At 41.2% G+C, this 72,089-nt stretch overlaps 1 long non-coding RNA gene across 1 annotated transcript; it reads left to right on the plus strand.

Annotated features, from left to right (window-relative positions):
* The first annotated feature begins 12,674 nt into the window (after positions 1–12,674).
* Positions 12,675–45,489, plus strand: LOC120398439. The gene is made up of 5 exons (XR_005594412.1): positions 12,675–12,746; positions 36,036–36,130; positions 36,226–36,341; positions 36,485–36,769; positions 45,376–45,489. It is a non-coding gene; the product is annotated as an uncharacterized LOC120398439 (long non-coding RNA).
* Positions 45,490–72,089: the final 26,600 nt, after the last annotated feature.

A 72,089-nucleotide genomic window follows, 5' to 3' on the forward strand; every position in this document is an offset into this window, starting at 1 on the left:
GACTGCTTCTTGGAGCAGCTAGGTCTGGAACCCACAAGAGGAGAGGGTATTCTTGATTTAGTCCTAAGTGGAGCACAAGATCTGGTCCAAGAGGTGAATAGAGCTGGGCCGCTTGGAAATAGTGACCGTAATATAATTAAATTTAACATCAGGGGGGGTGGGGGAATGGGGACACCAGAGCAGCCCAACACGGTAACATTTAATTTCAGAAAAATGAGGGTTAGTTAGTTAAACAGAAATTAAAAGATACAGTGACAAAAGTGAAATCCCTGCAAGCTGCATGGAAATATTTTAAAGACACCATAATAGAGGCTCAACTTCAACGTATGCCCCAAAGTAAAAAACACAGAGAACCAAAAAAGAGCCACCGTGGCTAAACAACAAAGTAAAAGAAGCAGTGAGAGACAAAAAGACATCCTTTAAAAAGTGGAAGTTAAAAATCCTAGTGAAGAAAATAGATAGGAGCATAAACTCTGGCAATTTAAGTGTTAAAATATAATTAGGAAGGCCAAAAAAGAATTTGAAGAACAGCTAGCCAAAGACTCAAGAAGTAATAGCAAAAAAAAAAAAATTAAATACATAAGAAGCAGGAAGCCTGCTAAACAACCAGTGGGGCCACTGGACAACCAAGATGCTAAAGGAACACTCAAGAACGATAACGCCATTGTTGAGACACTAAATGAATTATTTGCATCGGTCCTCATGGCTGAGGATGTGAGGGAGATTCCCAAACCTGAGCCATTCTTTTTAGGTGACAAAAATTTGATACATTAAACAGTAATAAGTCACTAGGACCAGATGGTATTCACCCTAGAGTTCTGAAGGAACTCAAATGTGAAATTGCAGAACTTCTAACTGGGGTTTGTAACCTATCATTTACATCAGTTTCTATACCAAATGACTGGAGGATAGCTACTGTAATGCCAATTTTTAAAAAGGGCTCCAGAGATGATCCCAGCAATTACAGTCCAGTAAGCCTGATTTTAGTATCAGGCAAACTGGTTGAAACTATAGTAAAGAACAGAATTGTCAGACATATAGATGAACATAACTTGTTGGGGAAGAGTCAACATGGTTTCAGTATAGGGAAATTGTGCCTCACCAATGTACTAGAATTCTTTGAGGGGGTCCCCGTATAATGAGAGATTAATAAGATTGGGACTTTTCAGCTTGGAAAAGAGAGTACTAAGAGGGGATATGATAGAGGTCTATAAAATCATGGTGTGAAGAAAATAAATAAGGAAGTGTTATTTACTCCTCATAACAAAAAGGAGGGGTCACCCAATGAAATTATTAGGCAGTAGGTTTAAAAAAACTAAAAGAAGTACTACTCGCACAATGCACAGTCAACCTCTGGAACTCATTGCCAGAAGATGCTGTGAAGGCCAAGACTATAACAGGGTTCAAAAACGAACTAGATAAATTAATGGAGGATAGGTCCATCAATGGCTATTAGCCAGAATGGGCAAGGATGGTGTCCCTAGCCTCTGTTTGCCAGAAGCTGGGAATGGGTGACAGAGGATGGATCACTTGATGATTACCTGTTCTGTTCATTCCCTCTGGAGTACCTGGCATTGGCCACTGTTGGAAGACAGGATATTGGGCTAGATGGACCTTTGGTCTGACCCAGTATGGCCGTTCTTAAGACTATTAACCATCTCTGGGTTCACCAGAAACATCATTTTTTGCTCTAACAGGAACCAACTCTGTAATTTGGGGGTCAAATTCTACTCTCCAGTTAAACACTGGTACAAATCTGGAGTAACTCCAATGAAGTAAATCATTAGATTATCCATAAAAATATAAAAGGGGATTATACTGACCTCATCATGTATTCTGTATCTTTTCCTTGATGTATGCAGTCCACATTAATTGATTCATTAATTTATCTTTATACCTAGGGATTGAAATGGTTAGCATGCTTTTGTAGTAATCCGTTCCTCTTCTTGCTCATTTTTTTTACACTCTTCAATAGAACTAATTCAAAGTAAACGACAATGACTGTATATCCTGTGAATTAAAGTGGCCATTGGGTACTCTAATTAAAAAATGATGTCAATTGGGAACATAATTTCAAGCAAAGTTTGCATGGAGACCACTAAAAAGGCATTGTCTTAAAGCCTGAAGGCAGAGTTCATGGTCAGAAACAATCCTCTTTGTCCGTGAATGAATATATTGTTCATACTTTGGAAAGCTGACAAAAATACTTGTTGCTGATTTTTACATTGCTGTTGAACTGCACGATATTAGTGAGCATAACTGTAACCTATACATGTTCTTTAAAACAATATTTGAAAGCTGAAAGAAACAAACCTACCTAAATGTTCTTTCAGAATCATGACACCACACCCCTCAGCCAAAATAGCTTGAACCCCATGTTATTAAAGCTTAGATTTGATTGCTTCTATTACTCCAGTTTTTCAGGGACATTTTAATTTGGATGATGCAATTTTGGAAAGCTAGATTCGGATGCTATATGGCACTCAGGTGGATTTTATTTCCTTCTTGGCAGATTTGGTGCCAGTTTGTAGGTTTTATGCCCTGACCTGTGCCAAGTGAAGTAAAAGGGGCAACACTGTAGAAAAAAACCCAGGCACAATCCCTTACTGGAGGACTCAGGCCTCTTCTAGCAATGCTGTTGCCTCTGTACTTGGCTGCAGTGTTTGTAGCTTTTATTCATCCTTGCTGAACCCAAAGCAGCTGCCATTTTGGTTGCATGGCAGCTTACTACAGAGGGCGTGTGTGTGCGCACACACACATATTTTACCATGGAAACCTTACTTTTGTTCTTTCTTGTACTATTGTTTTTAAATAATAAAATAAAGGGAATTCTTACTGAAAGGACACAGTTGATCATTGCATATGGAATATGTAGGAGGGGATATTCCTATGATAAATTGCACACTGGGATGGGATGAATGTACTTATCATTCACTTTTGACCTCATCACTTGCTCTCTGCACACTATTGTTTATTCAATCTGTCTCTTTTATGTCCATAGCTATAAAGAAAGACAGCATGGCTTTCATTCTGACTTTAATTCAGCTGTCCTTTTTGCACCCAGTTTTGTGTGTGGAAATAATTATGGGTGGAATTTTGTGCCTTCAGTGACTTGTGGGCAAAACCTAGGACATTTGGATGTCCCAGGGCCTGACCCAGCACAATTTAAAATCTATAGAAAGACTCTCATTGACTTCAATGAGCATTGGATCAGATCCTAAGTACCTAGTTACATCATTAATGGCTTGTATTAGAAATTGCAGGTACTAAAAACTCAGCCAGATTTTGAAAATCTATCTTTAAATGGCTTAACTTGTGCCCATAATTTTGTGGCCACAAAAAGGCAGTCCTGGTTAAGGCCTGGCTGAAAATCAGGCATAAATAATCTGATTTTCAGAGATGCTGAACATCTTTTTGATTTCAGTGGAGATATGAGAGGTTGGTATACCTGAAAATTAGGCTGCAGATCAGGTCCAGATATAGTACCCACTAAAAATGAAACTAGTGGTCTAAAGCACCCTGTGATGGGGTGTATATACCCCCCCCACTGGGCAGGAGAGGGTTAACCCCACACTATGGATGGCAGAAGTCCCGCCCCCGACCGTGCTGGGCATGCTCCAACTGCTGCCTCAGTATAAAATGGAGCAGCCCAGTTCACAGTAGGCTGACTACTGGAGAGGAAGGACCTTTGGAGGAGGGTCCAACTGAAGAGCTGCCATAGCCCTTGCCTGCAGGAGCTGGATATCCTGAGAATAGGACTAGAGTTCTGTGGCCAACAGAGCCCCAGGGAATGACCTGTGCTGAGGAGCTTGGAGATCCCGATGCCTCATGGAGTACAGCTTCAGGAAGAGTGGTAGGAAGTGACTCAGGGAGGGTGAGTGAGTGGTATCTCCCATCTGTGGGAGGTCAGCATGTTTTGGTGGGATTCCCCGCTGACCCAGTGGCAGACCCCCCGCCACTGTTAGGGCCCTGGGTTGGGGTCTGGTGGAGTTGAGCAGGTCCAGGCCCTCCTACCTGCCCGCCACCCCCCTTGTGGCGGCCCCTTGGGTACTGGCCACTAGGCAGCACTGCCCTGTGTCTGAGGGCTATTATGTTGACTCTGGCTGCTAGGCCACACTGCCCTGAACACAAGGACCTCTGTAATTGATTCCAACCACTAGGCCATGCCGCTCGGAATGCAAGGGCCGCGGTATTGACTCTGGCCATTAGGCAGCATTGCCCTGACTCAAAAAGCCGCCATATTGGCTCTGGCCTCTGGGCGGTGTTGCTTTCAGTCTGGGGACAGTATGGTAGACTGTAAACGTGGTGGTACCACATCCCCACCCCGCCCCAAAGGAGTGCATACCACGTGACACACACACATTTCAAGATGTGGGCACAAACAGAAAGCTGCTGCTTACAAATCTGTTCTATAATTATCTATATTAGTGAAATAGTATCAAAACTATTTCTTCCTCCAATGAATTTTCACTTGTGCATCCTTGTAAAAAAAATTTAACACACTTTTCAAGAGAATGAATAAGTGGAAAGACATTTCAAGTCCAGCTTTACAATACTGCCATAGATTATAAAAAGTGGTTGCTAGACCAATATATAAATGATACCACCTATTTTTTTAAATCTTTGCTTCCAGATTGCATTGCATAAATTTGGAATTATTCTCATAAAACTTACTATTATTTTTATTTTCTTATTTTCTAACGTCTGCATGTTCTTAAATAAAAAATAGACAAAACAGATAAAAATCATGTTTATTATTCAGTCCACAATATAGCAGTGTATTTGAAACAAATAATAACCATATTGATGATGTCTGTTGTTTCATCACGAGTTTGAAAAAAAGAAATAGAACAAAGTCTTGGACATTGCTTTTAACAGCTTTAATTAGGGTGTGATGGTTATTTAATATGTTAACTGAGTTTTAATCATGATAAAATTGACTAATCTCACCATTATTCTGGCCTTCTAAAAGTGTAATTGAAACAGACTAAAAATACAGTACGTTATTTACAGTATCTTAAATTCTTAGATCTCAGACACAACACTACAATGGCTAAACATATGTTTTGTGTTGAACAAGTTGTAGTTTGTCAAGTAGTATGATTTCATTTTGTTGGTATTATACATTTAGTTTTAGATTACACCAGTCAGTTTATAGTAGCAATCTCAAAACAAAGCTTTCCATACCTTTATCTTCTCTCTTTTTTTATATTGGATATCACATTAAAAAAGAAAAAGACTCTGCCTTTCCAGATTATGTTTTCAGTTAGATCAGCAGTGTTGCTAACTCTTTGTATTAAAAAATCATGAAACTGGATTAAAAACATGAGATTTTAAAAAAGAATACATTGTGTGTGTGTGTGTGTGTGTGTGTGTGGTGCAAGTGGGGTTTCCTTTGCCTTCTGGTTTTTGCATCTTTAGGGTACATTTGGATCAGGCTTGCCTCCACAACCATGAAGTCTAGAATCTTTCTTTTTAAAAAATGAAAGCTGAGTTTCTTATGACTCCAGGAGCTGTGGCTTTAGGAAAAACATCCAGCACTGTGAAACTCCTGATAAAATCTCAAGAGTTGGCAACACTATGAACTGGAAGCAACTCCACTGATTATTTTTTTAGTGTTATCAGTGTTCTTCATTAGTGTAAGTGAGAGCAGAATGAGATCCACAGTGCGTGGTATGTATACAACAATCTACTATATAGTTCCGACTGCATACTCCATACAATAGAAAGCCTCCCACTGACTTCAGAACTGGGCCACATACCTACGTATTGTATCGATGAACTAAGTGTTTGATTATGTCTAGATAAACATTATTCCGCCAAGATCATCAAACTCTACTTCTTTTCTATGAACAATATTTCCACAAGGCTATGGTTTGATTTTATGATCTACTGCTAAGAGCAGCAGCGCAGATAAAATTATACCCTTGAAAATCTTAGCACTGGATAATAATTTCACTAAGAGATATGTGGTACTGAGCTCTCAAGTACCATGGATAGAGTTTAAAGTGCCGTATCTATCGGGTAGAGAAATGTTGGCTTTAGCGAAGCAGTATACACTACATGTCCTTGTTTCTTGAAATGATATACAGTCTGGGTTTTTTAAATATTATATTTTTCTTAAAATCAATAAAGCAAATAGAATACTCTTGCTTTCACAATGAGGAAGTCAAACAAAATCACTTCTACTAATGTTCACAAAAGACCCTTAGCTTCATTAGAGAGTCAAGGTGGGTCAGGTAATATCTCTTACTGGACAGACTTCTGTTGGTGAGAGAGACAAGCTTTCAAGTGACACAGAGCTCTTCTTAGCTTCATGTTCATTTTAAAGGGTGATTGAAAGACTAACCTGCCGTTCACAAACACAGGACCAAATTCTATCTAAGGCAAGTAAAATCAACTTCCATGGAAGTCTCTGAGCCAAATGGAGTGCTGACATAAGTGGTGGTGGTATTTAGATGAGCAGATTTTCAAAATCAACAGGACACTTTTGTGGCAACATTTTAAGGGTTGAAAAATCTCCCCTTTTTATTGAAAAAGCTCTACCTGAAGCAGTGTCAGAAATCAAAGAAAGGCTGAGCTATGCCTCTTCTACCTTGCTTCCCTCCTCTCTATTGTTCTGGTAACCACAGGAGAGAAGGGACAAACAAAGGGACCTCCAAGATATTCACCACTCCTTCCACAACATGCTGAGGGGCCAGAGTAGGGATTTTGCTCTGACTGGATTGGCTCATCCACTTTGTCAAATCATATTGCAACAGTGTTGCCCGGATAAGGCCTGGTCTACACTAGGAAATTAGTTTGGCATAACTACGTTGTTATGTGGTGTGAAAAATCCACACCCGTGTGCTATGCCATTATACTGAGCTAACTCCCAGTGTAGACAGTGTTAAGTTTCAGGAGAATTCTCCGATTGCCCTAACTACCACCTCTCAGAAAGGTGGATTACCTACCCCGATGGGAGAACCCCTCCCATCGGGGTAGGTAGTGTCTTCACTGAAGTGCTAACAGACGTGCAGTTGCAATGGTGCAGCTGTGCTGCTGCAATGTTTTAAGCCCTAAGTAATTACAAGCTATGGCCTTAGATCAGAGGTAGGCAACCTATGGCACGTGTGCTGAAGGCAGCACGCGAGCTGATTTTCAGTGGCACTCACACTGCCCGGGTCCTGGCCACCGGTCCGGGGAGCTCTGCATTTTAATTTAATTTTAAATGAAGCTTCTTAAACATTTTAAAACCCTTATTTACTTTACATACAACAATTGTTTAGTTATATATTAAAGACTTATGGAAAGAGACCTTCTAAAAACATTAAAATGCATTACTGGCACGGAAAACCTTAAATTAGAGTGAATAAACGAAGACTCGGGACAACACTTCTGAAAGGTTGCCCACCCCTGCCTTAGATAATACCTAGAGTGAAATAAGTGCTTACTGTGCAATGAAAGTGAAACAAAGCTGTACAAAACAATTTATATCAAGGTATCAATATATCCTGAACAAACATTTTGTTTTAAAAAAACTCAAATGTTTTGTTTGATTAAATGAAAAGCTGAGATGTTTCAGATGTCCAGGTAGAAGTTTTCAAGGCACTGTGACATCATGTGAAAATACTAGGAAAATAGGGGCCATATATAAAGGGCTGCTCAACAGAGCAGAGGGCAGTCTCTCCTTTGTGTGTTAGGGAGAAGGACCGGCTGACTAGGAGCACTGGGGCTAGAGCAGTGCTGGGCAGGGTAGCAGAGCAGAAGGAGCTTCTGGCTGACCACTGCCAGACTGAGGCCCTGGAGGAAGGAAAGATAAGGTCCTAGGGCTGCCCCCACTTGCCCTGGGGGAAGTAGCCAACACAGACTGCAGTTTGCCCCTGGAGCAAGGTACTAGACTGGTGACTGCAGCAGGCCACCAAGGCAAGTGGCTGGACTATAGACTGCTGGTTCCCCCGAAAGTGGGAGACAGTGGAGTGGGGCACAGCCGGAAGGCTGTGCCCAGAAGAGGATGCTGTGGTCTGGGGAGCAACGCAGGTCCCAGAGTGGTGGAGACAGAAACGCAGGAGTAAGGGTGAGCGAGACACCACTGGAGGAGGGCGCCCTGTGGAAGGACTTGAGCTAATTCCAGACCAACCAGCAGGAGGTGTCATGGTGGCATGTCCTGCACCACCACAGACCCACTATAATACCATGTTGAATGGGTTAAAGAAGATAAATTGGGTGTTTCTATTTACCCTTTCTCTTACTGGTAATACAAAAACAAGAGGATATTCACTGACAGTTAAAAGCAACAATTTTAAAACCACTAGAAAGGAAATGCTGTTTACACTACATGCTTTTAACCTGTGGAACTTATTGCAACGAGATGATTTTGAAGTGAAGTACTCAATAAGATTCAAGGAAGGATTAGACATTTATGTGGATATCAATAATATTCACAGTTACATTAGATTATTTTTTTCTGAAGGGATATAAGCTCATGATTCAGGGCTTAAGTGAACCACTAATTAGCATGGGTTAGGAATAAATATTCCATAACGAACCTTTACTGGCTTTTTCACACCTCCCTCTGGGATAGCTGGCACTGGACAGTGACAGAGACAGGATAATAGCAGACTAGATAGAACACTGGTCAGATCTGATATAGCAACATAGGAATTGCCCATGCAGGATCAGACGCAATGTCCATCTAGCCCAGTATTCTGTCTCTGACAGTGGCCAGCACCGGATACTTCAGAGGAAGGTGTAAGAACCCTGCAGTATGGAGATGTGGGACAATCTGCCATCTCATCCTGAATTCTAACAGTAACATTTTCTATGTTCCTGCGGCTAAGAAAATGAATTCATAATAGTGAGACATTTAAATTTTTCAGATTTTTTTTTAACTGCTCCCTAAAAACCATTCAAATAACTGCTGGCATTATCTACCATGGGGAAAATCTACGAAGATTAAAAATAGGACTGGCTGAACATTTGATTCAGTGAAACTTGCCCTTTTCCTTCTTTGCAAATTAGCTATGAATGGACTGTCATTTTTCACCAGTTTTTGTGTTATTTGAAATTTGATGAATGCTTAGATGGACAAATTTCAGCTTGTGAATCACTCTCAAATTGTTCCCTGTGACTGTTCCATCAAGTATTCATTATTCAAGCTGTGTGACTGGTCATGCAGATTACTCAATATCGTTTCTATTACCTGATTGGATGGCTGATCCCTTATAAACTATAGTCTTGGAGCCTTAAAACTTCCTTTTGTCCTGTTGGGAAAAAAATCTTTTTTTTTTTAAAACAGGAACTCAGTATTATTCAATAGAATTCACCCTGAAGGGCAATGGGATTTTAAACAACTTCTCCTTCCATCCAAAATGAATTTTGCTTCATTGTAAAACACTTATTTGTTTTGTGATTAACCAAATTTGGGCAATGGGCCCAACATTTGTTTCCTGTGAACGTTCATCTGAACAAAACTTCCCTCATACAAATGTTCATGAAAAGCAAATAGAAGGGGCTGTGCACACATGCCAAGCCAAATTCTATTTAGAAGTCATGGAAATTCCCCCAACTCTAATTCATACACTCTTTTTAAGCCCTGGCCCTTAGAAGCTGTGCAAAAGTCTAAAGCAGAGTATGGCAGTGGGTTGTTGTTCTGGTTTCATTACACCTGCATGGCCTTCTTCCATGTTGTTATTTTAAGACTCAGGGCTAAAGCGAAGGAGCTTCTCCACATTTCTGCTATCTGCTGATATTCTGTCGGTTTCAGTGGAACGCTAATCAAACTGATATTACAGTACATTTTGAGGGGTCCAGCAGCAGGAGAGTTAAGGCAGATCTTGTGGGACTGGCAGTGGTCCAAATGATCTAACTGTGCAGGCATATGGTCTTGTGAAAATTATCTAAGACACATGAGAAAGCACAAGGAATAAATGAAATGGATGACCATTCTACTATAATGGATCAATAGGTGTCTTTAAAAAATAAATGCTGCCTTAGATCCCATTTGACGTTAACTGAAAATAATCCTTTCTCGGCCATTTATTTACTCAAACCAATGTGAGCTGCCAGGGTTTATTAGGGTTAGACATAAGTGCTAGTGCTACCCTATCGCAATCAGGTGCCCTCAGCAAAGTCTTGTTATGGTTTTCATGATTAACACAGTGCAGCAGTAACAATAGGCCAGCTGTGCAGAAATCATTTTCTTTCTTCTGGATACCATTAGGAGACTTTACTCATTTCAAAGCAATGACAGTAACTTTGTTTTCTTTTTTTTACATGAGGTCAAACAATATGGTTTAGTCCTTTATGCATTTCATATGACATTACAGGAAACATATTGAATTTGGCTTCAGCCAACCTTAGAACTATCAGTCCTTATTAATATGAAAGTCAGGATTCTAGAAGGAGAGCATGAATTATTTGAACAATGTGTGACAGCACAAGCACCCTGTCTGTCAAAGCAGGCTGTTCTTTTCTCTGTCAAGCAGGGTAGGCTCAAGATGCCCGAGTAGCCAGTAGATGGCAGTGTTAGAGTGTAGATTAAAACCTTGGACCCACTTTGCATGAAACAAGCCAAATAAAAATGGCTTTTTGACTTGGAAGCATTTATTAAGTGAGCCCTGAGCCAAAGAATTGTCATCCAGCCAGGTTCCTGCTCTTGAAAGATCCAGGAAACTCCAGGAAACCACAGGTGCTGCTCTGCAAGTGCTTTCCCTGAAATGAGACTGAAGCCCTTCTCAGAGCAAAGAAGTAGTACATGTGTCTGCTGTTCATTTATTCAGAGCCACGCAATCTGCCAATCAGCCTTTACATCACTTGGTGCCTCAGGAAAAGCTGCTCAGCAACAATCTTTGTTACTCAGGAGAACCAAGCTTATGCTTTTGTGGCACTTTGAGACAGCATGAAACATTCTTTTTCTGTGAAACGCAGCATATGTAAATCAATTTGGAGAAGACCCGAAACCTCTGACCCTCCCTGCTTCAGACCAATCCCAGCTTAACCCCTCCTCTTGCCTTCCCAGAAAAGAGGGAAAGGAAAACAAGAAGACTGAAATGACAAGCCCAGCCACCGGAAGATGGTTATGTTTGTCTCAGCTGAATGGATGTGCAGTTGGGTTGGGGAAACTCTTTTGAATAGATTCAGAATAGGAAAAACAAATATCCAAGTTTTGCTTGTTCTTGAAACTGACAGCTGAATGCAACGGAGGCTTAGCTTTGGCAGAAGTTTATATTCTGAATATGGACAGTAGACAGTAATACCACTCATTCCTCCTCCCCTGAAGAACAGATTTAGGGTTCTATCCTGCTCCTACAGAAGTAGATGGGAGATTTGCTATTGTCTTCAGTGGGAACAGGACCTAGTTCTAAATGATCACTTCTATGCACTAAATTATGGTACACATTACTTAAGATTTATTTGGTGGTGGGGGCTGTTAAGAGGTGATGCAAAGATCTACAGAAAGGAAGCCATTTGCAGTTCACAAAAACAAGAAATTGTATTGGTCCTACAAAACCTAGAAACTCTGCTACATATTTTTGAGTGCCATCTACTGGCATTTTATCTATTTACTATTTACAGATATATATAGACATCTCTAGTAGCAGAGTTAGAGGTATATTTTCAAGTAATTACTCATCTAGATTCACATTTACTCTTATTATGTGCCTTTAGTACTATGATGCTATTTATTCTTCAATTGTCCGCTAGGACAATTGCTATTCAGCTCCCCTTGCCAGCTTGAAAGCCACCCTAGCCTATTTTGTTTTATCTAGGAGCAAACTGTGGGTCTGATTAGATCCAAATCTTCATTCATATAGACGTGGTCCAGGGCACTGGTGAAATCCACCATATTTGGTACTACTGGTATTTTTCTTATGGGCCAAATCCTACAGTCAGTCCACAGCAGTGGTTTTCCTACCAGGGCATGTGACAGGCAGGCTGCAGAATGCTGCTATACTATTTTTCCATGGGGAAATGGTTGGTGGATGTATGTAGTTGTGGATCCAGGGGTGCCACCCTGCTTCTTCCCTGCCCTATTGCCAACTTCTTCCCCCATTGCTTGGGGGCAAGGACCCCCAGCTAGGTTATCCCCTGTGTAGACTCTTCAAATCCTGCCCCTTAGCCTATGTAATGAAACATTAGTTTTGTTATGTCTAAGACCCACTGCACCTGTCTGTGTGTGTGGTTGCACAAGGCCAGGGCTTGCCCTTCTGATGTTTTGCAGATACCTCTGTAATGAACATTTGTTTCACTGAACCTTTTAGAAGTGTTTCCTGCACATAATTTTTCAAATTTCCCATTTTCTTAGAGCAGCTAATTCAGGAATGAGGAGCATTTTAAAAATCTATGACCAAATCCCTAGACATGAGTAGGCCTTGGGAAAGAAAGGTTTGGATGTTTTGAAAAGTAAGCAGAGTATAAAGGAATATCAATACTTTGGGGAAAAAATTCTGTGGCTAAATTTAGACAGCATCTTCCATGTGAAGTGAAAAAAAGTGGCTGGGGAAGACCCATGGGGTGCAACAATGGATCCTCAGTGCTGGACTTCCATTAAATTGATGTAGTTCACACTCCACAAACACTCCAGGCCTGTAAGGCAGATTCTGGAGTGATTCCTGGTATCATGTTCATGGTTATTTTGCATTTATACTTCTGTTTTGTTTGGTGCAGCTTACTTCTGCCCCTGGAAGGAATAATCTGCACAGAAGGCTGTTTATGAAACCAGCAGCAGCCAGGATATGGGCTCACAATTATGCTGTTTTTGTAAGGTTAGTGGCACATCTGTTTTGGGTAAAGTTGTCACAAGGCTGGAATTTGGCCTATAGTGTAGGATCTTGCATGTGATTTGTTTGGGTTTTGCTTATAATTCCCCCCCCCCCCTTCATTTGTGTAACATTTTAAAAAGAAAAGTCATCTGAATCGAACAATTAACTGGTCTGGTTTACAGTCTGTTGGACGGAATTTGAAAATAAAATAAACAAACATTAGCTATTTGATTGTGGAGTCATAATCTCTTTGATTCAGAGTATGGAAATTTCTCTTCTTATTCCTTCTAGAGATGGGCTGGCCTCCAAAACCTGTGGAGTGTTCAGTTTGGATTAATATTCTAAAGTTGGGATGCTTATCTGAAGCTTTTCCATACCGTTTTGGGTTTGAAATGGGTTTGGAAATTGTGAAGGAACAGTCTCTTTTCAGACTGATAGTACTTCCTGTATTTGGTTTGGTCAGAAATACCTCAAGCGCAGCCTTTCGTGCAGTGGTTTATGTTTGCTTCATGTCTTGGCCCTCACATCAGGATAGAGACAAAAGAAAATGTATTAAAGGAATACTTGTCAAGATAGAACCTTCTAGCAAAAATATTCCTTACTTGGGTTCCTTAAACTTCAGGGCCCAGATCCTATCATCAGTCCTGGGAAAATGTATTCCTTGGTAGAACCCACTGAAATCAGTGGGACTCCAACCCAGCATAGGGATGCCTGCATGGATTTGCTCACAGTACTGGGGCTTTAATTATTAAAGTGGCAATTGCCTTAATCTCGTTTATTTTTCATAATTTGAGCAACATGTTTACATGTCAAATCTCTCTTGGCCTAACTTAGGCTGACAACATCTCTTAAAAAGAAAAGTTAATCAAAAGGTTTTGAGCTTTACATAATAGATTTGGGTTTCAATTCAAATTTGGCAGAACTTTGGGCTGGTTCTTATTTTATCCCCACTGCTTTGCCCATTCCTAATCTGGACGTAATACACATTCTATACAAAATCATAAGCACTTATTTAGGGTCAGATCCTGCAAGCTGCCAATCCCCTCCTGAGAGCTGCTGAGTCCCAGTGGAGCTCAATGGCTCTTGAGCACACTTAGGAAGTGCACAACACCTTGCAGGTTCAGTCTTTGGAGTTCCCAGTTGCTAGTATAAGCTTTTGTGGTAGAACAAAGGAGGGCCCCAATTCTGTAAACTGCCCACCACAGGCAGACCACTTTATCTGTGTGGATCTTCATTGAAACCAAGGAAGTGCCATATAGGTGCAGAGAATTTCCCATCTAGAGCAGCTTGCGGGATTGGGGCCTAGGTATATAATTTTAATTCACAGTACTGGATACCAGTCCACCAACTGCCGTCCTGAATACAGCTAGCCTGTTTCAAATCAGTTTGAAACATCAGTGAAAATCTGTTTGGCACTTGCTCAACGCCCTTTTCCAAGTCAAAGCAGATTATTCATAGTTTCCTTTAATGTCTGCTGTTTTGTTTATGGGGAATGGTTCAAGGAAGTTTTTCTTTAATTCAAAACAAACACTTCGTTTGAGCGTTAGCTGTTCTGCTGGAGCCTGAATGCACGACAGGTGTTGCTATAGCAAGAACATTTTGTGGATCAAGAAAAAAAAGGAAAGAGAAAAATGTCCCATGGTGAACTATGGCTGCTGATTGTTTCCCACTTGTCAATCTTTACAATAAAACTCTGATTAGCATGTTGTGAGACATGTTGTGTACATACGACTGTTGGCCATTCTTGATCCCACTGAAGTCAATGGGATCTTCCCTATACATTTTAATGGGAGCAAGATCAGGCCCATAAAATATAATTGGTGATTTTACACATTTTATAGTTTCTCAAAAGTACAAATGCATACAAAATAAATATAAAACAAATGAAAAATATATGTTGGAGGTGAGAGTGAAAAAGATGGGCCAAGTATTAGTAATTTTTACCAGTTCAAACCCATTCCAGCTATAAGCCACATCATCTGATGGCTGTTCGGTGGCCTACATGAAATCAGTCAATTATTATTAAAAGGGTTGTTGGTTAAGCACTTACATTGACACTGATGTTGTACAAGACACAAAATACAGACAATCCTTCCAGAGCTCATAATGCAAACCAAACAGAAACAGTGTTGACAGGATGCACTGGAGATCCCCTTAGAGAGAATAATACATTTACAAAATGTTTGTCTAGTTATCGACAAATGTATGTGCAGTGATTCAGGAATTTTCAGAAGCACACATTAACATCTCAAATACTGTATTAGTGACAACAGTTTGAGCTCCTCAGTTGTAATGCAGGTACTATTCAATATTTTGCTGAAGCCAACTCAGTATGATCCTACTAACTCCTGACACAGCTCTGAGGCCAAACAGCAAGAGTCCATGGTTGAACATATTAAATGGTTTGGAGAAGTCTAACACTATCAGTATGAATGGATGGCCCCAGTCCATGGCCTACAGGGAGATCCATCAGTGATATCAATACTGTCTCTATGTGACTGAGCACTGAGTAACAGCAGCTGAGCCAGCACTCTGGTCACTGCAACTCTAATTAGTTACTCCAGAGCAGAGCTCATTAAGAAGAGCTGTGCTTAATTGATGAGCTGAAGAGAACTAAGAGGCTAATGAGGCTGTTGATACAAAAGGCATAGGAAGCTCTCTTCCCTGCCCGCCCCAGGAGCTGAGGGCCCCTAGAACTGTAGGGGTGCATCTATATAAGGGTGAAGGAAGCTAATATTGTAAATAAACTGCATAGGGTGTTTTACCAGCAAAAAGGTCTCTGATCTGTTTGTGGACTTGAGCAGAGGCAGGAGCTCATGGGCCCTGCCACGCTCTGCTTCATGTCCTGCAGGGGTGGTCCAGAAACCGAACATAATCAGGGTGTCTTTTGTGTATGTCCATAAGTGTGCTTCTCATATAGCTTTCATAAGAATGGGAGATTAGATACCGGGTGGTAGCTGGAGTGATGGTTTCTTACATGCTTCCAAGGTTATGATGAACTTTAAGGTGCATGGCAAATTTCCTTCCCCAAAGGATGTGTTGAGGATCTGTGCTACCATGGGTTCAGAGTTGCCACACCACTTGGCAATGGTGATCTTCATTTAACAGTTTTCATAATTTAAGAGCTGGTGGACCTTATTCTGCTCTCTGTAATACTGATTGTAAATCTGCAGTTACTCCATTCATTTCAATAGAGTTACTTCAGTCTTAGGCTGCTGAAGCTAAAATCAGACTGTTAAAAGGAGACTCTTGGATGAATAAATTTGGGCTCCTCAGTGGTTCTGGAATCAGCTACCTCTGAGAAAATATCTGTGCTGAAGGTATAATAAGAAAGACTGGTTGAGATGCAGTCACTAATTGATCTTTTCAAATGTCATAAATGTTTGATCATTGTGTAGGTCTTGTGGGGTTAAGACACCAAGCTCTGCGTATAAATGAGATGTTGCCTCTGAGAATCTCCAGCACCATAAGCATTGTGTAGTAAAGTCAAGAAAAAAGGGTATCTTGGAGGCTTTTGCAGTTTTTGTGAGGGGAATTTGTGCTAGACAGTAATGATGTGTGAATTAAACTTCTTTCGAATAATAGGTTACTCATGTTCAGCTATCATAGAAAATCTATTCCTGGGTTCATGTGGGTTCAACAGTTTCTGACAGAAAGAGGAGAGCACAGGTTTCCCGAACCAAAAACAGAGAGGTAGTCTGAAGCTGTTTCAGGAAGTATGGGTTGAACTTGCATCTCCTCTAGCCTCCTCAATGTGCATTTCTGCTGGTCAAGAAATGTAAACTTATTTTTGTGAAAAATTTTGAATTTCAAGTTACTTTCATTTTGAAGTGTTTTAAAATGTCATAGTTTAAATATTTAATCTAAAATTGTGAACAAATTCTATTCCTGACATTTTTATTGAGAATATTATTGAAAACATTATAAGTGTGGTAAAGGCAAGATTGCAATAACCATTTTGATAATCTGATGAACATTTTGAAAAAACACTGAAAAAGCATAACATTTAAATAGAAAACAAACAAAATTTGAGTGTCCACAATTTTTCACAAAAAAAATTGTGTTTGAAAAACGTTTTTCAATTTAAAAGCTCTTTGCTCAAAAAGCTTGAGCAGTTCTAGGTACGTTACACTAGCCTAGGCTGCCTCTAGAGTCCATTAGAGTGACTGACTTACTGACTTAGGGCTAAATTCTGATAGCCTTGCTTATGCTGAATAGATGGGACTGCTTGTGGAGTAACGGGCTGGTCAGCATAAGGGTATCTGAATATGTGTTGTGAACTGTTGCTTGGAAAATATTGACAGTGTGTGTTATGTCTTGGGATGCTCATTCAGAGAAACTTTAGCAGACTGGTTGGGTATGGCAATAGCTGAAGTCTTTTGTACTTTGAGATTCCAGTTTTCCCCTTTTGACTGTGGTAACGGCTATGCACATGCTCCTGTGTGTCACTTGTTAGTCACCTAACACTTCAGGCAATGCTCCATATCTTTCACACACTGTGGAAAATGGTGAAATTTCTTTCATTTTAATATTTAGGTGTATTAATGCATCATTTAATTTTCAAAATCAGCTGGCTCAGTGGTTCAAAAGTATCTAACTTTGCAAATGAGGTTCAACCCATTATTTCAGTTGGGTAATAAGAGATTCCTTCTTTCTATATCATCTGTATGTGACAGAATGCTTCTCATAGACTCATAGACTCATAGACTTTAAGGTCAGAAGGGACCATTATGATCATCTAGTCTGACCTCCTGCACAATGCAGGCCATACAATCTCACCCATCCACTTCTATAACAAACCCCTAACCTATGTCTGAGTTATTGAAGTCCTCAAATTGTGGTTTGAAGACCTCAAGCTGCAGAGAATCCTCCAGCAAGTGACCCATGCTTCATGCTGCAGAGGAAGGCGAAAAACCTCCAGGGCCTCTACCAATCTGCCCTGTAGGAAAATTCCTTCCTGACCCCAAATATGACAATCAGTTAAAACCCTGAGCATGTGGGCAAGACTCACCAGCCAGCACCCAGAATAAGGATTCTCTTCCACTTCTTTCACTTCACCTCTCAGAAACCAGTGATGCGCATAGTACAAGAACCTGAGTCGAAAAGAATTATCCTGAAGGCTAAGATCTTGCTTGTTTGCTTTCTTTCTTTCACAAAACTATGAAATAAAAATCTTACAAGTAAATTTCAGGCTCTTGATTTACATGGGCCTGTTTTATCAAAGTTTCTTACTAGACCTGCAATGTATTTGGAGCTATGATATTATTCTAAATGCCTATGGTATAGCCACAATTCCTTCACCTTTTTACATTTCTGTTATCTTGTCTGATGGTTTTTTTTTTAATCTTAAGGCATAGACCAATCCACTGTTTTCTGCAATGATTTTGCTCACAGGTTCACTCTAAACAACCATAATGCCATATTCCCAGGACAGCCATAAATCTGATATATTTTGACTATTTATCTTGCAGGCAATAAATATCCGTTCACAAAGTGCTTTTCATGAATTAGATCAAATTACATTCGGGCTGCTGTAGTCCTGGAGAAAGAGGTGCCAGGCATTTGATGCAGGAGAACATTGTATTTAACTTCAGGGGAGAACAAAACTTGTGATTTTTATCATCAAAGGTGAAGCAGCAAAGCGCTATTTCTTGTTAACATTAAACCGTTTATTCTTATTTAGCTGTCAGTTTTATTACAAGCTTTAAGTCCGATGCTCATGACAAAAAGTTCAAGCACATTTCAAAATGAACTGGTTACGTGCATATTTCAGAAAGCTCTGTTTTATAGATGGTAGCTTAGGATGGTTTATGGATTACCATTGATTATGAATTATTAAAAAAGAAAATTGAAAATTTGATATTCAGAGCTGCTGAAATTAGCTCAAGTCTCATCAGAACACATTCTCACTCATTTATTGTACTTACAGGACAGTATTATTCTGTGAACTCCAAAAGAACATTGCAGTATTTGGGATTTTGGTTAAATGATCATCCAACAACCTGTTATTCATACAAGTAATCGTTGCTCATGAAAGTACCCTTAGAAAAATACTAGAATATTCCATAGTAATCACCTCAAATCACTAGTGGATTACAATATGCCTGAACTTTCACTCACACCAGTGAAATCAGTAGTAATTCCACTGCAGTCAGTAGAATTACAGTGGTGTAAAAGTAGTGTAAATAAGAAGAGGTTTTTACCATAGAAGACTGGCATTTATTTATTATAAGGGAAGTCTTACTGAAATCAATGGAACTACTCATATAAATAAGGATTACTTGTCTGTATGACCAGGGGTGAAAGTAACTTAATGGACTTACCAGTACACAGGGCAGCCGGGGTCCTGGGCAAGGTGTGGGGGTGGCTCTGGGCCCCTGGAAGGGGTGGAGCCTCAGGCTGAAGGGGCAGGGCTGGGACCAGACTCTCTCAGCCAGTCCTTCAGCACTGCGTGGCCTGCGCCGCCCGGGGCTCTGGCTGCTTCTGTGGGAGCGGCTGGGAGCCCTGGGACTCTGGTGGCGATTTAAAGGGCCTGAGGCTCTGGCTGCTGGCACAGTAGCAGTGGCCAGGAGCCCCAGGTCCTTTTAAATTGCCAGGCCCTGGGGAAACTGCCCCTTTTCCCCTCTCCATCAGTGGCTCTGCCGGTACAGTCAGCTATGTACCGGTGGCCACTTTCTTACCAGTACACTGTACCGGACCTTACTGACTTACTTTCATCTCTGTGTATGATACAAGTAAATACAGGGCCAAATGTACTAACTTGTGTGAAGCTGTAGTATTGTATTCCATAAATTCTGCTTATCTATATTTGTTCTTAAGGAGGAAAGATTATTCCATTTTAAATACTTTCTTAAATTTAACCTCTCTGATCCATTTGGAGATGAATCCTTCAGTTCTTTTGCAGATATCTAGCCTGACTGTTTTACTGATCTCCCAGCCACTATACTGCCACTTCTGTAACTGATGTCTGGCACAGCAGCTCAGAAATCAGTCCAGTGGCTGACAGCAGATTGCCAAAACTGTGAAAGGAAAAGGTAGCTTTACCATGTGGCTTTGTGCTCCTAACAGTATTTACATACTTGGGCAAGTCAGTAGGAGGAGTCCAATCTCATAGTTTTCCTTGGTTTATATGGCAGTAGAGGTTTTTTTTCACTGCACAAATTACAAGGCCAGCTTATTTCATGATGAATTCTGGATGGCTAACCTCCCTTACACTTCATGGCAAGAAACAAATATAATAAAAGTGAGTGACTTTAATGCACAGCAACAATATGAGCTTTCAAGTACTGCACTTCTACTCACCTCTGGTAACCAATGTCCTGTGATGTTCAGCTACTGAGCCCAAATGATCTTTAACCTGTAGAATTGCATTTGGCGCACCCCTGCACGTGATTGTTGCAAATTCTGATTTCACAGAGAAAGCACATTGGGCCAAAAATGGGAAACAGTGTTTTTGCCACAGTGAAAATGTGTACATTTGCCTACAGATAAGGGGGATCATGATTAAATGGATGACCTAGCAGTCTTGAAGTGTTACTCATTTAAAGGGTGAGGGACTTTTGTCAGATATCTGTAATTATATACTTGTCTATGTTAAATATAGAAAAGAGTGAAAATCCAAGTTAATTTCCTTCTTTCTATCTGAACCTTAAATCTTTTGGCTAAGAGAGGCTGAGCAGAACAGTACTGAAAACTTCAGAGATGCTTTGAACGGGTCACTCATCATGTGGGGTGTAGATATATTTTATGCATACAATATAATTAATGGATTTTTGAAAACTTTGTCATGTACCACATCTTTTTTCCTTTATTTTTTCTAATTTTTTGCGTGAATAAATAAGGATGGAAAAGAAGATCCATGGAGTTCTGAAAGGAAGATGGGTGCTGAAGCTCAGGGGCGATGATTATGAAGTTGTATGTGGAGAGATTTCCGCCTTTTTGCATATGTGAAATATTTCCCACCACTCTATTCCCTCTCAAATCCCATGAATAGGTCACTATTTGACCCAAACCCACTGCAGTAAATGGTAGTCTTTCCATTGATGTCAATGGGATTTGAACTGGACTCTTACTGCCATTGTTGATTTGCTATCTATTTGCATTACAGTAGTGCTAAAAGGCACTAACTGAGATGAGAGCCCCCGAATACATACACATAGTAAGTGACAACCCCTGTCCCAAAAGCTTACAAGCTAAATAGCTGAGACAGACTAAGGTTAGGAGGTGAAACAGAGGCGAGGAGTGACTTGCTGAGAATAGTCCCCATGAGTCCTCACTCCCCAGTCCAGTGCCCTATCCACTATTCACACTCTTGTAATATTTTGTTGTTGTGTTATTGCTGCTACAAGCCTCCCATGAAATTGAGAAAGCGGATTTGTTTTTACATGTGCACCAGTTTAATGACAAAGGAAAATATTCAATTTAATGGCTAGCCAGTCTTGAATGGGAAAAGACAATCTCACATGCGGGCATACACTATCTCAGTTGTTTCTGAGTATGAAATGTACAGAGACCTAACAAAGGACATGCATATATTTAGAGTGACTTAGAAATGAATATATAGCTCAGTGGTGAAGAAGCAGGTAGGGAGAATATATGAACGTTAATTCTGCAAAGTCCTGTGTTTCAAAGATAGTGATTTGGTCTGATGGTTGATTTTCATGGATGGAAAGATTACAGGAATTAAATATAAAATTCTATGTCATTTCACTATTCTGGACTCATTTTAAAACATAATTTTAACCAACTGGAAAAGCAGGCCTGTATAAATAAATCCTCCAAAGCATTCATTTATCCGGTAGCCTGGAAAATGATACTGTTCCACTCTGTGACATGCTAAAGTAAAAATAAGACCAACCCATTTTCAACACACACTGCCTAAGGTGCCCCAACATGTGCACATAAGCTGCAAACTCCACAACCTACATTTTCAAGAGTGATTGGTGATTTTAGGTTTCCCAGTTTGAGCCACCTTGAAGCAAACTGGTTTTCAGGAGTGCCGAGCATCCACCTTTTGAATATCACGCTCCTTTAACATGATTTAAGTTTATCACTCAAAAATGGAGTCACACAAAATCACTACTATTCTTGAAAATTTAGTATGTACATGTGCAAAACAATTGTTTAGGTCAAGTAATATTTTTCTGAGCACAAAAACAATTTCAAACATATGAAAGTGCATTTTGAATGATTAAGTATTTGCACCAATATACTTTTTTAGTGCAAATTTGGCACTGACTTTGGAAACGTTAACCGATGAAGTAGTTAGCTCTATGGAGAAAAGACGGTCTTCTCTTTTATGTTTGCAATGCCCAGTGCAAAGGCACCCCAAAAGCTGTTGTCATTGTCAGCATCTTTTGTTGTTCACCAAAACAATTCTGCCTTTAATGGTTTCTTGAAAATGTTATCAGAATGGCTATAGAAATTTTTTGTTTAGCAAAAACCAGATTTTGGGAAATAAAAAATTCAAACAACCATTTCAAGGATCTTGCTTAAAGTGCTGCCCCAACAAGGCCAGAAAGCTATGGTACTCCCTCCCCAGGCACTCACCCTTATTGTTCAGCTGTTATGCGGCCTGCTCTCATTGGAAGCAGGATTAGGCCCATCTGTCGTAACACACATGGAAAACCACTGCCATTACAGTAACAAAGACATTGTAGCCCAAGAAGGGGGTCAAAGAAATTGTAACCGCCTGATGTTATTTGGGTGAAGAAGAAATAAGATGTAGTCAGAGAGTAACTGAACTCTCACTGCTTGGGATTTTTTTTCATGGAGGGCATGTTAAAGAAAACTGTCTCATAAAACTCTTAGGCAAATCATAGCCATAAATCATGGGCAGCAAAACAATTTTCCCCAAGCCAATGGCAAATTGTTGCTATACCTTGAGTGTAAATTACTAACGATCAGCAACTCACCTAGGAAATGGAGCAAGTCTACAGTATATGTACAATTTATCAGAGGTGAATACACTTTTGACAGAATTTAAGATCCACATAAAAATATAAAGAAATGGGCTAGACCCTCAGGTCTTGCTGAAATCCCCTTAGTAAAAGACCCAAGAGCTGGTGGAAAAGCTGTTGTGTGCTACCTTTATATCTCCTCTTCCCAGTGCTGGGTCTGACTGAGGGATGGTTTGATCCCTGATCAAGTTAGACTTATTCTGTAACACAAGACAAGAAAATACATATGGGCCACATTCAGATGTTGTTTACCAAATCTGGTGTAAATCTAAACTGACTGCAAGGGAGTTACTCTAGACTTAAAGTCATCACCTTTAAGGTCAGAAGAGACAAATATGATAATCTAGTCTGACCTCCTGCACAACGCGGGCCTCAGAATCTCACCCACCCACTCTCGCAACAAACCCCTAACCTATGTCCGAGCCACTGAAGTCCTCAAATCATGGTTTAAAGACTTCAAGGCGCAGAGAATCCTCCAGCAAGTGACCCATGCCCCATGCTGCAGAGGAAGGCAAAAAACCGCCAGGGCCTCTGCCAATCTGCTCTGGAGGAAAATTCCTTCCCGGCCCCAAATATGGCCATCAGCTAAACCCTGAGCATGTGGGCAAGACTCATCAGCCAGACACCCGGGAAAGAATTCTCTGTAGTAACTCAGATCCCACCCGATCTAACATCCCATCACTGGCCATTGGGCATATTTACTGCTAATAGTCAAAGATCAATTAATTTCCAAAATTAGGTTATCCCATCATACCATCTCCTCCATAAACTTATCAAGCTTAGTCTTGAAGCCAGATATGTCTTTTGTCCCCACTGCTCCCCTTGGAAGTCTGTTCCAGAGCTTCACTCCTGTGATGGTTAGAAACCTTCATCTAATTTCAAGTCTAAACTTCCTCATTGTCAGTTTATATCCATTTGTTCTTGTGTCCACATTGGTATTGAGCTTCAATAATTCCTCTTCCACCCTGATATTTATCCTTCTGATATATTTATAGAGAACAATCATATCTCCCCTCAGCCTTCTTTTGGTTAGGCTAAACAAGTTGAGCTCTTTGAGTCTCCTTTCATAAGACAAATTTTCCATTTCTTGGATCATCCTAGTAGCCCTTCTCTGTACCTGTTCCAGTTTGAATTCATCCTTCTTAAACATGGGAGACCAGAACTGCATATAGTATTCCAGATGAGGTCTCACCAGTGCCTTGTATAATGGTACTAACACCTCCAGGGCCATCCCTAGCTATTTTGATGCCCTACGCAGCCCCCCTCTGAGGGTGGGGCCCCAGGCCTCCACGGGGGAGAGTTGGGGGGCTGGCCCCAGGCCTCCGTGGGCGGGAGTGGGGCTGGCCACTTCCTGCGGGAAGTGGAGTGACCTGACCCCAGCCTGCTTTGCTCCCCTGGCTCCCAGCCATGCCACTGGCAAGTGCTGAGGGGCGATTCCCCCCTCCCCCCAAGCCTGGGAGCCAGGGGAGCAGAGCAGGCTGAGGCTGGGTCACTCCACTTCCCGCAGAAAGTGGCCAGCCCCCCTGTCCTGCATGGAAATCTGGGGCCCCAGCCTGCTCTGCTCCCCTGGCTCCCAGGCTTGCGGGGAGGGGGGAACCACCCCCCAGCACTCACCGGCAGTGCAGCTGGGAGCCAGGGGAGTGGAGCAGGCTGGGGCCGGGTTGCTCCACTTACCATTCAGTGAGTGCAGGGTCGGGCCTGGCTGCAATCTTCAGGGGGCAGGGCAGGGGCGGAGCAAGGGCTGGGGCCCTGGGGAAGAGTCGGAGCAGGGCCTGGAGCAACACGCAGCTGCGCAGGGCACCAGGAGATTTGGTGCCCCACATTTCCTGGTGCACTACACAGCTGCCTACTTTGCCTATGGGTAAGAATGGCCCTGAACACCTCCTTATCTCTACTGGAAATACCTCGCCTAATGCATCCCAAGACTGCATTAGCTTTTTTCGCGGCCATATCACATTGGTGGCTCATAGTCATCCTGTGATCAGCCCAATACTCCAAGGTCCTTCTCCTCCTCCGTTACTTCTAACAGATGAGTCCCCAGCTTATAACAAAAAGTCCTGTTATTAATCCCTAAATGCATGACCTTGCACTTTTCACTATTAAATTTCATCCTGTTACTATTACTCCAGTTTACAAGGTCATCCAGATCTTCCTGTATGACATCCCGGTCCTTCTCTGTATTGGCAATACCTCCCAGCTTTGTGTCATCCGCAAACTTTATTAGCACACTCCCACTCTTTGTGCCAAGATCAGTAATAAAGATATTAAATAAGATTGGTCCAAAAATCAATCCCTGAGGAACTCCACTAGTAACCTACCTCCAGCCTGACAGTTCACCTTTCAGTATGACCCATTGTAGTCTCCCCTTTAACCAGTTCCTTATCCACCTTTCAATTTTCATATTGATCCCCATCTTTTCCAATGTAACTAATAATTCCCCATGTGGAACCCTATCAAATACCTTACTGAAACTGAGGTAAATTAGATCCACTGCATTTCATTTGTCTAAAAACTGTTACCTTCCCAAAGAAGGAGATCAGGTTGGTTTGGCATGATCTACCTTTTGTAAAACCATGTTGTATTTTGTCCCAATTACCATTGGCCTCAATGTCCTTAACTACTTTCTTCTTCAATTTTTTTCCCAAGACCTTGCATACTACAGATCTCAAACTGACAGGCCTGTAGTTACCTGGATCATTTTTTTTCCTTTCTTAAAAATAGGAACTATGTTAGCAATTCTCCACTCATATGGTACAACCCCTGAGTTTACAGATTTATTAAAAATTATTGCTATTGGGCTTGCAATTTCATGTGCCAGTTCCTTTAATATTCTTGGATGAAGATTATCTGGGCCCTCCGATTTAGTCCCATTAAGCTGTTTGAGTTTGGCTTGTACCTTGGATGTGGTACTATCTACCTCCATATCCTCATTCCCATTTGTTATCCTGACATTATCCCTAAGCTCCTCATTAAAGACTGAGGCAAAGTATTTGTTTAGATATTGGGCCATGCCTAGATTATCCTTAACCTCCACTCCATCCTCAGTGTTTTGCGGTCCCACTTCTTTTTTTGTTTTCTTCTTATTTATATAACTATAGAATCTTTTACTATTAGTTTTAATTCCCTTTGCATGGTCCAATCCTACATGGCTTTTGGCCTTTCTCATGTTATCCCTACATGTTCTGACCTCAATAAGGTAGCTTTCCTTGCTGATCCCTGCCATCTTCCACTCCTTGTAGGCTTTCTGTTTTTTCTTAATCACCTCTCTGCTATGCTTGCTCATCCAGCTTGGTCTACAACTCCTGCCTATGAATTTTTTCCCGTTTCTTGGGACGCAGGCTTCTGATATTTTCTGCAACTTTGACTTGAAGTAATTCCAGGCCTCCTCCGCCTTTAGATCCACAAGTTCTTCAGTCCAATCCACATCCCTAACTAATTTCCTTATTTTTTTAAAGTTAGCCCTTTTGAAATAAAAAACCCTAGTCATAGATCTATTTTTGTTTATCCTTCCATTTAGTTTGAACTGAATTAGCTCATGATCGCTTGAACCAAGGTTGTCCCCTACAATTATTTCTTCTATGAGGTCCTCACTACCCACCAAAACCAAATCTAAAATGGCATCCCCTCTTGTTGGTTCAGCAACTACTTGGTGAAGGAATCCATCAGCTATCACATCCAGGAAAATCTGAGCCCTGTTATCATTACTAGCAGTTGTCCTCCAGTCTATATCTGGGAAGTTAAAGTCTCCCATGATCACACAATTCCCATTAGTATTTACTTCATTAAAAACATTAAAGAGGTCTCTATCCATATTCAAATCAGATCCTGGTGGTCTATAGCACACCCCAATCACTATCCCGGGGAGGCTCTAGTAGCTTTCTTCCCCAATGTGATTTTTGCCCAGAGAGACTGTCTTATCCATTCCATCACTTCTTATTTCTTTATAGTCTACCTTATCATTGATATACAATGCTACTCCACCGCCTTTGCCTTTATTTCTGTCTTTCCTAAACAGCACATACCCTTTGATACCTGTACTCCAGTCATGACTACTGTTCCACCATGTTTCTGTTATCCCTATAATATCTGATTTCACTTCCTGCACCAGTAACTCTAGTTCCTCCATTTTGTTACCTAGGCTCCTCTCATTGGTGTACAAACATCTTAATTTCTCCTGTTTGGTTTCTCTCACATTCTTTACCCAATTAGGCACAGACATTCTACCGCCAGTATCATCTATTAGACTTGAATCTACACTACCCTTCCTCCTTATGTCCATTCTCCTACCCACAGCTGTATCCCTTCTTACTTTGTTTTCTTCCCTCTCAATGTTAAATTCTGGCATGGAGATTACCTGGACATCTCCCAACCATCACCCCCAAATTCCTAGTTTAAAGGTCTCTTAATCAATTGTACCAGCCTCCATCCCAGAAGTCTATTTCCCTCCCTACTCAGGTGAAGTCCATCCCGAGGGAACAGTCCTCTGTCCATGAATGCCTCCCAGTGGCCATACATCCCAAAGCCCTCCTTATAGCACCACTGTCTGAACCATATGTTGATCATCATAATCTTGTCACACCTTTGTTGCCCTTCTCTAGGAACAGGCAGAATCCCACTGAAGATCACCTGAGCCTTGAATTCCTTAAATGTCTTCCCCAGACTGGCATAGTCTACCTTGATATGTTCCAGTGAGAATCTAGATGTATTATTTGTTCCCACATGAAGGACAATCAGCGGATTCTTTCCCGCTCCCGTTAGGATCCTCTTCAGCCTCAGGTCCACATCCTGTATCTTAGCACCCAGAAGACAGCACACCCTTCTGTTCTCTGGATCAGCTCTAGTTACAAGCTTGTCTACTCTTCTCAGTAAGGAGTCCCCAATCATGTAGACCTGCCTTTTCCTGGTGATGATGCGATTCTCCAGTCTATCCCTTGTTCCCTCTGGCTGCAAGTCCTCTCGATTCCTAGTCTCTCTTGCAATCCTCTGCAACCCATCCTGTATCCTCCTGGGGCTCATATTTGGTGTTGTTATCTCCATTGACTCTTCCCCTCTTCCTATAGAACTAGCTGCTCTTCTCTTCTTCCTTGCCCTCTCACCTTCAGTGACCACCTGCCATGTCCCTTCTTCATTTTCCAATTCTGCAAACCTGTTCCTGAGTTCTATTTCTCCTTCACTAGCCCATCTTTTCCTCTGCCTGGTTCTCTTAGTCACATGCTTCCACTGTCCACTTTCCTCACCCAGCAGTTTCCCCTCAGAGTTCTTTGGTCCTGCTTCCATCTGCAAGTCTGAGCTTTTCCCTTCAGTCTCCTCATGTCTTTGCTTCATCATCTGCTCGAACCCCCTTCTAAACTCAACCAGAGTTTCCACCTGCATCTCCAATCCTCAGATTTGTTCTTCCATCAGCTCTATCAGGTAACACTTCATGCAGACAAAACTCTTTTCAGGTACCCCCTCCAGGAATCATGTACATGCCGCAGCTTCCACATCCAGTCATCTTCACTGTGTCTTCCATTACTTGGGTCACTACCATTGCTGTCTCTGTATCTGTCACCTTCCCACCTAAGTCCCATTAGTCCGGGAAACACAAACCAAACCAAAATACCACCACCTGCAGCAAAACAAACCCTCAGTGAGCACCACAACACTGCCAGAGCACCACACACTCCCTTCACTAGCCTATCTGTTCCTCTGCCTGGTTCTCTTAGTCTTCCACCCCAAACTCCCCTTGCAAACTCAAACTCCCCTGTTTGCTTGCTCCTGTGCCACTGCCTGACTGGTTGGCTACCTTTATAGGACCCCTGCCCCCTAATCAGGGTTCAGCTTCTCTCCCAGCACACTGCCCCTACCAGCCTCTACAAATGCCTTCTCCTCCCTCAGAACTCCCACTCAAACTCCTCTGTTTACAGCTCTGTTTGCTGACTTACATTATTGTAAAAGAGATCAAAATCTGGTCTAAGTGGTCATTAAGGATGAACACCCACATGTGAGTTCTTTTCTCTTGACACATAATGACAAAATGAAGGACGTAAAGGGGCAGGGGCGGCTCTACGAATTCCGCCGCCCCAAGCAGGGCGGCAAGCTGCGCCGCTCGCGCTGCTGGGCACCGGTCCCGCACCTTCGTGGGACCTCCCACAGACGTGCCGCTGGTCCCGCACCTACTGTGGAGCTTCCGCAGTCATGCCTGCGGGAGGTCCACACGAGCCGTGGGACCAGCGCACCTGCCGCAGTCATGACTGCGGGAGGTCCGCCGGACCCGCCTGCCACCCTCCTGGTAAAATGCCGCCCCACGCGCGTGCTTGGCGCGCTGGGGTCTGGAGCCGGCCCTGTAAAGGGGACACACTTTAAAATGTGCTCATTTTTCATGGCTACTGTTTGTATCCTGCTAGTAATGCTGTAAAATGTCTGTTTTGCAACCTGCTATATAAACGAAAGAAATGGAAGAAATGATCCTCTCTGTCTTTTGTTTCCCTGATATTCCCATGGTTTATACCAGGTAGCAATATAATTCTTTTGTGCATAAAATTCTTCACTGAGCTGCACATACACTTCTAGGTGATCATAGACTTGGCATTTGAGCCTTTCCATTGTTCGGTGTCATGCTATTCTCTACACAGGATGAACCTAGTGTGATCAACCTACTCACTTATTGCTGGGTACCTGCCCTTCACCCAAGGATCTAGCCAGAAGAGGGACTGTTCCAGCCGGCAATGGAGTTCATAATTTCCAGAGTACAAAAGAAGGAATTAACATCCTGGGGTCAGGGAGGATCAAGCTTAGGAAAGAACTAGAGGTTGCATGTGAGCAGGAGCTGCAGCCTGGGTGCTGGGTTGGGAAGACTGAGCTAGACAAACATAATTTGTTGCTGGCTGTAGCCAGCAGTAGCCACAGCAGGTGGATGCAGAGCCTGCATGTTAGAAGACAGTGCACAGGGGTGATGGTGAAGTGCAGTTATCCTTCTGCCTCGCTACTGGCCTGCCCTTAGGGGCTGGGTTAGGAACTGCTGTTTTGAGCACTTAAAAATAATTATGCAAACTGCATCTTTTAATTTTTGTTACTTCCTCAAAGTCGGGGTACGTTCTATCCCACTGAGGCCTAGCGTTTAGAACATCTTCACCCCTCGCCTCTGAGCTTGTTGTACGCAGTACATATGACCAGACTTCTAGGGAGGACTGGTGTACCACATCATTCACAGTGACATCCCACAGTGGGGTTGGTAACAGTATGGCACTGCTTTTTTTAAATTCATGGGGTCTTGTTGGGCCTGGTTCTTGTGTGCTTATGACCAATGCATGGGGGAGTTTAGTTACTGTTATTCATTACAAATGGTCATATCTGGTATTTTGGAACTTTCACAGCGGCTAATCATCAATAGTTACTGAATAATATTAATTAAACATGATGGACATGGAAGCCTAAGGTCCCTCGGGTTATGAAGCTCCAATCACTGTTCAGCCCTAATTTTGAACCCCAAATAGGAAAACAGAGGACCTGTGTTCTTCAGCCACATTCTTTCCCTCTTGAATCATTTTTGGCTCTTCCAGTCTCCTCTGCTTTAGGCAGGGGGTCCTCATATAGCTCATCACATAAGGAGTCTATATTTTTGTGACAACAGCTGTTTTGACTATGCTATGCTTGTGTTTTATGCCACTCTTCTGCCTCATTGCCTCCAGTAAAGTGTAGTCCATGATCATGCTCCCATGTGAAATCTTTCATGGGATTGTCTGCTAGTTGGGATATAAATCATTAGAACTAGCTGAAATTTTTCAACTTTAGATTTTTAAAATAAATTTTAATTAAAAATTCAAATGGCAATGAACTGCCCTATATCTACATCTATATATACAGTAAAAAACTTCTATCAGTTCTGTATCAGGTATTATACTATACTATATAGTACCTGATGTAGAATTGGTAGAAGTTTTTTTTGCTGTATTTTTGGGGGTCAAAATTAAAAAAACAAACAAACAAAAACTGAAAAAAGTGTGCATCTGTGCAACTGCAGCTTACAACCTGTAAATTCTTGGTGAAGTTTGTAGATTATGGTAGTGGATTTTCCCTATCCCAGAGTTGTGGGTGGCCTAAATTGAAACCACTTTTGATTTTGCAGAAAACAAAGCCTAAATTCATGGAAGAAATACCTGAATCTTCACCTCTTTGTTATCATATTTAACTAGTTTGTTTTGTAAAATAAAAACCAAACAAATGGAACAAACCAAAAATGTTTTTTGCAGTTTCCCATTTATTTTAATAGAAGACTGCAGTATGTCATTTCTACCACTCTGTGGAGCTGCATGAGGCTATAAATTAGATGTATGCCAAGAAGACAGGGATGATTCACAACAGTGATTCTCAGCAGTAAGCAGGCACTGTATTGTTCCTGGATCTAGAGGAAAAATGGAGATGGGTGATTCTCTAAGGTAAGAGTATGGGTCTTTGTTTCTATGGTGTACTGGACTGGAGAATGGAGAGGAACCAGCTCTACAGCTGGTTTCTTGTTCTTTAGCTCTTTCTTGGGTCTCCATATTACCTGCTTGATATTATTAGGAAACCTAGTAGTTCACCACTTTAGGACTTCATGGATTTCCCATCCCAGAATTGTGGGTGGTTTAAAAATGAAACCTTTTATTTGAACTCCCACAAGCCTTTAGGTTTTGGATAAAATGGAACTTGGATATGAAACAGGCCTGCTTTTTCGTTTAAAAAAAAAATCCCAACCCCTCCAAATAAACCAAAACTTGATTAGAGCACAGCTAATATAGATTATGTTGGGCTTGGTATAAGACTTAGTTTGCAAACCAAGGCTTGGCAAAACCTAAGCCACTGCAGTGTGGCAGATAAGGGACAAAAACAACACCTCTTATCTGAACCACTTAACCTTTGGTGATTTGAATAAACAGGTGCATGAATTGAAAACATTTGTTTTCTGCAAAACCAAGCCAAACTCTTGGCAAGCAGTCACTCAGCCTTCCCCTCCTCTGTTCTTATCTGTTACCTGTTTGCTTTGTAAACCAGAACTGTGGGCTTCCCAGTCTCTTTCTCTAGTAGGAATACAGTCATCCAATTTATCTCTCCGCGATTGCCTAGAGAGCTTTCACATCTTTTCCCCTGAAGTCCTACTCATGCTCCTTAGACAGTGAGACGGGTGACAAGGTGTTAAGGGAAACTGCACAATCAAAAGTAGTAAGGAGTGGGAAAAGGTCCCTAACATTGAGAAGGTATCCTTAGTTACTATGAAACAATTGTTCATAGTTGGTCTTTCACATAGTCAGTTCCCTTATGTTCTCACTACAAGAATAAGAACAAGAAATCAATGTTTATATTACACTAGCAACTGCAAGAATGGCACTTTGGTCAAACTATTAAGCGATTTAGAAAATTCCAAAAGGCCTTCTTATAGTTCAGATTCTAACATGTCGACTCTACTTGTCACTGTTCCCTAATATATTTTTATACAGATGCAGCCCAGTCAACTTTCTGATGTCACCTAACACAGCCATTTATAATTTTATAGATAAATAATAAAGGTGATATTTTGTATAGTTGCTAATACAATGCTATAATAATTGAAAATCAACTAGCAGTTTTAATTTATTTCTAAAACGTAACTGTTTGTTTACATTGTCTGTACTGATTACTCAGCTCATTTATATAGTGCTTACCAATCCTATATCTCTTGAGTGTCCAAAACTTTCATTGGCATCATTGTAAGTTGGGTAACTGGAAATTATGGTTCATTCTTAATAGATAGATAAATGAATATTTATAAAGGTTTGAGTTTTAGATACGGGGCCATAGTAAACTCCAGATCTGAACTTTGTGGCTTGGGTCCATCGTGTGTGTGTGTGTGTGTGTGTGTGTGTGTGTGCACTCTTTATTTACTGAGTGAACAAACCTTTGATGTGACCTAGATTTGAAGAGCATTGAAATACATGAAAAATTAAACAGTGCAATGGAATTTTCTTTTAAAGCTTCTTTTATTGCAACTGCCTGGTGCTCATTGTAACCTCAGACTTGATTAACTTCTTTTTAGAGGTCATCACACAGGCCCTGAACCTGTGATTCCCTATATATGGGCCCAATTCTGTGTCTACTCAGTGAAGTCACCATGTTCATCTCTGTCAGTGATCTGAGGGCATGGATATTACCAGATATTTCTCATATATCATATTAGTGGAATCATGTTAATGTAGAGTTCGAGTGGCAGCAAGACTTGATAATATTTAGCATTTATTCAAAGTTTTCCATTAAAAGATTTCAGAGTGTTTTTCAAATATTAAATAATAAAGCCACAAGTTGCAACACTCCTGGTGTGATAGGAAAATATTGTTATAGCCATAAAGAGGTTTAAACTGTGGTACAAAGTGGTGAAATGTTTTGCTCTAGGTCACACAAATTATGTTGTGAATGGTGCCTACGAGTCCCATGAGCTAAGCCTTAAATCTGTCACAATTTTCAGAAGGGCGGAGGTGTTCTGTTCCTTTAACAGTGTTCCATCTGCAGCTATTCACTCTAGATATTACATGTCATGTCTTGCAAGCTATGGAATAGCTGCCAGAAGTAAAGCAATTGGGGAGTTTGTACACTAGATGCAGATCTAGACATGCTACAACTGTGGGCAGAAAAGTTCTTGCCTATTTACTTTCTTCATTTCCTCCTCCTCCTCCTCCACCTCCAAAAGCAGTCATAGAACCCTCATCCACCCATTCTGCTTTACCTGTTAAGGAGCATACATAATGTTAGGCTAGTTGTTTTTTCTGATTTGTTCTTAGATAGTTTTTGGTATGTTAGTGTCTTCTCTTCCCCCAGGGAATACCTGCCCTGCTCTGAGCTGGCGGATCCGAAGAGGTAGTGAGAATTTAAGAATTAAGCATTTTTCAGTTGTAAGCTGTCCACTATGGATCAACATATCTGATGTTTGAAATATCTAGGTGAAGTTATTAGTTGGGTAGTGTTCTGAATATACAGCATCTGGTATAGTGGCTCTCCTTGTAGTTGCTAGACCAACATGCTAGTCCCACAGGCCTGGATTCACAAAGGGACTTAGCGTCACACCGCCTAACTTTTAGGCACCTAGAAAATCACAGGCACAACACTTCAATCCAAACCATGAGTTAGTCGCGTAGGCTCCATACTATGAATGGGGAGAGAGAAGCACCTTCAAATGTGATCTGCAAAGTCAGCATGGTAGGTGAAGAGCAGCCTAGGTTAGCCAATGGCAGATGCCAAGGAGAGTGGCCTGTCCTGAGCCAGGCGCCTCTTGTGCATGTAGGTACCTAAGTCCAGGCTGCGGTGAGGAGCCTATCTCTGCATAGTGATTCACAGCTGGGAACCCCTCTTCCAGAGTCAGGTGGATTAGGTTCCTCTGCTGTTAAATGTGTCAATGCCTTGTTGGGTGCCGGCCTCACCCCCCACAAAATGGCTGGAGGAGATGGTGGAGGTGCCCACCTTATAACATTTAGCTCAGAGGTTAGAGCACTCACCTGGGGTGTGGAAGACCCAGAAGAAGGGATTTGAACAGGGGCTTCCCACCTCTTAGGGGAATGCTCTAACCAGTAACCTATGGGATGTTCTGATCTAGGGCTCTCTCCGTTTCTCATGTGGAAGCTTCTTCACATGTGGGTAAATCATTAGTCATTGGCCAGGGAGAGAGTAAGAATGACTCTGTAGCCTGGTGTTAGGTAGGGTTGCCAATTTTGGTTGGACGTATTCCTGGAGGTTTCATCGCATGACATAATCTTTAATTAAAAATTAATCTTTAATTCCTGGAGACTTCAGGACAATCCTGGAGGGTTGGCAACATTAGTTTTAGGGCACTCACCTATGAGGTGGGAGACCCACAGTCCAGTCCCCCTGTTTCAATCACTCTTTCACCCTAGGCGAGGGCTCCAACCACTGAGCTAAACGTTATAAGATGGCAGAGGCATCCCATGCTGCCCTGGATTCTTGACCCCCCTCAAAGAATTCTAGTAGATTGGTGAGGCATGATTTCCCTTTACTAAAACCATGTTGACTCTTCCTCAACAAATTATGTTCATCTATATGTCTGACAATATTCTTCTTTATTATAGTTTCAACCAGTTTGCCCAGTACTGAAGTCAGGCTTACAGGCCTGTAATTGCTGGGATCACCTCTGGAGCCCTTTTTAAAAATTGGTATCACATTAGCTATCCTCCAATCGTCTGGTACAGAAGCTGATGTAAATGATAGGTTACAGATGACAGTTAGTAGTCATGCAATTTCACATTTGAATTTCTTCAGAACTCTTGGGTGATATACCATCTGGTCCTGGTGACTTACTGCTGTTAAATTTATCAATTTGTTCCAAAACCTCCTCTAATGATACCTCAATATGGGACAGTTCCTCAGATCTGTCAACTTTTTGAAAGAAATTCACTGCAGGATATAAGAACTCCTGAAATAATTTAGTTATTTTCCCCCAGGTTTTTTTTTTTTGGGTGGGGGACACTGAGCGGGAGGAGAGGTGTGATTTGGAGTTGCCAGTGGGGTTAATTCGTTGGCTGTTCTGTCAAATGTTAGGTTCCAGGACAGATATTTGTGTATATATGAACAACTGTTTTTTAATAACCTGCCAAGAAGCTATAATCTTCCCATTGCAGTTCCCCTGGGATTTAATTAGAATGGTTTTCCACAGCCTGACATGTTTATGGGGCATAGGTAAAGAGACAGTTCATAAAGCTGTCAATTTTCTGAGAAATTAAAGAAAAATTGGGCAGTTTAGTCCTTGGCAATTCCATGCTGCTGATACTAGCATTGCAAACAATGAAATCAAAGGCAATGTAACAAGATACTGATGCATTAGAGGTGGGGAGGGTTAAAAATTCTGTACAAGGGCATTTGTCAATTTGAATGTATAAAGAGAGAGCTATGGAAAACAAAATATAAACTTGGATAGCTTCACATTAGGCAGTTCAGGTTTCAACACCACAAAGTTGAACAATAGTCTCTTCATTGCTACAGCAGTTGCTATAAGTTTCCCTCACCTAGGGCAAGTGGGAAGGAACAAAACCTTTTACGTGCAAGGAAATAGGGTTGGTGTCTGAGACCAGCTGGTGTTGGTGTGTATGTTACTCATTTACTAGAATCTCAGCATGTTCTCTGACATAAGTAAAGGGTGTCAAACCCTTGATAGGGAACTATGAAATTCTACTGCCTCTTCTTTTGGTAAATAAGGAAGTTGAGGTGTTCAGCATGGATGGACATTTTGCCTCTTAAAAGGAGAGCAGAGATAATGTCTAATGTTTATATTCAGGTTTGCATTATTTGCTCATAACTCATTCATGCGCAGGCTTCTCTCTAAAACATTTCCTTACAGAGTGGCCTGGGGAAGAACATACTAGGTACCAAGTTATGTCCTCATTTGCATCTTTGTAATCCCAATGACTTCAATGGACCTGCCTGGGTATAACTGTGAGTAAAATGTGTTGCTTTAAATATTTACTGTCTTCAATACAAAATAGTACATAGGTTATATTTGAACCCCAGCCTCCCTCTCCCCACACCAGGTTCTATGCATCTGGTTTTTGCAGCTAGATACAGAACATAATTCTCCTCTCAACTTTGTGTAAAACTCCCGTAACTTCACTGATGCCAATCAATTTAAAGTGGTATAGAAACCAGGGTGAGTAGAACCTCTCTCTTTATATAATAGGGTGAACCGAAGCCCTGGAAACTCTAGAGGGGATTTGACATCCTGAACTGAAATTGATGGTTCAGGTCCATCCCTGTATAAAATAGCTAAGAATAATACTGTAATTTTTATAGAGACTAAGGCCACAGTCCTACAACTTACTCCTTGTGGGTCGAAATTGGCACCAGTGCAGAGCCCCATTGACGTTTACCTACAGACGGAGGCTTGTATGCAGGGATCTCTTCACATCTGAAGTGCAGCCACCTGAGAATCAAGTGGAGCAACGCTTTTAACCACCGCAGAGCAGCGCTACACAAAATGCTAGGGGGGAAGTGAAGAATACCACAACCAACAGAAACTGCAGGCAGAAATTACATAGAAGAGGAAACTAGGGTAAAGAAGGCTACTCGTATGAAAAGGTGACTTGGAGAACGTTGTGCCTCTTTGACTTTGTTAGATGCATCTGAGTATTATGAGTAATCTAAAGTAGCCTGGTGAATATAGTTTACTTCGGTTTCCAAAAAAATAGATAAATTCCTTCATAAAAGATTTAGCCATGAGGCAAGTATAAAAGATTTATCATAGACTATGGTAAGTAGTGCATTAGAACCCAACCAGTTCTGCTGTAAGGGGTTGGCCTCAGCAGCCAGATTTATATTCTTATTTTCCCATGTTTTATATAAAAATCGGTTTCCTTGTTAATTTTATATTAAATTACCTTGTGTTGTTTTTCACATGTGATTTTGAAGCATCACTTTCTTCAGTTTACTTTTCAAAACTAAAACAGTGTGGTTTTCCATTCAAAATGTAGTTCAGATTCTCCCTTGCAAAGCAATATCAGGTAGCGAATCATTTGATACTACCTATCATATGTGTAAACACCTCTTTTTTGACTTGCCTGCTGCCCATTCTGTAATTGGTTTACAATATTTATCTGGAAAGTTATCAGATACCGGGGCAAAGAGATCTCTTAATAGTTTTTCCACTATTCCAAAAAGAGAAGGTAAGTTTTGACCAAGATTCAGTTTTAATATTTAGCCTACCAATGACTGGAGGAATATTGGGGCAGATTCCCAGCTGGTATAAATTGTCAGAGCTCCATTTATGTTAGTGGAAGATCTGCCTCGTTGATCATATTGCCTGGTTACATTGACCTTGATCAGCTACCAGTAAGTAAGAACACATCTATCCAAGAAATTGTTTTGGGAACTGCATGAGAAAAGCCTATTTTTCTTTCTGTATGCCGTAGGACTTAAAGGGTCTCTGCATTTTTCCTTAAAGTTATATGAAAGTTAGGCATTGACTAAGTTGATGGCTGCCTGTGACTATTGAGGATACAGTAACAACTAAAACCACCTGTATTTACAGTTATCTTGTCCTCTTTCTCTTTATCTCCATTTATCTGTTTATTCACTTGGTACATATTGTCAAAGTCTTAGATTGGGAGCTCTCTGGGGCAAGGACTGTGTCTTTTGTTTGTTTATACAATGCCTAGTACAATCATACATTGGTCCTTGATTGGCGTCCTTAGGCACTACTGCAACAGCAATGATAATTAATCTGTTACCACTTACTATGGATGCTTTTGTTTATCTGCACTATGTTTGTTCTCCCACTCTTTTCTCTCCCTCTGTCTTGCTCCTCTACTGCGTCTTCTCCCCTTTCTCTTATGTATTTATCTTCATTAAGATTTCTGCTCTTTTTTCCTTCACTGTTCAAGTCTCTTCTCTTCCCAGCTTTTTAAATTATAGTCATTACTCCTATAAAAGATATTGTAAGAAGCCATCAGATACAGTGTTTGTGTGATGTGTCTCTTATAAACCATAAACCACCTGAGGGAGAATACTTACTCAGCGCAGAACATCATATTTTTGTCTCTTGCAAGATTAGTTAACTTCCTGTCTTTTTCTCATTTCTTTCTAAGTTCCTAACATACTTACTGGGTTTTTTTTTTCATACACCTATAAAATAAAACCGACCAAACCATCAGATCTAGTTATTGTTTTATATTCCAACACGTACATGATAAAAATGGAAAATAAAAGTTTATGGGCAGAGAGAATAAAAAAAGAAAGGAGTAGAAGTCTTGGAGAGTCTGTGCTATAGGTCAGCAAAGTAACACAGAGATTGAGTGCAGATCAAAGAAACTTAAAAATTATTTGACAGCATTTGATTTAGAACAGGCATGCTGAGAAGTCTCTTGTAATAATTTATCCTACCTTTCACTTGGAGATTGCTGAGCTGTCTTGAAAGAATTCAGAGACTGCAGAGTGTGGCCACTCTTTTCATTTATGATTTCAGAAGATGGGATGCAATGTAATGTGTCAATGTGTGATCCAGGTGTCACTCTATATAAGTACTGCTCTAGCTGATTTCTTTTTTTTTTTTTTTAACAAATCACTGTGAAATGAATGTTCATGAAAAGAAACAGTTTCCTCTACACTTCATGAGTCTGATGGAAAAAAGTGTGAAACAGAAGAACCATACACCCTAATTCTGCTGTCCTGTGAGTCCTCTTTTATACAGATGTTCTCTTCTCAGTCCTACCATTCAGCTCTGGTAGCAAGGCCTACTAAAATGTGCCATGGTTATTGGCCAGGCAATATGCTAAGTTCAAGTTCAGTGTCAGTTTAACTTCTGATACATCCTCTGTCTTAGGGGCCTGATTCTGATTGCACAAAATGGTTTTAGAGCAGTGCATCTCCATTGAGTACAGTTGAGTTAATCCTGATTTACACTGGAGAATCAGGCCCTGTGACTCAATTGCTGCTCTGACAATGGGAGGAATCGGATGATCTAAAAGTGTCTTCTGTCTGTTACTACTCTGATATAAATAATAATTAGCAGTATAAGAAACTATTGAGTGGTGTTCTTTGGCCTGTATTATGTAAAAGGTCAGACAAATCTATGAATATAATGCCTTTCAACCAGAAATATCCCAAAGATCATTGTCCATTTTGAAATCATATATTAACTCTTTCTTAATTATTTAAATCATAGACTAAAATAAACCAAAATTTTCTCTTGGCTAGATTGAACTTTTCAGTCTCCACAGTAATGACATTTGGGGAGCAATGTTTAGGTTCTGCCTGGTGCTAATCAGGGTCTCAGAATAATGCCAAGGCAATGTGACACTAATGACTGCAAGGGGGAATCATTGACAGGCTTGGCTACTTTCCACTGTATTTACCCTGTAAGCAAGCTCTATATAATAAACTGTACATTGCTTTTACAGTAGTTTTCTGTGTATGACCAGTGCTCCATTATATGTTATTTCACCATATCTGCCTGCAATGGGAACCTGAAAATTTGAGATTGTTCTGTTGGATGGCTCCAAGACCCTTTGCCATTTGTATTTCTGTCTCTCTCCTGTTTAGGGCACAACAGATGACATAAAATAAATTTCATTTCTTTTAAATCAGTAACATAAAATTTCCCCTTGTAAGTGAATCTGGAGGACAAAGCGGACAAGAATTTCTTATTTATGGCCTGCCCCCCAAATTATATACTCAGCGTCAGCAGCCATGCAGCATTCAGCCAACCACCAGCTTTCAAAAATCACAAGTCAGGTCCCCTTGAAATCAGGAGATTAGCTTAAAAATCATGAGATGTTAAGAAATAATAGATTTTGAGTTCTTTTTATTCGATTTCTGGTTTTTCAGTCTTTAGGGCTCAGATTTTCATGTTTTGCTCGGTAACAGCCAGGATTAGAAACTTACTTTTGTTTTTCTTAGTGAAAGCTAGGATTCTCCTGTATTAAGATGAATCTAGGACATGGGGCTTTAAGAAACACAGCAAATATTGCAAAACCAAATAGCAAAACAATATCAGGGTTATTGGCAAGCACAACATATGTCTAAACATGCTCCTTTGCATCCTTGGGAATCAAAAGTTGCTCTGTGGCAACAAATACAAATACAATACGCTGGACCATTTATAGGATGTATGTTTTTTATTACAATAGATGCCCATTCTGGATAACCTGAAGTATTCTATATGAATTCAACTAATTCAGTACAGCCAGTGGAGGTGATAACACTCTTGTTTACACAGATGCGAGTTCTTCAACAGATTGCAAGTGACAATGGAACTAAATTCATGTCCAAAGTGTTTCAACTGTTTGTCACAAGAAAAGGTGTCAGATGTGTCAGATTAGCTCCTTACCACCCTGCCACAAATGGATTAGTAGAAAGATTTATCCAGACATTCAAGCAAGTTAACTATGCTATAGCTCTAGATAAATGTAGTTTATAATACAAGATTGCAAATTTTCTATTGACCTCTTGGAATGCAGTATATGCCACTACAAATCAAACACAAGTTATGATGTTTATAGGATATAATTTAAGGTCTTGTCTGGCCTTCTTAAAGTTGGATCTACAGAGGGACATCCTTAGAAACAGCGTGGTCAAATAGTCACACCCAAAGGCACAGGTTTCATGTGGGAGAATAAGATTTAGTAAGAAACTACTGAGAAAATTCATGGAAAACTGGAGTGAATACATCACAACCTGGTTCTTTCTCTTTTACTGGATAGAAGTGGCATAGAACACGTCAGAGGGAAGACATATAAATCAGCGTTTGAGCATAGTTTCCATGGGATGCTCTGCACCGATAACTCCTATTGAGAATACTGAGCCTACAATGCAGCTTCAGACAGTGACTTGTAATAGCACCAGTTAGCCACAAGTCTATAGTTCTCCTACAAGTGACCCTGTCATTACAGAGCTGGAAGATGCTGCTGATATAGCTACACCAGAAAGTGCAGACACTGAGATACTTTGTGATGACCCAGAGAGAAGTTGTAATCCACATCTCTGATTTAGGCTTTGTCTACACAACCAAGTTTTGTCAACTACACTTATATTGACACCCAAAATTTAACTTAATAAAAATCGGAAAAGCTTGTTCACACTAGCCCCCTCTGGTGACACATCACATCGATATTGGGGGCACCATTATCGACAATGTGAGCAATGCGCGGTGGGTATATATCCCACAGTGCAGGGTGACACCTTCTATCACTAGGTGTTGTGGGAAGGTGGAGCAGATTGCGGTGCATCTTGGAACTGTGCTAAATGTGGGGGATGTGGAAATGCCCATAGTGATCGTGGGAGACCCAGCTTAACCCTTACAGCCCTGGCTCATGAAACCTTACATGGGACACCAGGACAGCAGTAAGGAGCATTTCAACAACAGGCTGAGTAGGTGCCGGCTGACAGCTAAATGTGCCTTTGGCAGATTAAAGGCGCGCTGGTGTTGCCTTTATGGCAGGTTAGACTTTAAAGAGGAGAATATTCCCATGGTCATAGCTGTGTGCTGCACTTTGCATAATGTCTCTGAATCTAAGGGTGAAATGTTTGCTCAGGGGTGGAGTGCTGAGGCAGAGCGCTTGGCTGCTGAGTTTGAGCAGCCAGATAACAGGGCTGTCACAGGAGCCCAGAGGGCATCAATTGAAATCAGGGAGGCTTTGAGGAAGCACTTTGACAATGAGCCGCAATAATGTATATCTTCCTTAGAGTAGCTTCCATGGTGCATTCCATGTTTTTTTCCTAGGAAGCTATGTTGACAATTGGGGTGGCATATCCCAATAAGAAAATGATTAAAATGCCTGTACATGTACTCGTAGTGATTGCAATGTGAATTTGTAGAAAACAAAATAAAGATGATTTACCATTATAAAACTTTGCCTTTAGTGATCAAGAAAAAGCACAGTGACACTCACCAAAACACAGATGCTTGACTGGAAAGGAGGGACTGGGAAAGGGCAGACCCTCACAACTGCATGTAGGTCCAGCTATCATTGTGAAAGTTGTGTGAGGGCGTGGAGTGAAAGGGAAACTGAGGAGTCCCAGAAAGTGGAAAGGAATGTGCAGGCAGCGTGAGGGGCCTGGTAAAAAATTGTGCATGTGCTGCAGTGAGCCTGGACCTGCTCACTCGGCAGCCTTATTAAAGACTTGAGCATTTCTGTTTGCTCCTCCATTACATTTATCATCCGCTCAGTTGCATCCCTAGCAAACGCTTGATTCTCTTTGCTATCCTGCCTTTTGGCTTCCCAGCACTCCTTTTGTTCCCTTTTCTCTGTAGTGGAGCACTGCAGTACCCTCCAGAACATGTCTTCTTTGCTGTGTCTTGGCCTCTTTTTTATCTGGCAGAGACAGTCAGCAGGGGTTGGTGGGGTGTTCCTGAAGGCCATATCCGGTGAAGCACAGGGGACAATGCACAGAGGCGGGATTGTTAAATTCAAGCACAGCATTGAAACATTTCATTTATATGCACCTTTTGCAACATAGCAATCACTTTCTCACTGACCCTTTCCAGGCACACATCTCTGCAAGCACCCAAAACACGGTGAGTATTATGGGCGGGAAGAACATACAGAAGCACCTGGACAGAAGAACATACAGTCTTTGAAGGGGTTACGGTGCAGTTTAACAGGGAAATAATTCTAAAATTATCCCACACTTTTCCACAGGCAGGAATTCCCGTGAGATCTTGTTGTGAATCAACACTCTGTTCCGCTGTACCAATTAGCTACACAGTGAAATGTCCAGCACACAGAAACACAGCCAGCCTCCCACATTTCTATGCCCTGAACCCACCTACGCACTACACAAGCCACAGCAACTTACCATCTCCTGCAGGCATCTCATCTCCTGCTTCTTGCTCACCAGAGAGCAACTGCTGGGACTGGCTAGGGACCTCAGGAGTGGAGAAAAGTTCCTGGCTTCCTACCCCACTGGGCGATGCTGCCGGGAGCTCCACATCCTCGTCTAGCTCCACCTCTTCATCAATAACTTCATCCTCTGGGTTAGGTCCTCTTTCTGTTCCCTCCAAAGTATCCATGGGGCTCTTGGAGGTGGGGTCACCATCAAGGATACCGTCCAGCTCCTTATAGAAACAGTAGGACTTGGGTGCCGCAGCAGAGTGACAGTTTGCCTCCCTTGCCTTATGGTATGCCTGCCACAGCTCCTTTATCTTTGATCTGCACTGCATCATGTCACGATCATAGCCCTTTTCAAACAAGCCACAAGAAATGTGCCCATAGGTATTCCAATTCCTATGGGTCAAGCGCAGCTCGGACTGCACAGACTCCGCTCACCATATACTGATCAGATCCAACAGCTATGCGGTGGTCCAGGAGGGAGAGTGTTTGGTGGGATAGCAGCCATGGTCACATGGAAGATGCGATGAGACCTCCCCATGCAGAGCCAGCAAGCAGGAAATGGAATTTAAAATTCCCAGGACTTGCAAGGGGGAGGGGTGGATTATTGTTTACCTGGATTCAGGACAGTGGAGTTCAAACTGCTGACCAGAGTGGTCAGGTTGGGCATTGTGGGACACTTCCTGGAGGTCAAATAAAGCGATTAAAGCAGGTGTAGTGTCTATACTGGTTCTTTGTTGATAATAAAGGGAAGGGAAAAGAAAAAAGTCTCTCAGGGGTGGAAGTATTTTGTCAACGAAAGCGGGCATTTTTCCCGACAAAAGTCGCATCGCAGTGTGTATGCACTCACTGCTTTGTCACCAAAAGGCATCTGTTACTATGGGCTTTAGTGATGTATTGTTTCTAATTTAAATCAGAGTTATAAACCTTAGATTTATAATTATTAAAATAAATTTGCACTGAGTTAAAATAAGGGATTCACTTTGTGAACATGTGCATTTCATGCTACTTAGTTCAAATGTAATTTTAAATGTAGTACTTAGTGTTTTTCTCCCCTCATTTCTCTTTTGTAAGTTGCAACCATCAGGCTTCACTACCTTTCATTTCATCAGCTTAGTTATAGAAAAACATTTGTTATATAGAAATTGAGCCTAATTTTTGGCCTGCCAACAAGGCAGAGCATCCAGCTCAATGGCAAGCGATTCCTTGGTATCATACTTGTCTTCCTTTGCTGTCTGTCTCCCTTCAGGGCTCATGCCATAACTTTCACGGTCACATGTGCTCACCTGTTGTTCTACACCTTTTATTTCTGTATTTGTTTGCTTGACTTATTCCAGATCTTGGCTCTTTTTAATGTAGTTGCTCCAAGCAAGCTACAAATCACTGGTAATACTAGAGGTCTCATTTAAGCCTACAGATACAGCATGGAAGCTTGAGAGCATCCAGATATTGACCCCATGAACATGGCTAAGTGTACCTTATAGCAGATTCTCAAACCAAGTAGCCCAAAACATCTGGCAGTCTTAAAAGTGTCATTTGTGCCATACCCTCAGATAATTTCCATGTCCTTTTTCCCATTGACTAGGAATCATATTCCATTAGACTTTTGTGGAGCCTCCTTTATTTATTTAACACTGAAGAAAAAGTCACTGACCAAAGTGAACCCTGACTTCAGAGAATGGTTCTTATCTAAAAGATTGGACGGCACTTCCTCTCTTGCAGATCTTCTGGATATATATGCTAAATTCAGAGTATGCAGTCAAAACTGCATTTTATTAAATGAAGGAGCCCAGATAATAATTTGATTTAAAATTACTGCCCCGTTGATTGCAGAAGAAAGCACATTATTCCTCCTAGTGTACACAAATATAGCTACATCTGGGTCAAAGGAATGACATCATTCAGTGTTTACCACTTGACAAGTGCTGTAGTGGTGGTGGTGTGTCAGCAGCTACAACAGGTTGAGTGACTTTCACACTGGAAGAGGTTTCAAAATCTAAAGCAGAAGATAAGGGGTATTTATGAGGAAGAATGCAATAAAATAATCCATTTTTCAGTGGATCAGAAGAAGGGGCTCTGTACACCGTCTTCTGAGGAATTCAACTGCATATCAGTGAAGGTAAAGTGGATATAAGAAAAATGTCATGTGTATGGAAAACATTAGGAAAGGTCATATATTTCAAGAAAGAATATTGTTTACAAGGAGTGTTAATAGGTTCCAGGGGAAATGTTAATTTTTTTTTCTGGCTGAAATAGCTACTGTAAGTTTTTAATGGTTAATCATTCATTCTTGAATTTTTATATTAAGCATTTCATATTACTTTATTGACTTAACTTTTATGCTCTTCTTCATTTTGACAGTAAAGAATGACCAGGCAATACTCTTTGAAAATTGGAGACCATTTGCAGCTGCTCTCTGCTGAGGAAAGTGAATAATAGGGTGCCCTCAAGGAATTTCAAAGGTATCACTCAACAGAAACTTTTGTGTCTGAAGAAAACTATATCATTTTATCATGGTAGGCATACTGATATGTTTGCTTTAATAAAATGCCATATTTCTGCCTTTAATCTCTTGTCAACCAGCTATTAAAACCCCAAAGTGTATGTGTGCAGCACATGTAAACACTTGTGGTTTTGAGGTTGCCACAGAATATAATAATAAGCCATGTAATTTGTGTTTTGTGAACAGCCTGAAATAATTTATTGAGTAATGGAAAGAAGCAAAGAAGGGTTTTTTTTCCCTAGGTCAAGCCAGCAAACCGATTTAATTCAGTGACCCATGCAAATGGCTTTAAATAAAATCACCTTCTAAACCCTGCAGAGTACTTTGAAATGACAGCCTTTGAAATTATGCTTATTTAGTCCATGTAAATAGAGATGAGTAACTTACATGTTAGGGTTACAAGATAATTATTTGAGAAGCTACTGTGTGGACCTGATTATTCCCCCCGTCCCCTGCCTCCAATGAGGCCGCCATAATTTTGCACCTGCAGTGAATTGTGGCTGCCGTGAATTGCTCTTTCAACTGTGTGCCCACAACTCACATGTCTTTTCTTGGCAATTAATTGAAGGCTCAAAATTGTGCCCACAAAAATGGAGGCTTGATCTGAAAATCAGGACCAGCATTTTTGTATAATAATTTTTATGGGTCAGCATCCTTACAGCATATTTACTCAGGCAAAACTTGATGGAGGTTTGTCTGAATGAAAACAGAAGGGGGATTTGAGGATGTGGTTCTAATAATCATAATAAAATAACTTTATTTATAAAGTTATTCCATACATGCCTGGGTGCCATGGGCATTGCACAACATAATACAAATTAAACTATAAGAAATATGTTTTTAAAATCACGGTCAGAAAATTACCAAGATAAAAACAAACATGGGAATCCATTACAAAAACAATGATATTGGGCTACCCATAGTCATAAAAAACCCAAACATTTGAACTGAAAACATCTAGAGTTGTTTTTGTTATTTGTTGAAGTGGAGTGAGATGAATTGAGATGGATTTTTAGGAAGTCACATGCTTCACACCCTAGGGCCCTCCATAGACAAGGCACAAAAAGGGGCGGCGAGTTATATGGGCCGGTCGTGGTGCCCGGGCTCCAGGAATAGTCAGGATCTGGGGGCCCGGCTCCACCAATGTTCAGGGCTGGATCTCTCCCCAGGCCCTGCCTGTGCCCCCTTCCCCACATGTGCCTCCCCCGGAGCATCTCTCAGCCCTGCCTGCCACCCCCAGGCCATTTAAAAGGGTCCGGGGGCCACTGCCGCCATCACCAGCAGTGCAGTGGGGCTAAGGCGGCTTGCTGCCCGAGGTAAGCACTGCACTCCTCTCCCGCACCCCAACCCCCTATCCCAGTCCAGAGCCCTCACCCCACACCCAAACTCCCTTCCAGAGCTTGCAGCCCTCCCACACCCAAATTCCCTCACAGAGCCCTTCCCCCTCACCTCCGTCCTGCACCCCAACCCCCTGCCCCAGTCCAGAGCCTGCACCCTGCACCCATACTTCCTCCCAGAGCCTGCACCCTTCCCACACCCGAACTCCCTCCCAGAGCCTGCACCTCAAACCCCCCCACACACACCCAAACTCCCTCCTAAAGCCTTAGGCAAGTGTGTGTGTGAGGGGGGACTTGGACCTGTTCTGGGCACCACCAAAAATTATACAAACCTGCCGCCCCTGGAAACAATCACTTGCTGATAGGAGAGCGTGGGATCCCTAAAAGGCGAATGGCCTTGGAGCATATACTATTGTCAATGAAGCTGAAGGAGAAGATATAGCTTGGGCCTATCCTGCTAATAGCTCTCTCGATACCATTTTTTATTTTACATATGTCTATTTTGTCACTGTTTGTTCATTTAATCTCTAAATAGTCCTAACCTTTCCAGTTGCTCCTACTATGGACATTTCTCCATGCCTCTAATAATTTCTGTTCTCCTACTCTGGATATTTCTGTTTCTGCTGCATTCTCCTTCAGATGGAATGACTAAAAAGGAGCTTGATATTCAAGGATAAGGAGTATCATCAATATGTCTAATTGTATTATCACATTTTCAGTATTATTCATTATCTCTCTCTTAATAGAACCTAGCATCGTGTTTGCCTTTTTGACCACAGCTGCTCATTAATAGGATATTTTCACTGAGCTGTCCACTGCTTTTTTTCCCCCTCAGTGGTTGCAGTGCTCTGTTTTTTTCCTGAGTGGAGAGAGCCAATTTAAACTTGTTCATGTGTATGAGTAGTTCGAATTTTCCTTCAAATGTGCATATCCTTGCATTTGTCTATGTTGAATTTCCTCTGCCATCACATTGCCCAGTTGCCTAGCTTTAAGTCCTTCTAAAGTTCCTCATCATCTTCTCTAGTCTGGACTAATCTACATAATTTAGGGTTGTTCACAGATCTTTACACCCTAATGCTCCCCTCCTTTTCCACATAATAAATATATTAAAAACACTAATATATTAAAAACACTTGGGGCACGCAACTGCTCATCTTTTTTCAGTTTAAAAATTGACCATTTATTCTTATTCATAACTAGTTTCTAAATCATGAAGGAGCATTACCTCTAATCTATGAGTACTACGTTTCCTGAACCTCTTGTGAAGGACTCCAGCAAAGCTTTTTGGAAGTTCAAATGTATTATATATTCTGGGACCACTTGTATTTTATTCACTATTATTGTGACTCCCTCAAGTAATTCTAATGCATTTGAGAGCCACAATTCCACAGAAGCATTGGGTTTTTATAGCTCCTCCTTTGATTTTTGTTTCACCTGATACTGAAGTAAGGTTCACTAGTCTATGCTTTCCAGGATCACTACTAGCATCTGTTCAGTCACATTTTATATTAATGATATAGCTATAAAATAGTTTATAAAGAGTTAATAATTGATTTACAATTTATAATAATTGAATAACCGTTTATTAGAGTCCAACAAGTCATAGATTGCTTATAATCATGGCTTGTAACCATCTAAAATACATTCTGCTGATTGACTTATAACCTTCTATGAAACATCCTACTTATTGTTTAACCTGCTTCTAACATCTATTAATCATCTATTAATCCTTTTATAAACTATTGAGTGTACCCTAGTCATCTTTTTATTAGTAGCTCAGCCACTTCAGGCAACATTTTCAAGGGCATCGAAACTTCCTGACTGAGTTTTATATTTCAGTGGCTTTCACTGGGACTTAGGGTCCTAAGTGACTTCAGTGCTTTTTGCAAAATATTACCTTTCATTCCTAAATTCCAGTCTGGTCTTATTAATTTGTAGTTTAAAATACCAATTATTTCAATGTGTCATCTTCTTACAGTGTCTCATCTTCAGTGCTAACTGAGGTATACTTTTACTGCTGTACATTGCATAGATTTGCTCATTAACTTTAGTGAATAAAAATGTAAGCATCTGAACAATTGTACATAATTATGATTTTAGTAGTTCAAAATGATAAAATTTTACCACAAGTATATATTGTGTTAGGTCCATACAGTATCTCTTCTGAGTTTATTGCTGAGAAATTAGTGTGCGTGGTGAGGGTTAATAAATTACATGACTGGTGCTGGGGGAAAAGCACAACTTTTTTCTTTTTTTTTGGTCTGTCTCTGGTCTGTAATTCTTTACATTAGGATTAATTTTTGTCATGTGATTGTTGCTAATAATTTTTATATTTTCATTTGAAGACGGCAGCAGATCTGGCAAACTGTTGATAAGCAATTGAACTCCTAAGAAAGGGGTGTAGAAATCTGCCTTTCAAGATTAACTCGGAGAGAAAGGCATGATATTTTTCAGTTTTCCCAAAACATAAATGCAGGATTCCTTGATGGTTACAATCCAAGAAGACCCAGGCAATAGGAAATCAGGATGACTTTACAACTAGAGCTGACTGGAGGACGGTGATTTCATTTTGAGGCAATTTTTGAGATTTTGAAATTTGTTTCCTTGGAATAAAAACAAAACCTCTTGAATGTTTTAGCAAAAAATGTGTGTGTGCGTGTGTGAATCAGAGCAGAATTTTTTCATTCCAAATCAGGCAGAGGAGGGACTTCAACCTTGGTTCCCAAATTCCAGGCCAATTAACCTAACCACCCAGCTCTAGAATTCCTGTGTTTTTTGCCTAGGCCCCAAAAACCTTCCTGATATACCTGTTTCCATGAACCTTTCATCTCCACAAAAATGTTTTGGCTTCTATGAAAGAGGGTCAAAAATGTTCTGACCAGCTCTGCTTCCAACATTGCATTTCACAAGCCTTTTTTTACATTCCTGTGTCATCCTTTCGAACAGACTCATTTGGATTACATTTGGAAACAGAGCCAATGAAGCAAAACTAATGTAGGTGTGTTAGATGCTTATGGATCGCTTCCTGGGAAAACTGAAACCACAGTCTCTGCCATCTCTGGCCAAGTGATCTGTCAGTAGAAGGGGACACTGTTCCTAAATGCTGTGGCACTGTGGGTCTTTTGGGATAAGATTTTTTTTTTTTTAATTTTTGGTAATCCTAGGTTGGGTAGCTGTTGATGTTTTAGCCCTACTCAGTATCAAGGCCCTGACCTACAACCCTTGCTGACATGAACAATCCTATTCACCTTAGTGGGACTACTTGTGTGGGAAATGGAACCTTATGGTAATAAGTGAGGTGTTAAAGGTTCATATCATAATGTTTTTATGGAGTATTGAGATTGGGGTAAGTAGTAGAGGACAGGAAAGATGGTCCAATCAGTAAGGCATTTGCTTGGGACTTGGAAGAAATGGGTTGAGTTCCTGACTTTACAAAAACTTCCTGTGTGACTTTGGGCAAGTAATTTAGTCTTTTAGTGCCTGAGTTCCCTGTTTGTAACAAAAGGATGATGAAACTTCCTCTCATGCACCGTTTGTCTGCCTTGACTATATAGCGTAACCTCTTTGGGGCCGGGTCTGTCTCTTATGTTATGTATGTACAGTGCCTACCACAATGAGGTCCTGATCTTGGTTGATGCCTCTAGGCTCTACCGTAGAACAGATTTTAAAAAATGATATAGTGGATGGTAGCCTTTTATCTCTTCAGATCTGCACTCTAATGCAGTGAGTTAAAAGGAGAGAATACTATGGTCTCATTATAGTCCTCATTTCTGTACAGACGCTGCTCAAAACTGGCCTGTAACTGGGATGTCATGGGGAGTGGTTTAGCTCAAGATTGAATTGCAAAGTATACCTGAGAGGTGTGCAAAAATGTTGAACACCATACAGGGAAACGTGCACAGCACCAAGCTCACACTATGTCTGGTGCTAGTCAGTGCGATTAGCTGGCTTTCTGTGATGTCCTGTCCCTTTAAATGTTCAGAGGGATGTGTGTTTTCCCCACCTCCCCAATGCAAAGCCTCACTTTTGCATTAGCTTAAGTTTTGTGATCAGAACAATAAAGTAAGCACAACCAATAGTTGCGTTTCCATTAGCTCCCTCTGTGTCTGTCTGTCTATTTCCTTCTCTGCTGGCTCCAGAAATATAATGTGGGTGGTGAGGGCCTTCTATCCCACAAGTGTCCAGTGCTCCCATTGACTTGATGAGAAGACGCAGTAAGCAAATAATACTACAAAAAGGTGACCAAAGTTCATCTAGTGGCACAGGGTGCCAGACTGCTGGTTCTGCTCCTGGAACAGTGTAAACCAGCCAGCTAGAGATGAAGACAAAGATAGAAAAAAGGAATAGGCTGCTGTCCTGATGTGTACAAATGAAGCAGTGCATGTAAATAGGCAGCCATATTGACTGACCATGTGCAAGCAGACAAGCAAACAGCTGAGCCTGCACTGAGGGTCTATAGCCAGCAGAGGGAGCCCAAGTGCAGTCAAAGCACTATATAAGCGGGGGTAGGCAAACTATGGCCTGTAGGCCGAATTCGGCCCCTCAGGGCTTTGGATCTGGCCCGTGGGATTGCCTCCCGTGGTGCTGCGGGCCCCGCACCGCTCTCAGAAGCAGCCCTTGGGTGGGGGGGCAGAGGGCTCCACATGCGTTGCCTTTGCCTCCAGGCACCACCCCCCGCAGCTCCCATTGGCTGGGAATGAGGAACCGCAGCCAATGGGAGCTTCGGGGGAGGTACCTGGAGGCGCGGCAAGGGCAGTGCATGCGGAGCCCTCCTCCCCTCTTCCTCCCCCCTCAGGGGCTGCAGCGCTTCCTGGAGTGGCGCGGGGTCGGGGACAGGGCAAGCAGTCAGGGAGCCTGCCCTGGCCCTGGTGCACGCCGCTGCCACCCCGCAGACGCTTTAGGTAAGCAGCGCCAGGCCGGAGCTCGCATCCCTCCTGCACCCCACTCCCCAACTTCCTGCCCTAAGCCCCTTGCCTGCACCTCGCACCCCTCCTGCTCCCCAACTCCCTGCCCTGAGCCCCCTTATACACCCTTCACTCTTCCCACACCCCAACCCCCTGCCCTGAGCTCCCTGCTGCACCCTGCATCCCTGTGCAACCCAACCTCCTGCCCTGAGCCCCCTGCACCCCTCCTGCACCCCTACTCCCTGCCCTGAGCCCCCTCCCACAGTTCACATCCCTTCCCTGAGCCCCCCCCTGCCCTCCACACCCCACCTTTGCCCCAACCCCTTGCCCTGAGCCTCTTCCTGCACACCGCACCCCCTCCCACACACCATACTCCCTCCCGCACCCAAACCCCCTGCCCTGGCCCTGCATACAATTTCCCTACCCAGATGTGGTCCTCAGCCCAAAAAGTTTACCCACCCCTGGTATAAGCCCACATCCAGCAGAGGGTGATCGAACACAGATAGTGCACAGCTAAAAAAAAATCCCTGTGGAACAGACAGTGTCCAGGAGGTGTGAAGTCTAACAGGAAAACAGAGAAATGGCACTTTTTGTAAGCAATGCTGGTGAGTCGATGACAGCTGGGACTCATGGATGGTATACCTTGAATGCTTTGAGCAGTTTGTAAACTGCAACATCATTCCAGATGGACAAGAAGTTTCAGCCTTGCTGACAGTATGGGTCCAAAGGCATAGAGACTGCTGCGTGACCTCTGGTCAGAAGCTAGAGTCAGAGATGGCATCTGGGTCACACCCTTGATTGAAGGAGTTTCTATAAGAATGGAACTTGAAATGGGGCTGCTGTTTTCTGCCTCTACTTATCACCAGACTTTGTCACAAGTTCCTCAGGAAGAAACCTCCATGATTTTGTAGACTTAGCCAGAGAACAGTTTGTACTTCTAGTTGAACTTTCACCTGAAGTATCCCTTTTGGGCCTATCAGTTGTTTTACCCTTGTATGTCATTGAAGAGAAGTATCCACCATTATTTGGCAGATATTGGCTTGAGAAACTCAAGGTGAATTGGAGCGAGATCAAGGCAATCATGAAAGCACCTCAAAATATTCAAGAAATACTGGACAGACATGCCAATGTTCTTGAAAAAGAACTTGGACAGATGAGCAATATGTTGGTGAAGCTCACTGTGAAATCTGGCAGCCAAAATATTGCACTCCCAGAGTTGTGCCTTAAGCTCTGAAGCCTCTGATGGAATCTGATTTGGGCCATTTAATGAACATCAGAGTCTTGTAATCAGTTTCACACAGTAAGTGGGCTACAGCCATCATACCACTGATCAAGAAGGATATCACAGTGTGAATTTGTGGAATTTCAAAGTGACACTGAATCCAGTTTTATGTGCAGACCAGTATCCACTGCCTCTTGTTGAAGATTTGTTTGCTATTCTTAGTGATGGACAGTGATTCAGTAAATTGGATTTGCTAAATGAATACTTACAAATGGAAATTGATATGGCGTCTCACAATCAACACACAAAAAGGCTTATTTTGTTACAGCTTGCCTTTTGGTATCACATCAGCACCTGCTCTAGTCCAGAAAGCCATGGATGCGATTCAGCAGGGACTGAATGGAGATCAATGCTATTTGGATGACATCCTTGTTATTGGACCGGTTCAATAGAATCATCTTCAAAATGTGGATACTGTTTTGCAACATTTGGAAGACCATGGAATGAGAATACATTGAGACAAATGTGAGTTTTTCAAACATTCAGTTGAATACTTTGGACATGTAAGTGATGCCACAGGCTTAAGAAAATTGCCAGAAAAATAGAAAGCAGTTTTTCAAACGCTACCACCAGAGAATGTATCACAGTTACATTCACTGCTTAACGACTATGGTAAATTTCTGTCTATTCTGGTGACAGTATTGGAACCTTTATGTGAACTGTTATGAGCAAAGACAAAATGGAAATAGACTGAAATGTGAATGTGCATTTAAGGAAGCAAAAGAAACTATTGACACCAGCAGAAATTCCTACACATTTTGGTGCTTCGCTACCATTGCAGTTGGCTTGTGATGCTTCACCATTTGGTGCAGCTCTTTCCCACATTTTTCCTAATGGAATGGAGAAACCAATTGCCTTTTCATCACAATCATTCACTACTCTTGAGAAGAACTACGCACAAATAGAGTGAGACACTCTGAGCATTATCTCTGGAATTCGGATATTACCTGTATGGTAGACATTTTTCCTTGCTGATAGATCATCACCTGTCACTTTCAATTTTTGGACTGAAATGTGACATTTCATCAATAGCTTCTGCTCGTATACAACAATGGGCATTGCTCCTTTCAGTTCATTCCTATACTATTCAGTTCCATAAAGGGACTCAGCTGTCACACCTGCCATGCCCAATTTCTCATCAACCCAAAGAAATTTCAGGTGAAGTGTTCTATCTCAGTTTAATGGATAGGTTACTTGTCAACAGCACAGACGTTAACAAAGAAACAGCTAAGGATGATCTGCTTTTTCTTGTGAAGGGGATGGTAATACAAGGCACAGTGTTGGATCAAAAGAATCCCCAGTTTACACAATTCAAGTCACGTCAATGTGAATTATCTGTGAATCCTGGGTTGTGTCTTGGCATTGTACAGATGAAGGATAAAGTCTAGAGTCATGTCTGGTGGCCAGTGATTGACAAAGACATTAAGAGGAAAGTGAAGTGCTGTTTCATTTCAGCAAGATCCTGGCCCAGCTTGTCTACAGTGTTGATCATGGCCTCAGACTCCTTGGACTTGTATTCATGTGGATTTTGCAGGACCTTTAGAAGTTTTGGTCATAGTTGATGCTGATTCAAAATGGCCAGAAGTTTTCAAAATGAATTCTATTATGGCAATTAAGACCATTAAAGACCATCTCTGTACCTGGTTTAGCCAGTTTGGTTTATGGTTACAGTTGGTGAGTGACAATGGACCTCAATTCTGTTCTGAAGAATTTCAGAGGTTCCTAGCTTCAAATTGAATTCAGCAGGTATGCGCCACATCTTACCACTCTGCTACAAACAGACTAGCTGTATGCTTTGTACAAACACTTTAACATGCCTTAAAAGCTAAGAAGTTTTTTCTGAGTCATTAGCAGAAATTGGACTATTTCTTGCTTGTCTAGAGGAACAGCCTAGATGTTACTACCCAGGAGTCACCTGCAACTCTTTTCTTGAAGCAGTCTTTTCATACCTTTGACCTCCTGAGGTCCCTTCCAACCCTTATATTCTATGATTCTATACCAGTTGGTACCTGCTATGACCTGATATTGCCTCACATGTAGCCAAATCCCAAGCTGTGCAAATTGATCAACATCATGAGACTCATCATCATTCTTTTCAAGATGGAAAATTAGTGTGGACTTGTAGCTATGGTCTGGAAAGAAGTGGGTACCTGGAGAACTTATAAAATGCATGGGACTTGTTTCGTTTGTGATAAAACTATCAGATGGTATTTTATGGAAATGACATATGAACCAATTGCAGCCTTGACTAGTACTGGAGTCCAGTGATGTTTCAGTAGGACTCTCTGTTCTTCCTATCAAACCACCTTTTTTACAACTCCTAATTTTGACAACGTGGTGGAAGAAACTTTGGTACCAGATCCAGCTGATTCCTTACTTCCAACTGTTCCCATTGTTCAGGATGTTGCCACACCACCATCACCACGTTATCCCCAAAACCAGTTATGTGACTGAATTTATACGTTGTTTAGTTAGTGAGTTGCTATTCCAGGGCAGAATAATCCTTTGTATATTAAGAATCTGTGGTAGTCCACTGGCAACTTTTGGTCAGGTTATATCATGTTTCAGGTTAGTCATGTAAACGATAACATATGTGTTTGGAAAGTTTTTTAAAGTAGGTTAAAGAATGTGATGTTCTGTCCCTTTAAATGTTCAAGGGGCTCTGTGCTCTCCCTCATCCCCCCAGTGCAAAGCCTCATCTTCATGTTAGTTTCAGCTTTGCAGCCAGGACAATAAAGCAAGCACAGCAGAGAACTGTGTTTCCAACAGTTCTCTCTGCATCTGTCTGTCTCCTTCTCTGCTGGCTCCAGAAAAATAATACTTTCATTATCAATACATTTACTCTTAGCATTAAAAGTAGATACAGAGACTTACAAGGCTAGCATAAAAAACTTGCAGTGCATTGTGATATGTTCTTTCTGTAAAAATAAAGGAGATCCTCATTCTTTTAGATTTAGACAATGTCTGTGTAGTTATTTATTACTCATATTGCGGTAACACCTAGAAGCCCCAGTCGTGGTCAGGACCCCATTGTGCTGGGCCCTGTTACAAGCACAGAACAAAAAGATGGTTCCTGCCCTAATGAGCTTACAGTCTAATAGACAATAGGTGGATATAACATATGGAGCAGCGTAAGGTAACTATGAGACAAAACTGGTTAGCATGAAAAAACAGTGGTCACAGCAAAATAGCTGCTTAACTGTTGCTCTAGCCAACAGCCATACTTCTGGCTTCCAGAGTTTGAGAATGAAATAGCTCTGAAGCATCCAGCTGGCAATATCCTTCAAGTGTTCCTCCAGCGCAGAGACTCGACATGCAGGGTGCACTAGGCCAGAGAGAGAAAACTATGTCATCAGTGCACTGATACTCTACCCCATGTATACAAATGATCACGCGAAACAGGTTTCATCTATATCCTAGTCTTCCAGCTATGACTAGAACTGCTGTAGGGCATGCTGAGCTATATTTGTCTAGCACTGATATTTTCTTTGATATTGGTGGTTTGTATCTCACACAGCAAGTGTAAAGTATTAAGTTGGTTGAAGCATTTATTTTAGAAAGAACAAGGCTTTGGAAGACTCAGCTGGAAAAATTGAAGTCCTGGTGAAAGGAGCCCTCTTTGTGGTGTGAAACTAGCCTTACCTACTGATTTTTGTTGCTATTGCATTATCTAACCCATAATGCACACACAATATATATATATATTGATGCCAAGGTCTGTGCTTAACACCCTGATAGTGCAAAAAAAAATGACTGCATGTGTGATGTCAGCAAGATAATTTTGCTGTAAGATCTTTACATTTTTAATTTCTTTCACTTTTTATGTACGGGGAGAACTATGGTCAGCACAGAAACAAGAGAATACAATTTTCTGGAGGTCAGGGCAGTTATGTGCTGGAGGGAAAAATTCTCTGCTCTTCCACAGACTTCTTGTGTGATCTTGGGCAAATCATTTAGCCTTTCTGTGCTTCAGTTCCCCCATCTGAAAATGGGACTAATAGGACTTCTCTACCTCACAGAAGTATGAGCATAAATACATTAAATGATTAGCCATGCTTGAAAATGGGGGTAGAGTTGTCTTTTTAATTATTTCTTGCAATTTTCTGCATGTGTGTACAGCATTACACTTTTTTTTTAAAGAAACAAGTGGTTGATTATTACCAAAATGTATCTTGGGAAGGGCAGGGCAGAGGAAAAAGAGGAGGAAAGAAGATGGAATAGCTGTTCTAGCCTTTTTTGTAGGTACCCTGAAAAAATTGGTCTTGAGAAGGGACTTGAAGAAGGAGAAGGTAACAGTCTTGCAGATCACTTTTGGGAGAATGTTTTCCATGAGTTAGTAAGATGTGAAGAGAAGCAGACAAATTGGTGGATATAGCTAGCAGTGTAAATCCAACACTATGACTATATATGCAATGCGTATATATAATAAATATATAGGGTGAGATGTGCTAAGAGAATTCTTTATATGTAGTTTGCATGCCAGGATGAGGGATGCTAAGGTGGTTTTATGACATCTTTGTGGCCTCCTGATTCTGGCTGCTCCAGGGCCTGGAGATCTCCCTGGCATAACTTAGACAGACCTGGAGACCTGTGGAAATTATGGACCCCCTCCTAGTGTTGCTTTTTGGGCTGCAGCACTGCCCAATAGCTCCCCAGTGCTACATGCTGCAGCCTTGCTCTTGACACAATCCCCTCATGCTCAGGCCCGCCCTCAGCACACACCCTGTGCCAATACGGAGTAGGGGATCTTCTGTATCAGCTTGGAGAATCATCCCCTGGCTGGATCTGTGTTTTATAGCCCCTTTAGTCAGCTCCTACCCTTTTGTGTGGCAGAAAGTGACTGGAGTCTTCTTTCCTCCTCTTTTTCCTCTGCCCTGCCCTTCCCAAGATACATTTTGGTAATAATCACCCACTTGTTTCTTTAAAAAAAGTGTAATGCTGTACACACTCTCACTCCTAAAAAATATAACAATTCACTTCTACCTATTTTATTGAAGAAGACAGGTTAATAAAGACAGTGGTTTAGATTTTGTCTGGCTGATAAAGAATATTCTCTACTTGCATTATGTTTTTATGACTTGAAATGTTTTTTTTCCTAACCCAGTGCTAACTTTTGTGGAAGAACAAACACATTTACTTGCCTTGCCTTTTTTAAAAACACTTATTCAGAGATTGATTGCTGATGCCCACCTTCTTTCTTGCTGGAAACGTCTGGAGAAATCTTTTCCCCCCCCCACGTAATTCAGCCAGCTGCTGTAACTTGTCTTACAGTACAGAAGGCAGAACTTTTGTAAGCAATTCTGTGATTGCACATCACTAACTTAATACTGAAGTACAGTTTATTTTTTTAAAAATAGGCAGCTTAAAACATGATTATTAACTTAACAAAGCAAGGCAAGAGCAGCATCCAAAGTATTCATGTTTGAAGTAACTGATAATCCTTTAATTGCTACTTCTCGGTAAAATTCAGAATATGTTAGAGAAAGCCTTTATTTAAAAATGCCACATGTACATCAAAGATACTTTCCTTGTCTTTTATACAGTAGCTTTCTTTCAAGTAAAGAAACACCCCCGCAGAATTGGAAAAGCAATTCCATTGTACGTTAAAGTGAGTTCATTTCTGTTCTAAAGTAAATGCTGGTTTTTGGCAGCCCGTAGATGGAAACGTGTTTAACATTGGAAAGGTGACTTGCCATTGCAGCAGGAACTGGAAGTGGGTGTCAGCATTAAGGAATTATTGTCTGCTCTTTTGTGAATGGCTCCTTGTTAAAGGGTTTTGAACTCGCCGTTGCCAAAGTTTAGAACGACATTTTGTTTTCTTTCACCCACTGATCTTTGTAAAAATATAATGCAAAGGAAATTAGCCTTACTGGAGGTATATGTAATAAAAATGTGTCTGTGTATATAGTTTTAAATATCCTAATTGGAACCATAAATTCCAATGACAGGATGATACCTTGTTTTTAGCAGAACAGTCTACTTAGCTTCCTCAGGAGCAACTTCATTGTTTTGGGCCGATGAAAAAGATAGGAAGTGTCAAGGAGGGGAAATTGCTATGAGGATTATTGGTTTTTCAGTTGAGGTTTAGCACAACACCTGAATGTCACCTATGAACTCCATTACTTTCTTTGGGATCTACAAACTCACCTAATAGAGAACTGCTACAAAATTTCATAAGGATTAAGCCAGAGTTTCTATAGAAATCAGTCTACAAACCTAAAGCATTTAATAGATGATAACCTGTGTGTATGTTTTTTGAACCATCCTATATAATTCTAGAGAAGTGAATATAATTGTCTATTCAACTCTAGAAGATGGTTTAAAAAAACAGAGAAGTGTTATTTTTTATAAAATTCACTAGGATTTTTTCCTCTAAAGGGTCAGCAGGAACCGTTGAAGGTTTTGGTGAAATGCTGAATATTGTTCATCATGAAATTCAGTATGTCCCTAATTCAGCACAATGCTTAGGATACGTCTATACTGCACGCGCATTCACTGTGACGTACGGAGGACGTACGTGGCATGTCCTCCCTGGTATGCATATAAAGTGAGTAGTCAGTGAGGCACTGCTTAGGCAAGTAAAGACATGCCAAAATCTTGGGGTATGTGCCCTGCAGGAATCTCTATGCACCCAAGCAGTGCCTCCTCTGTCTACACTAAGTGTCCTGCTGACTCCCTGCTGCTGGAGCCTTTCCCTGCCACAGAGAGAGAGAGGCTTGGGCGGAGTTGGGGGAAAGGCAAAGGGGAAAGACTGCTGAAACTGACATTGAAGCCTTTCCCCACTCTCTTCCCCCCATCAGAGCCTTTCACTGCTGCGTGTAGCTACTATACATACCCTACATACTGCCAGTAATGTAGACAAGGCCTTAATCATGTGCTTAATTACGTATTTGAATAGGGATGTTTTTCTGAATCAGGGCCTATTGGGACAGCTTTCCTTTCCTCCTTTTCCTCACCTGATTTTTGAATCCTGAAGCTATGCTTTCTTGTAAACCAGTACACTGCTTTTTGTTACCATGTTTTTTTTCTCATGCTCCCTGCATCCCATCATTTTGTTGTAGCCTCCTGTTGCTGACAGCCTTATACTTGGATTGTAAGATTTTCGAGGCAGGGACTCTCTCTTGTATGTTGTACAGTGCCTGGGACAACGGAGTGAGGGGCCTCTAGGTGCTGCCACACACCTTTGATATTTACATGTCATTATTATTATTTGTATGGCCCACTGTATTTGTAAAAACAGCAGTTTGGGGATTGTGTGGGCATGGAAGCCAGCATTCTGTGGCCTAGCAGATGACATTCTGACCATTGAATGGCTGAAAAAGAGCAACAACAAAAGAATGGTAAATTCCCTCCAGTTAGGAATGCCTGCCTCTGAGCAGAGTGTTTGGCCAGAAGTCCTGAGTTCCATCTACCACTAGTTGTCACTAATGAAAACAAACTCGGGAGGGAATATTTCTCCACTTAAAAAATAAATGAACAAAAAGTTCCTCTTGTAACGATCACATCGGGGAGCCCTGTGCTTTTTCTGTAGTACCAGCTAGTGAGAAGTGTTCTAACACAATCAATGGGGAATCTGGAGCCGAGTGCCAGATTGAGTAGACTTCCTGCTAGATTGTTCTTCTAACAAATCTTGGTCCTGCCTGAGCTATGAAAACTGTCTGAGGGGTGAGAACCCCTGAACACTGGATGGAACTGGTTATTTGTGTGCATGAGTGTATCTTGCCTGAACATAAGGAGATTTTGGGTGGAATTTTCAAAAGCACTCAGCATTGGCCTAACTTTCCCCTCATTAAAGTCAATAGGAGTTTTACCACTGGCTACAATGGGAGTAGAGTTAAGTCAAAGGTGAGTGCCATTGAAAAATATGCCACTTTAAATCCAAGAAACCTAGCAAAGAGTGAATCTGCAAGCCATGTATCTTTTTGTGTTTTGTTTTCATTGGAGTATCTCCACTCATCAGCTTGCCACAACATTTTGTAGCTACCTTGCCTTCTGGAAATGCTGCATGCATGCTTCCTTCCAGCTCAGGATCCTCACTCCAGCCTCCTGACCTCTGAAACTACTGTATGTGCCATTATAACATACTCACTGTGAGGGGGAAAACCCCATTTCAAGGAAGGAGAATGCTTTAGAAAAAAGGGTGAGTCTTGTCCCCAAGCTTCAAACACCATCCTGGTAGCATAGATATCAGCATCAGGGAAACACAAGGATTCAAAAATGGAATAGAAAGAAACATTTATTACACTGTTAAAAAGTGACCTTGGAAATGTGCATATCAATTAGCTAGCATCTGCCAAGAACTTATTCTACAAACGGAAAACTAAAGAGCTTGCGGAATCTCCCCCCCCCCCCTCTTTCTGAAATGGATGGCTGGATGCCCACATGAACATTATATCTCTACCAAAAATGTGTTTTTTTATTCTTTTATCAGATTTACCAAGATGAAATTAGTCTTGTGTAAAAACACTATTGAGAGCCAAGGAGAATTAAAGGGAAGTGGGGAGAGAATCTGCAATTGGAAATCTGAGTTAGTGCATTTCAGATGAATGTGAGGCTCACTGAGAGAGAGCAACACAATTGTGCCCATAAAATAAATTCCAAAATCCTCAAATCTTTGGCTGCATTTGTGACTGGGGTGAAGACATCTACAGCATGTCAAGCAAGAGATAAATGAATTATCTGAAAGATCAGAGTAATATCCCTCTAGAGTTAGGTTCCAGCAAGTAACACAGAGCTTCTGATGAGAATTGCACTGCTCCATGTGTGGAATGTGCATATATGTACTATATATTAAGACCTGCTTATCCTTGGCAGATTGGTTCTGCATGTCTTTTCATTACGGTTACATCGAGCTTTGTGATAGAAGTGAATTTCAGGGATTTGGCACATCAGGGAAAAGGGGGCGGGAGGTCACTCCTTCGAGCGATGGCTTTCCCCAGGAAGCAGGGAAAGAAGAGACATTAAAGTGAATTGGGATCTTTCAGACAGTTTATGGTGATTTAGGTCTATCAGGTTAATGCAAAGTAAAATGAATCCAAATGGACAGACAAAACTGACACTCACTAGACTGAAAGGCCTTGCTTATTTATATAGCTCATTTTTTACTTCAGACACTATGCATTTCTGTTAATCTACTTCTCAGGAATGGGAGGAGGAAATCTACAACATTTATTAAATCATTAAATGGGTTATCATTGCCTGGATTCTGAAGGGATGTTAACCACTTCCCCTAGTTTGCTGAGCACAGGTTGATGGCTTATGACCACAAGACACAATTTAATGGATTGAACTGTATGTCAGTCACCATGGTAACTAGGCCAAACGGATGTTCCACCTTATTTTTATGAAGACAATTCCACCGTAATTTGTTATCATGGTAAAATATTTTGGAGCACCAATTTTTACATGCAATACAATATGTTGCATAAAAATCTTTTAAAGTAGTTACATTTTGTCAGTAATGACCCTTTTAGCTTACTCCTCCCCGCAGCAGGCTCCTTTATTAAGAAAAAATGTTTACACACTTTTTTGCACTATTTAGGAAGAAATAACTACACTGCATATTCCTCTGCCTGTTTATCTGATCAGGTTAAAAGTTTTGCAAAAATATTTGTCACTAACAATACAAAGAAAACAACCTTTATTTTAAACGAGTACAATCCTATTCTGGATCTTTACTTACTTCTTAAATCCATTTATTTAATAGACCCCATCTATACAGAACTCCATAAGTAGACTTTGATGGGAGAAGAAAGAGAGAAATTGGTTCTGGAGGGATTTAACTAAGAATAGTTTGATTTGAATATTCAGATTTATAGCAATCTATAAACTGGTAGAAAGTAAGAAATGTGTTATCAAACTCCCACAGGCATCACCTTTTAGATATGTTATTTACATAATTTCAACTCAAAATGCAAAATTCTTTCTATCTTTGGTACTATTATGGTGCCCATCACCATAGTATCTGAGCACCTCACAATCTTTAATGCCTATGTCTTCACAACACCTCTGTGAGATAAGGCACAGCTATTTTCCCCATCTGTAAAATGGGGTTATGAGGCACAGACAGATGAAATGGCTGGCCCGCACATGTGGAGTCTGTGATGTAGCAAGGAACTGAGCCCTGAGTAGTAGACTAACACCTACATCCTTCCTCTTTAAGTCCTAAAACCAAATATTCAATTTGTATCTTTATCTTCATTTTATACATAGTAAGGGAAAACCTAAAATCTTAGGTCCATGTTCATCCAGACAGACCTATTTTCATTTGTACAGTATGCAATTTTCTCTATGAGGTCAGATATGTGCCTTACCAGCATAGGCCAGATTTTGGTAGTCTTGTCCATATTGAATAATGCCTTAACTCCACAAATAATCCTACTATAGTCAAGAAAACCACTTGTGGACTATGGTCTACCAAACAGATTTAAGGCTATGAAGATTTGGTTCATGCTACAGTATTTTCTAACCAAGAATTCTCAGATCTGTCTCACATCCTGTCTATTTGAGGATTGGCCAGCTGTATGCTTGTAAGGAGAATTTAAATGGGGGCAGAGTGAGTTGTCCTCTAGATCTTCACTTGCTTCATCCCCAGAAGAGAAACATGTAGCATAAAGGCCATAAAGCCTCAGCCTGTATCTTTATGACACCAATATATGTAAAATACCCACCCCATATCATTCCACAGAGAAATAATTACAGATGGAGCAAGGAATCCTTTACAGGAACACAGCCTGAAGGTACTGTAAGGAGATAAGAGAATTCCCATCCGAAGCAGAGGGGTGACGTTTTCCTAGTCATCACAAATATATTTTGATAATAATAAAAAAAAAGAGATGGTGTTTCATGCTTACTTGCATATCTGCCATCAATGAATTGGATTTTGAGATGCTTATGTTACAGAAATTGTGCAACAGCAGTTTATCCGTAGTGAAAATATATACTCTATGCAGCTGCTAAGGTTAATGTCATCTGTTTTTATCTGCCAAATGCAGTAAATTCGGGTCCTGCAAGTCAGACCTATACAATCTTGGATCTTTTTTCAAACTGTTTAATTTCTGAAAATGTTTTTGGTTCATTTAGGAAATTTCCCCTTCACTTTTTCCTTCCCTCTTTGCTCCTTTTTCAGATCACAGAGGGACCTCATGATTGCTTACCTGGGTAGTGTTCTTGCTGTGTGGTGAAAAATCCTAAAAAGAATACTATTTATGTAGGTTTATACAAATCAGACATAAAAAAATCACCTATCTAGGGCTGTAGGTGCCTTTTCCATACATTATACATTAAAATACGAAAGTAACCCCACTAAATCCTCCAAAACCAGAGAAAGCAACAAGACCAAAATGTCCTTGGTCCTAAATCCTAGTCCTCCAGACATAAATCCTAGTCCTCACCATATCTCTCCTCTCTTAAAAGCCTATGGGGAGGATGCAGAGGTTTATGCAGGTTGATGGTCCTTGATGGAGTTGGAAAACTATACAGTCCTCCTAGCACCTCTTCCTCCCCCCCACTGATATGCATCCATGTAAAAAGCTAGGCAGAATCTACTAGCCTAAAGTTATTCAGTTGTAGGGTTGGGGTTACTAGTGATGATGTGTAAACAGACAAGAACCCAGCTTGACTTTTAGATCTCAGATTTATTGCAAGGCTGGCTGTTAGGAGAAACCAAATCAAATCATCTTTTTAGCTGGTGTATAAATGGAACCAATTTGTTGTGAAAATCAACATGATACAATTAGAACCCGTTGTTGTTCTGCTCATGTAGTGCCACTGAAGTCAATGGCACTGCTCCGGTGCATAAAGTTAAGCATGAATGTATGTGTTTGCAGGATCAGTGTCCACGTCATTTTTACCGAATCAGCTTTCAGAGTAGAAAGGCAATTATACTGAGTGAGCAGAAGAAAATTCTATAGCCATAAAAATTAGATGGAAAAGACCTGGGTCATTGTACATTGCTCTTCTTATGTAGGATTATTGCTTACAATATTTTCTCTAGTACTGAATCCAATCCAATTTTAAATGTGACTCCAGCATTTCCTAGAGGAACTTATCCCATTAGGGAATTTTTCTGGACATTTAGTCTGAATTTTTCTTTACTTAATATCACCCCATTCTTGCTAGGTGGTTCCATTTTGTATTCACACCCTTCTTTTATTTGTTGTAGCATTTTAAGTTAAAATAAAAACCTTTCCAAAAGAGATGGCAATTGGCTTCAGCTTCTTTACTCTTTTTCTTCCTTTCTTCCCCACTCAACCCACCTGGGCCTGTGTTTATTGAACTCCATACATTGTCAAGACAGTATTTATAAATGGAATTTAACTGTAGGTGAGCTGTACAAATGTAATAATATTACCTAACTCTTGTTTAATTTTGAAGGCTCTGTCCTTGACAACTGGGCTCATAATGGACGGTTCAAGCTGAATTATCCATTATTGCTCCCAAAGTTTACAATTAAACTATCGATCAAAGCTGGCAGAGAATTCTCGAGCAATCTGGGTGTACACCATGATTGTGTCAGACACAGACTTGGAGAAGGGGGGAAGGAGAGAAACCCAAAAGCAGCCTTCAGTTAATCCTCTTAGTACTAACTAGCCTTAGTGCAGCAGTGATTATATATTGTGCTTATGCAGTTTTAATAGTGTGGGTCCTATGCAATTTGTGACCTCTATTTCTGCCCAGGAGCATTGGAGCTTAACAGGTTCGGATCCATGGGGAACCAGCTTCGGCTTTTTAGGCTTCTTCAGACACTGCCGAATGCATCTTTTCTGGGGAATTCCACAATAAAATGACTGTTATTTATCATTACAAACCTCTTTATCATTTAGTCAATAAAAGGCCTCTCTCTCACACTTTTTTTTTTCCATGGTGTGCTCAGAGTCAGAAATCTGTATTAGTCTCTCCTGGCCTGAAGGCAAGAGATGTCAAAAGCTAAATCATGATCTGCCCTGGCTTTCTGGCTAAATTGTGTATGAAGGCCTGAGGCAAAAAGGTGCACATGCTCATTATTTGAAGCAAAATGATTTTTTTTCTCCCTTTCTTTTTTTTTTTTAAATACATATTGAGACATATATGGTAACATACATACAGTAAAACTCTGGAAAATTATCAAACATGAAATGAACTGGCCAGAGCTAAATATGTCAACTTCCTATGTTTTCAGTTTGGGGAATAGAAAAAAGAATTGTCAGAAAAACTCAGATGATTTTCTCCTTCTGAACTTTTTGATCGTAATTGGAGAAAAAAGTATTATTTGACAACAGAATGACATATATGGGGTGAATAATACATTCAGAAAATGTATCCCTTTTTTGATTTTGAATTTGATCTTGATTTGAAATTGTTCAGAACACCTTATGGAAACATGTACAAGTCTGTAATTTGTTTTCAAACTAACTGTTTTGACTTGTGTCTTCATCACCTTGTTTGTTGTTCATGGCCTGTGATAGATCACAGGATATTATTGCTTCTTTCTGATTGGCTATGGAGACTTTTACAAACCAATTTAAGATGGTCATCTCTGGGCATCTTTTCTGTCAGCACCTTTGCATGGGTATTTACAAGACTTTTTCATTTTTGTGAGCATTCTTCCGTGTGAAATATCACTCATATTAAAATGTTAGCAGGAAACACATTAAAAGGGTTGTAAATGCCATTAAAATAAATTTGTGATTTTTTTTTAATTGGGAAAAATGTTCAGGAATGTTATTTTGTAGTATTTATACAGCTGTGCTAGACAATGAGAACTACCTCTATAAAAGTAGGGTGAACTTTAGTAAAATAATTTTACTTCATCATTTCACCCACTTTCAAAAGTTGTAACATGAACCTCTAAATCGATGTGATAAGTTACTGCGTATGCACCTTTGGGCACCCAGTATTATTCACATCCACAACTCTGATTTTTTGCATTTAAGCAACATTTTTGTCCAGTCCTCTTACGCAGAACTATCCAACTTTCTGTGCAAAATCCAAGTTTGGACAAGTGCTCCAAAATTGTCCATAAATTTTGATATGCAAATGTAAAGGCTGATCTGAGGCTGGTTTGAAAACCTAATCCTAACAATGTTCCTTTTCTGAAACCCTTAGTGAAATAATTTGGCTGGTTGTGAGTGTAGTGATCTGAGATTTTCAGGTATAATCCTTTATTGTGATCATGAATCACTGGCTGGTGACTACATCAGAAAAGCATTTTGGGTCTATCAATTTGGCATCTTTTCGCTGGTTAGATTTCCAGATCTTCATTACTGGCCTTGCTTTTGTTTGATATACAGTGCTTCTTCAAGATGTGTTTTGTTTTTTTTTAAACTACCAATACTTCTCTGGTTGGTTACAGTAGTAGTAATATACAGTTCTTATGTATGGTTGAGATTGAGGTTCTTAGCATTGACAGCTCAATTTCACTATTTTAAAATAATGTGTATTTAGAATCTTAAATCTTGGTAGTCTGATGGAAAGCCAAGGTTCTGTATACATACCGCTGGTTCTGTATTTTTTCAAAGTAAACTATGTCAAATGGGAGTTGCTTGAGGTTTTTTCCCTAACTCTCATAAAGGCAAGAGTAAAATTAAGAATAGAGTTATAGGCCTCAGTATCCAAACCTATCCCTGCCTGTTGGCAAATATCACTGTAAGAGACTGCTTTATTATAACTTATACAAATGATGAGAAAGTTTGACCACAACATGAATGAGTGAGACAAGGTAGAGTTTTCAAGCTGTTTGCAATAAAATAAAATAAAATAACCAATGTGTTTCAGCATATTGTAAGGTATGACTACACTGCAAATGGCAGTGCGACTTCAGCAAGTGTAGACATACTAAGCTAGCTTTGATCTAGCTAGAGGATGATCCTAGGCTCAGAGTCAGTGGGATGCTTGTTAGCCTTTATTAGTTCATGAATTCAGTTTGTGTGTATGAGTGTCTGACCACAAATGAGTGCATACATGAAAGGATAACAGCTCTTCCCCAATGCATTTGTCCACGCCATTCAGACCTGTGCATACAGTACCAGCTGACATCACAGCCGCATTATCCTTTGAAGCTTTAAGGAGCAGAATTCTTAAATTTCATTTTACTGCTGCACTTAGCATGTGCAGGAGAGAATGCAGGTTGTGTTAAGAACAAGTGTTCATTTGTGTTCATGAAGCACTATACACTAGGTAAGTCAGATTTTTTTGATATCTCAGCATTGACAATACCCGTTTAAGACTGATATTCCAAGGCTGAGATCCTATACTCAACCGATATAATTGGGCCAATCCACTGTCAGTTGCACTGTAAATCTGGAGTACCCCACTGAAAAAAAGGAGTTACACAAGTGTAAGTCTGGAATAACTAAATCCTCAATCCTGCAAAGGCTTATGCACATGCTTAACTTCAAGCATGTGAATAGCCCCAGTGAGCTTAAACAATACAGCAACAACAAAGTATATAATAATATCATTCACTGTTCTGAGATCTCTGCAATTACCTCAGCTACATCTGACAAAATACGATCAGCATTCAAATCTTTACAATTTTGCATTTTTATGTAATTTAACATTATTAGCGGATTCCATGGTATTCCTTTTGCTAAGGAGAAGGAATGCCTTGGCAACATTTGGTTGCAAGGGCCAAACTTTAAATCTGTTAATGGTGACCTCAGTAAGCCTTAACAGAATTTTCTGGCTTCTTTTATTTTAACAAGACACTTAGGAATGTTTAGGCTCTTCAGTTATTCTTAGAATCTTGGTATTTTTTTTCTTTTACTTTTGTCTTTTGCAAAGTTGGACTCCCCTGCCTTCACCATAGCTTTAACAAATCAATATAGCAACAATGCATGTCAATATGGCTTGATATTTTTATTTGTTTTGTATTAGCATATATGGGTCTTTCACTATTATCAGGAAAATGCAACATTTCAGAGTGGTGTTGGTTGGTTAACTATTGTTCCAGAGTCAGCGAGAGAGGGGGGTTTTTAAGTTAATTTCAGCAGGGCGGTACCATCTGTTGTATATGCAATTTAGTTAGTGCAGTATTTTATTTTATAAAACATAGGTCGTGATTCTCCTTTCACGCTGGTGTAATTAAGGAGTAACTTCACTGAAGTCACTGGAGTTTCACCAGCATAAAACTGGTGTGAAATGAGAGGAAATTCAGACCCATAAACTCTTTATTAGTTACACAACAGCAAAATGCACATGGAACAGAAACTTTTAATTTTTGTCCTCTTGCTTATTCATGGCCTAACTTATTTTTGAGCATTTTAAATTAAAAACAAACAACAACAAAACCCTATTTTGCTTCCAGGCTGAGCCCTTGTGTTGTCAATTTCCATCCTGGAGTGAAATTTTATGGCTGGTTATAAAACATTTAAAAATAAGATTTGTAATGGAAAAGCGATCAGACCCATAACTATGGCTATAATAAGAAATGCAGAGTCACATTCATATATTCTGCATTCTTTAATGTCATTTTAAAATCAAATATTTAATTTTTAAATATACAGTTAAAATCTCCCCCGCCCCCCCCCCCCCGGCTTTTCTGCTGTTCAGCAAAGTGGCTGGGCATGAACATAAGCAGCTGTATCCTCCAAACTACTACTGCCTCCAAGCTATGTGTTGCTTTAAAAATATTCAGATTATTTTGCACGCATATAATTATATGTTTCTCTTAATTTGGTTGTAAGTTCATGCTTCTTTTATCTGAATCTTATCCCCTAGCTATACATGAAATTCAGGCTTCCCATTTTGAGGTCAACTCAGCAGTCCTGATTCAGAAAATTTTGATTATATGGGAATCTAACTAAAGGCAAGAATCTGAAAAATGTTAATGAGTTCAATGTAGTGATTTTTCATTTTAACAGTCAACATTTATCCAGTTATTTTGTGGTATCTCCAGATGAATGCTGGCTTTTGAATGGTAACCACTGTAAGGGTATGTCTACACTACAAGAGTAGTTCAATTCAACTTAATTCGAATTTGTGGAATCGACCTTACGAAGTCGAATTTGTGTATCCACACTAAGGACACTAATTCGACTTTGTGAGTCCACACTAACGGGGCCAGCGTCGACTTTGGAAGCGGTGCACTGTGGAAAGCTATTCCACAGTTCCCGCAGTCCCCGCTGCCCATTGGAATGCTGGGTAGAGCCCCCAATGCCTGCTGGGGGAAAAAATGTGTCGAGGGTGGTTTTGGGTAACTGTCATCATTGAACCGTCAATCACGCCCTCCCTCCCCGAAAGCGCCCGCGGGCAATCTGTTTGTGCACTTTTCTGGTCAGTGACAGCACGGACGCCACAGCACTGCGAGCATGGAGCCCGCTGCAGTTATGGCCGTTTTCACCTCCTCGCACCTTATCGTCCACCTCTTCCACAGTCAGCTGCTGAGAAATCGGGCTACTTTTCAATGGTGCTGCAAGCACTGGTGGACCATAGGGGACATTTTACCAACATCAACGTCGGGTGGCCAGGCAAGATTCATGACGCGCGTGTTTTCAGGAACTGTGGTCTGTTTAGACACCTGCAGGAAGGTAGTTTCTTCCCGGACCACAAAATAACTCTTGGGGATGTGCAGATGCCTATAGTGATCCTCGGGGACCCAGCCTACCTGCTAATGCTCTGGCTCATGAAGCCCTATACAGGCACCTTGGACAGCGACAAGGAACTCTTCAAGTACCAGCGAGCAGCGAGCAGCGTGACCTGTGACTGTTCAGTTTCTTTACAGAGAAGCTGAACCTGCCCCTGTTTCTTTACCCAGTTACTGTTGTCTATCCTCTGCAGTTACATACCCCGTTCACCCCATTTCCCCCACTTCCAACACACGTGTAAAAATAAAATACATGTTCCATTGTTACTTAACAAATGTTTCTTTATTAATGACTTTGCATTAAAGGGTTGAAACTGGGACGCAGACTGTGCTGCGTAGGGTGTGCAGTGATGTAAAGACCGCCTCTAAACTCGAGGAATGACAGGCTCCTGCTCCTAGAGCGGTCCGCAGTGCCGGAATGCTTCTTTCAACGGAGCCTGCCATCCCTCCTTTTTGGGATTCTGTGTGCGGGGGCTATGTGACCTTGGCGGAGGAGGACGGATACAGATTCCTCTGCTGCGTGACTCTGCGGTCCAGGACAAGGACCGCTGCATAAGATCTGTAACCGCCCTCCCCCGCTACAAAGTCACGTCCACCCCCACCCACACAGAATCTGGAAACCACCTCCCATACTGACCAGGGTGCCTACTGACTGCACTGTGTGTGTGACCTGCTGCTGATCCTGCCCCCGTGTCTGTACCCTGGTAAAGGTGACCATCCTATGCATTACCAACCCCCTTCGCCACCTCCCCTTCAAACACAGTCTTCTGTAAAAAACCATGACGGAAACAGTAATTAACAGCAAAGTATTTTTAATAATTAACTAGACAGTTAGGGGATGAAACTTGGATTTGGCCTTGGGTGAGTCAGGAAGGGAAGGACTTCTCAAAATTTAGGGTATGAGAGCTTTTGGGTACTTGAGCACTCTGCTGGGGTGCAGTGACAGTTTTCACTGCCCCTGGCACCCCTCCTTCTGGTTATTTTGGGTGAGGGGGATATGGGACTTTGTGGCGGGGGAGGGCGGTTGCAGATACACTGAAGGGGGGCTCTGTCCTCCTGCCTGCGGTCCTGCAGAACATCCACAAGTCGCCGGAGCGTGTCTGTTTGCTCCCTCATTAGTCCAAGCAGCGTTTGAGTCACCTGCTGGTCCTCTTGACGCCACCTGTCCTCCCATTCACTGTGTGAGCGCTGGTACTGAGAGAGATTCTCCCTCCTGGGGCATTTCCTGTGTGGCTGGTCAGAGCATCCAAGCTCGGACTGCTGTCCAGAGCGTCATCAGAGTGGTGCACTGTGGGATAGCTCCCGGAGCTACTAAGGTTGATTTCCGTCCACACCTAGTCTAATTCGGCATGGCCATGTCAAATTTAGCACTACTCCCCTCGTCGGGGAGGAGTACAGAAGTCAAACTAAAGAGCCCTCTATGTCGAATTAAATAGCTTCGTGGTGTGGACGGGTGAATGGTTAATTCGAATTAACGCTGCTAAAT

The sequence above is a fragment of the Mauremys reevesii genome, linkage group 2, assembly GCF_016161935.1.
Source record: "Mauremys reevesii isolate NIE-2019 linkage group 2, ASM1616193v1, whole genome shotgun sequence".
NCBI lineage: Eukaryota > Metazoa > Chordata > Testudines > Geoemydidae > Mauremys > Mauremys reevesii.